General features: G+C 37.2%; 3 protein-coding genes across 3 annotated transcripts; 2 read left to right on the top strand and 1 right to left on the bottom strand.

The window, feature by feature from the left end:
- Positions 1-4,889: 4,889 nt before the first annotated feature.
- On the bottom strand, positions 4,890-12,024 carry LOC139719383 (transmembrane emp24 domain-containing protein 10-like). Its single transcript, XM_071630801.1, has 5 exons — positions 11,805-12,024; positions 9,171-9,291; positions 8,328-8,398; positions 7,592-7,718; positions 4,890-6,029 (listed from the first exon to the last, which is right to left on the bottom strand). The coding sequence occupies exons 1-5, from the start codon at positions 11,985-11,987 to the stop codon at positions 5,908-5,910; spliced, it is 624 nt and encodes a 207-aa protein (XP_071486902.1). The 5' UTR covers positions 11,988-12,024; the 3' UTR covers positions 4,890-5,907.
- A 3,167-nt stretch (positions 12,025-15,191) lies between these two features.
- Positions 15,192-43,627, top strand: LOC139719382 (adipocyte plasma membrane-associated protein-like). The gene is made up of 10 exons (XM_071630800.1): positions 15,192-15,324; positions 17,198-17,333; positions 18,505-18,609; positions 20,579-20,694; positions 26,527-26,622; positions 27,210-27,323; positions 38,394-38,568; positions 40,402-40,536; positions 41,868-42,060; positions 43,309-43,627. Exons 2-10 carry the CDS (start codon positions 17,224-17,226, stop codon positions 43,510-43,512), a joined length of 1,248 nt encoding a protein of 415 aa, XP_071486901.1. The 5' UTR covers positions 15,192-15,324; positions 17,198-17,223; the 3' UTR covers positions 43,513-43,627.
- A 15,508-nt stretch (positions 43,628-59,135) lies between these two features.
- Positions 59,136-61,939, top strand: LOC139719334 (uncharacterized). The gene has a single exon (XM_071630752.1). It carries the CDS (start codon positions 59,302-59,304, stop codon positions 60,700-60,702), a length of 1,401 nt encoding a protein of 466 aa, XP_071486853.1. The 5' UTR covers positions 59,136-59,301; the 3' UTR covers positions 60,703-61,939.
- The last annotated feature ends 3,292 nt before the right edge of the window (positions 61,940-65,231 follow it).

The following is a 65,231-nucleotide window of genomic DNA, read 5'->3' as shown; positions in this document are numbered from 1 at the left end:
AACATCTTTAGGAAAGAAGGTTGTGTTGAAACCAGGATAATCATGCAATGAATTTTTATTAATTCCAATCATTCATCAAAACTCCAACACGGTGCAGTCATGTCGTCACGAACACTGCAACAATCAAAACCTACACTGATTGCATTTTTTCTTGATGGCAGATACATATAAGCTGAAAATCTTTGTCAACCTGTATATGTAGGTTCTAGGCTTTCTCAAGACGACGTTTAAAGTTTAACATTGATATGTCTTCAGGTAAAACATATGATCATAGTACGACTAAAGCTGGTCAGGTATTTCTTTGATCAATGTTCTCTTACCCACTTGCACTTTCTCATCTTTTAATTGCCATTCATGACCTCTTCTTCATACCGGTACATCAAGTTCTCAATTTTTCCCTTTAAATCCCAAAAATTTGTCATCATGCCATTGTCAGTTTTTTCTTCATGAGATTACTTTCCTTTTCCAGTCACAGAGGCACTTTCACATGGTTGGCTAATTATATTAAGCTGAAATGTCATCATATTCATCAGAATATGACTATTAAAGGGGAAATTTCCCCAAATATACATGCGGGATAGGATAATGCAGCAATACTAGTACAGTACATAGTACACAATGGGAGGAAAATTGGATAGTCCGTTAAAAAGATATTAATTTTTAAGTTTGTGTGCCGTCATCCCTGAATGAGAAGACTACAAGAGTTTGTGACATCACTGCAGAACAATAAAAGGAAAATATAAAAGGAATTCCACAATATTTGATGTAAAAAAAAAAAAATGAAAAGTACACATTCATTTGGCTTTTCACTGACAAAAGGGTGATATTATCCCCCCCTGCTTTCTGAAAGAGGTAAGTCAATTGCTCTTCCATTATGCTTTAAAAAAAAATAGATTTTATCTATTATCACTGTTTTGCTGTCTTATCACAAACTACTGTATTGAAGTTGCCTCATTTAGCAATGGCAGTACTGAACTTTAAAAAAAATCATAACTTTTGAACGGATTGTCCGATTTTCCTCCAAGTTCACTTCACTTACCAATACTGCTGCATTCACTCACTCCACATGTATTTGGGGAAACTTCCCCCTTTTTTATGAGCATACCCGACTTTTCACCCTTCCTCCTTAACCCTAAAAAGACTGGGCTATTTTGATGCCCAACAAGATTGGAGGGGGAGGGGCCGATTCAGTCACCCTCCCCCCCCCCCCCCCCCCAAGATCTTGGCCGTTGACCGCAAGGAAATTTGGCACGTGCGTCACCTACGTTATCTACAAAACTGAATAGGTAATCATTTCACAATTATTCAAACTTATTTCTAATAAATCAATTATACTAATTTATGCATGAAATTTTTAAAAAATGACTGTAAATCTGTAAATAAAGGTCCAAAACTGCTCATTTTTGGTGTAGGTACTCTTTTTAGAATTCTTAATGAATGTACATTAAAAAAATGGCGGTATCAAAATTTTATATGTACATTGTATTTCATTGTTTTCGACTTTTTTAAAATCTTTTTGATGGAAATCATCGGCAACACTATTCTGATCATAAACAACATAAAATGAATAGATATTAATCAGTAAAATTAAAATGATATATTTATGAAATTTGGCTAGAAACAGAATTTGCATTGCATTTGTACATGAAATCACATTTTTGAGCAATTTTGGGTCTGACATGCACTTACGAAATAGTGTATTGCGGAACTTCGGATCAGCGTATCCGGGCGTCATGAATTTGGTCTCAAAAGTTTTGGTCTGAGATTTTTACGTTACAGATTTATCGTGAAAAATGTTGGGGGATGGGGGGGGGGGGCTCAATCAGCTCTCCCCCCCCCCCAAGTCTTTTTAGGGTTAAATCTCCCCCTTCTCTCTGTCTCACATCCACCCCTTCTCTCTCTCTCTCTGTGAAAAAGCAATAAACAATATCCATTACAACACAAATTTTTGTTTTTTGTTTTTTGGAAAGGAGATCAAATATCACCTCATAACTTTATTAAGACATGACAATACATGTAGTTTTGTAACAATGACAAAAAGACAAGAAAGAGAGTAAAGAATAGTAAGCAAAAACAAAAAAAAACGTGTAAAAAGGACACGCTACATGTATTAAATCCTACTGATTCAATCGTATTTCTACATCAAACTCTGGATGGTTTGATTTGGTTAAGTCCCAATTTCTATGCAGGCTGCAGCTTGAAAGTACACTCCTGACTGGCTCTTCTAGAGACAACCATTTCCTATGACCTAATCATGTGTCCTGACATCTATGGATCATTCACCTACTCACTAATTCCCTTAAGTTAAAAGCTGTTATTTTTGTGAGGGTGTAATTTTCACAAATTTTACAAATCACTGCTGGGTAGCGAATTCAACAACACGCAAAAGTATCGCTACATGCTAGATAAGAGTGCACTTCCGATAGCCTCGGTGTCGAATCACGAAAATGTCTGTGACCTCCTCATTCACAAATGTATCTGTACGCAAAAATAACAGCTTTTACAGTATATCTACACTATTAAAATCTAAATCCTTGAGGAGCGCATCATACATGCAGCTGTCTAGCAGACTTGTAAGAGTGTTGCTCAATAGCGGGTCAAACGGATAAAATTATGCATCTCAAGCCCACTGTGTAAAACACTACAATTGGCTGCAACCAAAAATCACATCACATACAAATACATTGATGTGTATCTTCAAGCGTGGAAGTTTAGAGAGGTTCAAACTCTCACTGGAATTAATCGACACATTTTTTTGCAATGTGTCACTTTACACATTCTTTATTTGCACACTCTTTGAGAAAACCATTTTCTAATTCTTCACATTCATTTCTTTCATTTTCACATCATTGATTGGTGATCAGTATATGGCATAAACATTGTGTAACTCTTTGTTATTAAGTCTACAGAAGCAGAATTTTATGCCGGTATGTTCTGGAAATCTTTTGGCATCAATACAAGGTAGGTCTGCACTTGTTTCAGTAAATTACATATCTGCTGATGTAAATGAGCAAAACTTTCAACCTCCGTAATTGCAAACCAAGCCTGCTCTCATCTTAGCTGACCTTTTTGGGGTTTATTTTTATCTTTCTGTCATGCAGTTCCAAAAAGGCCTCTTACCTACGACATAGATATGTCTACTTTGCCACATGCCAGGATTCTACGATTTCTGCACATACCCATACTACCTTCCAATAACGCATCATGCATGCTCTCTGGGAAACTGAAATAAGATTCCCAAACTGCCTTCACTCCACTTAACACAGACATGTATGATAAATAAACATTCACATACTTCTGAAATGTTACAAGTTACAACGAGTAAAATTTTGCTAAATTTCTGATCAATTCCTGTAACCACTTTCTGTGACATATACTTGTACTCTGAAAACTCTTACAAATATTTACAAATTCATGAGAGTCAAACCAAAAACGACCCAGCAAAAGAAAGAAAAAGAAATATGAGAAGTTAAATAAATTGCTTGTTTACACAACAATCAATACATCAAATTTTCAATCTTGTGCCCCAGAAGGCTTTGAAAAATACAATGTATCAGGTCACCTGCTTCCACACTACAGTGAATGCATGGAAATAAAGGAAGGTAAACAAACAAACCTGATAACTCCTGTATGAACAAGCTCATCTTTGACATTTGCACATGGCTATGGTCAGTAACTTCTATGTACATGAGTGCCCGCTGCTTGTACATCATTTCTAATCTAATCATGATAATCAATCATGATAGTCTTTGTGCAACATCACATGGGATTCATAACATATTCACTCCTGGTGTGAAGTCCCCAGGAAATTACAATAGATACATTGTAGCTACAGCACAATGCCCACACATTTGTGCACTCAATTTTCTTTCTTCTTCTTCTTCTTCTTCTTCTTCTTTTTTTAACACCACATGATGTGGATTACATAGACTTCACTGTGCGGATTCTTTTTCTGAAACACAACAAAACTTTGCAGTGCCTTTGCTTTCGAGCCAATTAAAAAAAAAGTAGAAAAGATCATGAAGAAATCCTTTGATCTACGGCACTAACCACTGGCAGATATATTTCAAGAAAGTGATTAAGTGTACAGTCAGATGTGTAGAAATGAGGCAAAATTGCACTTAAATACTTGGGTTATGTTACTGACAGATATTCTTGGTTGCATGTCTTCCAATTACTACCATCATTTGGGTCACAAAGATTGGTACATTACAGTTACCACAAGCTTTGGATGATTTAGGAATGAGCTTGTCCTCCTCCAAAAGACACAGGAGATGTTCTATCTGGGAAAATACCTCTGCAATGAAACAATGATTGCCAAATGCCACCATACAAACCAAAGCTTCATCATAGCATGCTGTACATTATGGTACTGGCAGTGTACTGTGTACATCATTTAGAAAAACACCATGCACTCATCAATAGTGACCACAGTACACATACATTCACAGACTAATTACACATTTGCAACTGATTGACAAATTGCCCTACATCGACGTAAATAAGCACTGAATTGATCAGTGTTTTAGTAGCAGCCATGATAAAAAAATCATGGGCGTACATACTCGAGCAGGATTCGAACCTACGACCTCTTGATCACCAGACGTCATCTCCACTAGACCACCAAGCTTTCGCCCGACAGCAAGTGTTGGTTCTAATCCTTATAGCATGCAGCGGGTACTGCTTTGTTATTCAAATTCATGAAATTCTTCAGTCGAGATGTTTCAATTGCAACTGATTGACAAATTGCCCTACATCGACGTAAATAAGCACTGAATTGATCAGTGTTTTAGTAGCAGCCATGATAAAAAATTTATGTATGTACGCCAATGATTTTTTATCATGGCTGCTACTTAAACACTGATCAATTCAGTGCTTATTTATTTACGTCGATGTAGGGCAATTTGTCAATCAGTTGCAATTGAAACATCTCGACTGAAGAATTTCATGAATTTGAATAATTACACATTGCAAAATACATGGAGATATCTAACATACAGATGTAGAAGCTAACAACTCTGAACAGTATCAAAGTGTAACTGCAATCTATGAGTGCCAATATGTTTATGACAAAAAAAAAAGAGAACTTTTTCTATCTACGCTATGCAAAAATGTCAAAGAAATGTTGCCTTTTGCAAGTTTCTCATAACCAAAGAAATGGCAAAGATTAGTCAAGTGTGTGATGAGTATCATTCTTTACTCCACACTTTGAAACAACGCATGTAGAGATTTCTCTTTTTCTCCTCCTTTCTGTATGGAGGCTTGGAAACATAGTTACTTTTCACATTTTGGCATACTAATATTTCTATTCACAACACCAACCAAATGGGAGGGGGATTCTGAAAAATTATTCTATCTCATAATTCACTCTACATCTTTAATCCATGCAGTCAAATATCACAGAATAGTAAAAGTAACAATTTGAAAAGTTTCTCATGTAATCTATCTCATCAGAAGACATGTCAACCACCAGAAGAGACTGCAAAAGACATTGCAAATTTTCAACACCAGAGCACTTGTAATGTATTTGCTTTCACTTAGAAACACTGACAAGATCTGTTCAATTTTCAATTTGCCTGTTTTCATCCAAGCAAAGAATGTGAACTGGAAGATATCTGTAGACGTTTCTTACTGGAGACCAGATGCTCTTACAAGAACAAAAGAGAGGAGACCCTATTTTTACCTATTTCATTTAAAACCTATTCATATGATTTTATGTGTACCCTCGGCCACCAAGCAGTAAACTTTTGCTTGAAATCAGATGAATGGTACCAGTGTTAATAAACAGTTTTCTGCTTCTTATGATTTTATGACATTAACTTCTTATATGATTCACAACTTTTGATTATCATAAATTACTAAATGGAGAGGATTATTGTGAAGATGAAGGCACTCTACAGGTAGAAATTACTCGATGAGCTTCTTTGATTTGAAGTAGCGCCTCAGGTAGAAGACTTGCCATGTTGCTAAGCTCATCAGACACACCATAGAAAATATACTGAAGTATAACACTCTTGAATTTGTTGATTCTGGAAGCAAGAGAGAGAGGGGGGAAAAAAAGAATGAAGGGGAAATATTCAATTTAGAGTTGAATCGCTGAGGGTGAATGTAATTTTGGAACAAGTTTATGTGATAAGTAGCACACACTCATATGCATACATAGTACATATATTCTTATCTTAATGAACCACAGGAAACATGAACATAAAAATCAAGTGATTTTTTTTTAATGATACATGTACTGTATACAGTGCAATCCCATTAAATAACGAACACGGTTATGATGGAATGCTCGATACAATGATGTAAAATTAAGGTCAAAAGATAATCATCTATATGCATTTACATACATTACTGTTCACCTATCATGAAATTTCAATATAATGAAAAAAAACTGAGAGTCCAAGGGACTTCATTGTAACTGGGAGTGCACTGTATAATATGTAGGAAAGACTAATTCTCAAATCAAGAAGGCCTTCATATCAATTTTTCAGGACATGCAAGAGACATTTTACTTTGGAGGAAGTCTCCTGCAGAAATAGGGATACTTGAGAGCTCAGGGCAAAGTAGAGACAGGTGGGCAAGCAAAAAGGACACATACACTGTGTGCAAATAAAATCTCTGGAAACATACACTCATGTATGGATAAAATGACGGACACATGATAATTGGTATCATTAGCTAACCTTGATACAACTAGAAATGTCGCTACAGCGACTGGTTATACCCCCGCCAAACAACATTTCATAAGCTTTGGTCAAAACAACATTTCATAAGCTTTGGTCAAAAAACTGAGGAAGTAGTTAAATCCGCAAGATCTTTCCTTGATCTTCTGCCATTAATATGCCGTTACCATGGCAACGTACTTTCGGGTACTGTCGAAAAATGCGTCTTGCACATCTACAACCAAAGGCACACATCTGTACCAAGTTTCATGGAAATTGGGCAAAAACTGAGGAAGTAGTTTGCAACACAAAATTTTCCATCATTTTGGCTCATAATATGTGAGCTGTTACCATGGCAACATACTTTTTGTCACTGTCAAGAAATATGTCATGCTGACCTATATCCAAAGACAAACATTCAATATGAATTCCATGAGAATTGGAAGAACACTGATGAAGCAGTTTGCGTAGTCCTTACGCGAACAATGTGCGAAATATGCGTGGAAGTTCAGTGATCGTTCGCGAAAGTGTTGCACTATCGCGTCTATGCGCGATTCATATGCAGTTCATTATAGTAATAATGCGCAGACTATGCGTGGTTTTCCGTGGACCTCAGTCGTCGCGCACAACCACAAATTCGCCCTATGTGGGGCATTTGCGTGCCTATGCGCTGAAAGTGTGTGGTTTGTTAGTGATTTTTGCATGATCTTTCTGTAGTTTCATCAGTGATTTTCATCGCGTAAATCAGCGAAAATTCTCGATGGACAAGCACGCACAACCAAACTTCTTGCATGATTCATGCGTTTACGCAACTTGTGGGCAGTGTGATCGGGCCTTCAAACTTAAGCTAGTTTCTAGCAAAGTGAAATGTGATTGATAATATTTCACATTTTATATCAACAAAACAAAAAGTGGTAACTCCATACCATTTGTATCTCGCATCTCCTCTTCACGTTTCTTCATGTATCCAAAGTCATTGACGATTGCCTCAGACAAGTCCTCTAGCCTTCTCAGCTCGATCTCCATTGGTTTCAGCTTCTCAGATTTGGCCAACTGGAAACCACCACAAACAGAAGGAATTAATTATATATTAATATGGCCATGAAAATGTTTATGTTACTATAGTACTTCAGACTAAAATCCTAGAGCAACAGACCGAGACTTAACATTTTACTCACTCAAAAGAACACATTAAATTTATGATGTTGTGGCTGAATTGCATGATTGTCAGGTTAAAATGGTCACTTTTGTACTTCATCAGGCAGTCAGTAATGCACTTTGCTGCTATTGGTGTGTTACGTAAAAGAAACACCTACATAAAAAACACTATTTACTACAAAACTAGCGGTTACATTAAAAATGATAACATTACATGTGGCAAAGTATTGTAAACCAAAGTTTCCTACATGTTTTTTTTTCTATGATATACAGGCGTGTATTCTGATAGGCTACTTTGCTCCCATCCACACTCTGTGGCAGTACTACTAAGTTGTCACAGTTTGTGACTATGTGACAGGTGTTGATATCTTCTGAAGGAATAGTAAGTCACTATGCCGTACAATTCTCTCAAACATTGCCATCATTAAGAATCAATACAATCAAATCAAACCACACAAGGTTGTTACTACCAGTTTTTATCTTCTTATAATGCTTGGGACTTACATCCTCGTAACTCTTGGCCTCAACACCGTGTTTGACGACAAGCGTGACTTCACGATCTGCAGCGCGCATCCCTTGAAATAAAGAGAACAGACCAAGATGGAGAAGATCAGCCCAGAACAAATAAAACAATAAGTCTAAAGCAGGCAACAACCTCACATACCTGCAAATCCTAAAATTCAGCAAATAGGAATAACTGAAAATAAATAGGAATTTTCACAAATCTCCCATATTAGCAGGTGTTGATAAAAACAGGAATACATTGTTGAATTAAGCTTCTTCCCCCCCCCCCCCCAAGAAAGAAGAATGTTCCTACAAAGGTTGCACATGACCTTTGAATGTTTGCATGGTGGTGAGGATATGTTCCTAATAGATGGGAACAGTTGTCAGGTATGACTTCATGTACAGCAGAAAAGGGTTGTAACTCAAGACTGCAAGGAAACATCCCATCCCAACCGCAATTATGCTGGTGTATGAGATTTTTGTACTAACAAACAACAAAAAACAGGAATACAAGTTTGTTTCAGCTGCCATATATTTAGCAGGTTGTCAATGCTACCACATTCCACAATTAACATACTATTACTGAGACATTTGAACCAAATACTCAGTACATAGACTGGTAGATTACAAATTATACATTGTGTGTGAAGCTCGATTTCAGAAATCAAACAAACACAAAAGAGGAAATATTTGTATGAACAAGAATCACAACAAAAACTCAGACTATTGTAAGAAGAATTAACAATACATTGGAAATGCTTGCATTTATGTTGACTGTGTTAATCACTCATTATGGAACAGGTTACTGGTTGCTGATTACAAGATGAGGTGATGCAAGCTTACCTCCAGGTACCTTGGTCATAAGGCATATTTCATAGGTATCATAGTCATCTGTGGTGAAGGCAAACTTTCCCTCTTCTGCATCTTCCTTGGTGAAAAGCACATGTCCCTTGGAATCAGTGACCTAAAATAAAGACATTGAAGAAAGTTTAACAAACTTTGTATTAAGACTGTATGGACTTTCTCACTTCCTTTCCAATGAACACAACAAAATCCTTGAGCTTTCTTTAAACACATCATTTAGTAGTACATATGGACTCAGTTATCAGACAAGCAGCTTGGTTGGTTACCCCTAAATTAATTTGCAATTTAAACCAAAGTGTTAACTGTTAAGTCTAGTCAAGCTGACAAGATAATGAGGTTCATAACTAATATCTTGACTTTGCTGCTTGAAGAGTAGTATTACTTACTACAGTATTATGCAATTTGCACATCGATACCTCACATTCTTTCCTGCTTATATATGAAGTGTTTTGATACATGTACTGTCGTAAATACATAACTGGAATATCCATGTCTATGAATAACAACTGACTACAGTTAAATCCATTTGGCAGCTTGCCTTAGAAACACATCGCCTACCACAGGCTATGAAACAGCCTGAAATCTGATAGAAAGAATATGTGACATACATATCTGTTTTGGGGTAAAATAAACTCCACCTTGGAAAGACTTCTTTACAGTGTACATGTATGTATGTACACCCCTCCCCCCATCAATTTTGCCACACCACTGACTCTACACTATCCTACGCTTGTAAGCTTTGAACAAATGCACAACATTTGGCTAGTGGTGGGGTATAGTGGGGGGGGGGGGGGACAGCATGCATCTGTGCATTTAGCTATAACAAGGGCAGGGTAGAAGTGTACAGTGGTATGGCAAAATTAGTGGGGGGGGGGGCATGCTGGAAATCTTTCTCCTATGGAATAAATGAAAATCAGTTCAAAATTAGAATGGATTGAATAAAAGGACATACAAATGAAATATTTAGACAAATCAGAATTTATGATTTTTTTTTTCCTAAGTCTTACTCTTGTAAAATCAGGCAAATATAGACAAAACACAAGTAATATAATCATGTGATCTTCCGACAATGGTTTTTCAGTTAAAATGGTATTGGCATTCTGATCCTCTTGAGTGCCTTCATTATCTCTTGGTTGTGGGTCCACATAATTAACCTGTTGAGGACAAGTCCCGAGTATACTTGGGCAAGTGTCTGCGGGAAATGCGCATTGTAGCAAAATCAGCCCGTCCTCAACGGGTTAATAGTACTCCATGGCCATGCAGCACTCACCCATCTTGTCACATACTGTAACACTGTAGACTCTTATCCATAATAGCATCACTTTTTTTGTGTGGAAGTTTTCTTCTAAACTTTCTTTCATCAAGGCATATCATTATGATATACTGCACAAGATTTTCCTACATTCTTTCAGACATCAATCACGATGAAGTAATTCTTTAAGGTAAACCAAAGTGCTACATACGTCGTAAGCGCTTGCCCAATTGCTTGGGGCAAGTGAAAATCAGTCAGGCAAGTGTTTTGGAACAATTAGAGAAAATGAATGCCAAAACTGGGCAAGCACAAAGTCTTGAAGTCACCTTTTTTCGCTCCTCCTACAAACTCCCAGATTCAACCATACAGAAGCCCAAAGATAATGACCGTTTAGTGATGCAATGCACTAAATTTCACTCAGCAACTTTCAAACACTTAGTTCTACTTGAAGAAAGCCCCAATGCAATGCAATGCCGACATTTGATCATCAAATCAATTTGTTACTTCATTGTGTGCTGTTTATTCAAACGATTGGGTTTCATTATGCCCTTGACTTACAATGATTTTCTACATCAGTTTGTCATACCTTAATTTCAAGCAAATTGTCCAAGGTTTGACCTCCCATGCCAAAATTCAACCACACGTAAATGCATAGATGTTCTGGATCACTTTTACATGTAGCGGGCGTTTGAATTTTGGACAGCATTGTGGTCGAATTATGGGTGGCTTGCTTTATTTTTTAACTTTCTTTTTTATTTTGAGTAAGGGAATATTCATGTTCTGGCTAGTACACTAGTGTTCTGCAACAATATGAAAATCTGCTTGCCTGACTGACTGGCAAGTGGTACAAGAAAAAGTTAGATCATTTGCATTAGCACCCTTGGTTATGAGATACAGAGAACATCAAGACGTAATTATGTTCTATGCAATGATAGTTTAACAGACGGATTCTATTTCTCCTGGCCAGATTATCTGTGGGTGGGCTGTAATTGTTGTACACCATTCTTCAACATCCTATTCATTCACGAAGTCAAAGACCTTAAGTTATTTGTCATTTCATCATGTTCATCGGACATCATACATTTTTGTAATTTTACTTTACCACAACTTGCTCTCTCGCTCTCATGCTCAGCTGTTGATAGAAAGGAGGTGTCTCCAAATGAATATTGAACACTAAATATACAACTACAAATGTACACATGCATATCCATCCATATACGTCGATGAGTTATACCATGTTACAAGGCTGTGTATAGACTAGTGAGCTTGCGTGATACTGTACTGTACTAGATCTACAAATATCTTTCGAAGGATACAAATAGATTAGAATCTTACACGCTTTACCCCCACAGTCTACTTACGTGCAAAGTCGTTTTGTGGCCAGGAGCGTCTGACAATCTGTAGTCCCCTGTAACCAAAATGTCCTTGTGAATCTCTTCTTTCAGACACCGTCTGATATTAGGTGACAGCATGAATGAGATTCCATGGGATTCTACAACCAAAAGGCTGAGAAAAGCTGCAAATAACCCTATATTGGCTATCATTATGGTGGATACCGGTGTCTTTAGCGGCGACAAGTAATCAACGTACAACTGAGACGTGGCATTACAATACACGTACAAGCAATAGGCGCGTGTGTATCGTGCGTGGACAAGTGGTCACACCACGATCGACGGGTCAATCGCACGCAGCGAGCGTACTCTGAAGAAAGGAAGCTAGTAAGCAGGAAAATGTAGCATTGTATGGTATCTGTTAAGAGTCTGCGGTAAGAGGAGAAAAATGTCTGTAGAGAGGAAAAAAAAAAAGTTCTCTGGATATCGATACTGGTCACAATATTATCATAACTGGTTAACCGACCACCATGTGAAGCTTTATTTCACCTCCATGACTTAGACGGTCACTCCTTGGCACCATCCTCGGCATCGTCGTCATCATCATCATCATTTTCATCATCATCATCATCATCATCATCATCATCATGATCACCAGTAGCAACGTGACATCGCTAACATCCCTAAAGTTATTATCATAATAAAAAGCTCCGTTGACAGACTTCGATATCTGTAACTGCCCTTGATAGACCCATAATTGCTTACTGAAAAAAAAAATATTCGGTACAAAATTAATACTGTATGTCAGAGGGTAAAGTAAGAGGTAAAATGACTGAGATAAATGACTAAATACAGTAGGGCCAAAGCAAAATGCAAAATGAAAACAAACAGTGATTGGTAGAACATTATAGGCCTACATTATTGGATCAATTACAAACGACACTTTTTCAGGAGATTTGGGGTTTTGCGACGTTATATACACAAACCCCACAAACAAAGAGCATCGGTACCATTGACAACCGCTGTGGTATCATAACTTGAAACAAGACAAGCCAATACTATCTCTTTACCGTGAGACCTTGTCTTATTTCTTTTTCTCTCTCTCCACCTCTTACTTCGACGGCAATCAGAAAGAAAGGAAAAAAAAATCCCCAGAGTGAACTTCAAATAATAATGATAAAAATATTTCGCATTATAAAGCGCATAATGTAATCATCATTCATTCTTATCCGCTTGGCATAAAAATATGCAATTATTACTGTCTTAATATAGGCTAACAATTTGTTTTCAGAGCCTACTGGGGAAGAATCAAGGAAAGATAGTCTTCCTAAGAGGTTGTGAATTCCAGAGAGGAGCTGATGATGTAATGTTCTGCGATTTAAAAGGGAGGGAGGCTGTTCTATGCGCTTTAGACATAACCACGTTTCTCAACTGATAACCAACGAAGTTTTCAAAAATTGGTGGATATCATTATAGCGGTATTATAGTCCCGATAATAATATAGAGCATGCACCATCTATAAACCTTATGTTTTCTGAATTATTTGAACCCGTTTTACATATATCTAGGGAAGACCATATAATGGAACACTGTAATGTATACAATTATCTACACAGGATATTACTAAATAAGTACACAAGAAGCTCAGTAGACTTTCTGTTGGGGTATTGCCGAATCTGTCCAACTTTCCGAATTATTTTGCCGACTGACAGGTGTTAGTGATTTGACATCATGATCATAATGACGATTGTCCAAGGTTGCCTGCTTTACTGACTGCAGGGATGCCGACGCCATCCAGGATAACAGGAGGGAGCGGAGGAGATGAAGCAAGCCTTGATATAAAGTGAATGATAATGTAGAACAAATTAATATGGTTACTGTATTCATATCTTAAAAGTTTGGCGTTACGTTGAGGGGAAACTTATAACGTTTACTGATACTTTACGGCTCAGGATAATAGAGGGCGGTTTTCTCCGCTCCGTAACTTACACTACTACTATTCAGTACATTTACACCAATAAGTCTTTTGTTTTAACAAGTTCATTTGTAACATTTTATGACAAGCTATTGATAATGGAGCACGTAATCTGAGAAAATAAACTTCAAAAGCTAAAACCTCTCTGCAGCTGAAAAGGTCACGATCAAGCAATGATGGCCAACAATAAGCGCAGAGAGCATTGTACAATGACGTTAAAAAGAACATTAAAGTGGAGATAGAGATCAAGATAATCATGAACAGAAAAGAATATCAGGAACACGATTGACTGAAAGAACATCTTATATTTCGACGTCATAGAAAGTGCAATAAGGTCTGTGGAAATACTATTTCCAATGTCAATGATCATAATGATGACGGTGATGGCCATGAGAAATGATTGGAATATTGATTGAATTTATTTGAATAATCAAATCGAGATTTTTATCACAACGTTACATCGCTATGACAAACAGAATATATTCATTAGTTGTTCAACCGAGCTCTTTCTCTGTCGATCCTAAGAATTTTCCTAATGTTTCAGTATTCTCTTCAGAATTATTGTTATCCCTAATAATAGCTGAAGCTTTAAAAATATGCACATTGATCAGGGCCGGCGGAGCGTTTTCAAAAGTGTGGGGGCCCACTTCCGGGTTTCATGAGCAAACAAGAAAAAAAAAAGGTCCTCAGCTCATCTCTCCCCTTCCACTTCCGGGTTTCTCCAGCTGACAAGCGAAAAAAAAAGAAGAAAAAAGGTCTTCAGTGGAAAAAAACATATAACCTTACCGCGCTCACACTTCAAGGTCTCTATCTATTTCTTTTTAGTGCCACTAACGTACTTCCGGGTTAAAATAAGAGGGGGGCCCAAAGTGATGACACCTTATGTTCCTTTGCATGGTGCACAAATTGTCCTCGAATAATGTATTCATTTGTTGATATATACTGATTTGTACGTGGCGGTCAAAAAAAATGTTGAATTCTACTTATGATGATGAACGCACTCTGCCAGTTCAGAAAAATAATTGCAAGAGATCGATTAAATGAATGAATGAATGAATGAATGAATGAATGAATGAATGAATGAATGAATGAATGAATGAATGGAAGGATGGATGAATGAATGAATGAATACTATAGTAATCTATAAACAACATCGATCAGAGCTTGTGTTTGTGTGTGTGCCGTGTGTCTGTGTGTGTTTGCGTGTGTGTGTGTGTGTGTGTTTGCGTGTGTGTATATAAATGTGTGCAGCAAAGCATGATAAACAGATAAAGGTATCAAAGGCGTGCGATCATGCCACCTTAAATACTGCTTTAAAAAAAAACAAAAAAAAAACGGATGGATCATATCAATGTCAAATATTTGCTTTTCCCGAGACCTAAACGGTGTGCAAAATGACATAGCAATTTATAGCCGTTAACGGCAGTAGCAAACGAGAATGATAGCCCCTCGATGATATCATTGAGTAGGGTGCAGTATATACTCACGTACCTCCCTGGGTATATGCAGCATGGTTGTAATTAGCTGCTCGTCAAGGATCAGAAGTAGATTGTAGAAACACTGAAGTGCCTCAAGGTAAGCTGCATGAAAACAACCTTCGTGATGCTTGAGTAATTAGGTTTTTAGAAGTAAGTAATAGGCTTCACTGCTAATATTGTATGGTAGTGTATCAGTATCTGGTCGTGGGTAAAGACTTTATGCCTATAGTTATATTGTCAGCCGGAGTATGTCGCATGGGATAACACCAAATGTCGTTCTAATCATGGACCTATGCTGTTCTAATATAAACTCTTTCGTAGTCTCCCGACAGTCCAGTCCCATTAGGCCTACTGCAATTATCACCTACTGTCTGAAGTCTGATACAGTGTATGTAATATTTTAGCTTTGGTGCCCTAGGTGTACAGCTCGTGACACCCTAATCTCATTAAAAATGTTGCAAGTCCACGTGACATATAGCCCTTACTGTGGTTGGAATTACCACTTGATATACTACAGAGACGTATGTATGTGCTTGTATAGCAAATTACTCTACCTGAAGGCGTCTGTGTAACGTGCATGTAAATATGATTATCGTATATATACTTGTATATATGCATGTACTCCCCCTCTCAGACGAGGGATTTTGCCTTGAATTGAATTTCGCGCTTTGGATGGACTATTCGGAAAATGTTTAATAAAAATTAAGAAAAATAGATATCCGGGGACAATGTGAGTGGGTAATAATTATGGCATCTCTGAAAGATATCGTCGTTATGGGCAGTTTTTCCATGTTGTCGCTAGCAGCAAGTGGTCGTTATAGACAGATGATCACTACAGGGCAGATATGACTGTACAGGTATATGAATAATATTTGTGTGTATGCGTGTATTTGTATTTGTTTGTAATGCTTCTATCTTTAGACAACTTTTCATAATTTAATTGACGTGGGGAATGGTCATTGTTTCCTTCGGCCGGTGTCTTTATAATCACATCGTGTATAGATCATTTTGCTCATCCTCGCTGTTTATTTATTTTTATTTTATTTTTTTTTTAGGGGGGGGGGGGTGGCTACATCCCATTTCGTACGCGCCAATAAAAATTTAGAAGTTGATGCAGGTATCAATTGATCGTAATAATGTAGTCGTATTGGAGATCATAGTCATGATAGTCTTATGATAGATAATGACGTCTGCATATTGTGTACAGATTGCGATGCGAAGTGAGTGGATTGAACCATGGACAAGGCAAGTACCCCCTCTTGTGGCAATGTAACTATGATAACAAATTTATACAATTCTGCCCGTACCACCATGTCACAATGAGGACCGGAAACATGGACTTAAAGGGCCACTCGCTGCGAAGCTTTTAAAGCTCTTTTTCGCTTAATTTCCTCCTTGGTATTTATTGTAGTAATCTGATAATGTATTTTTATCTGATTATGTAAGATTTCCGTTTTTTAACTAAACGAAGTTGCCAGGACCGATAATATACCAATCCAAGGCTTTTTAGTTTACAAGTATGCCTTAGTGGGAGTCCCCCCCCCCCCTCCCCCACGCACTAATACACACGCACGAACGCACAAACGGGGCCCCGACATCACATCAGAAATGAACTAGTGAACTGTGATATATACGCAGACTCGTTTTATCATTATTATTATTATTATTATTATTATTATTATTATTATCATTATCATCATCATTGCAAGAAATAAAATGGCCATTTCGGTCCATGTTTTTGGTTATCTTATGTCGTCATCTATACATAAAGAAAACTTTTTGTAACATAATCATCCGTGACGTCAGTGTTTTTAATGTAGTGCTTTTCCCCCCTCATGCATATTTTCCTTCCCATACATGTCACATGCTCGCGGAGAGAGCTATTGATACATTATACCTGCAGAAAGTTCATATTTTGTTTAAAATCACAAATTGTATTATCTCTTTTCATTGCTCTCATCATCTTTCAGTGTTATAGACCCACATCCGGACCAAGATGCAACGCCAACAAGGGACCCGTCACAGGGGAAGGCGGGAAGGTGGACGAGGGGAACAGAAGGTCGAGAAGAGCGTCCGTGAAGATAAAGGACAACGTACAGGCGTCATGTTAGTCCTCCACAGAAGTATAGTTCTACGTTTATTTCTTTTAGGAATTTATAATTCAAGAAAGTATAAGCGTGATGAGGATAATCACTTTAAAAGACATACAACATGCCAGTGAACAATGCCGATGATAACAGTTAATGATAGTGATAAATGTCCCATATTACATAAATACTGGTACGTTGATTGGTCATAATATCAATGCAATAACGTGACTTATGTTGCTGGAAGTGACGTCACGTCAGGCAATATAATTCGAGAATTTGACTAGCTGCCAACGATGTTAGGATGAAATGATGTGTACTCATGTAGATCATACAATAAACAAAGAGTATTACCTTGTCTATCGATAGGCCCTATACATATAGTATTAGACTCGTATTCACGTAGATCATACAATAAACAAAGAGTATTACCTTGTCTATCGATAGACCCTTTAGTATCAGACTTGACAGCTCCCTTTGGGAGATATGTTTCTCCCTTGAGACAATTATTTTCTCTTTCTTTAGCGCTGAGCGCTTCGGGAAAATATAATCTCTCAGGGAAAATATCACTCACGCGGGATATCAAATGTTCTTTCACACATCTACAAAGGTAATATATCTGTTTAAGATCATCTGCAGATATTGCCTTTATAGAGGAGTATTTAACACCTGACATGACCGCGGGAGTTATATTTTTTTCTGAAGCGTGCAGCGCTGATATATATATATATATATATATATATATATATATATATAATTATATATATATATATATATATATATATATATATAATTATATATATATATATATATATATAATTATATATATATATATATATATATATATATATATATATATGTATACATATATTGTCGGGGGATATATAACTCCCAATAAGGGACTTTCAAGTGTTTTATTACAATGATAGACAAGACATGTTATGCTCTACATAAATACACATCAAATACACATTACATATATATTTTCATCCTAGCCCCGTCGGTAGCCAGTCAAATGTTTGAATTACCTGACGTGATGTCAGTTATAGTACTCGTATAACGATTTTGATCCTCGCTGCATTAGTCACGTGATTGCATATATTAATGGCCAACCATCCACCATGCAGTTTATATAGACCATTCAATGTCACAATATAAATACCCGTTCCCTGATTAACATTCTCATGCAGAGCAGGGTGTTGCAACAAGTTGTTCTACATGTCAGCCATAGCTGGTCTCAGCTTGGTCGTCTTTCTTACTCTCAAGTCTTCACCTGTTGACCCGGAAGCATTCAGGTATGAGGAGTCTCGAAAAAAAAGTCATGTGGTTGAAATTACCAATTACCAGAACCTCACAACCTCACATGAATACATTTACGACAATGCCCCATCCTCAGAGTGGAAGGCAGAGTGATTATATCGGTTCGAAGTTTAGAGAAGAGGCAGAGAAACCATAGCAAAATATATAACAATTTATTGCAATGATTTTTTTGTTCCTATACAGAGGTACTTTATTGCATTCATTTCCAAAACTATACATCAAGCAAATTTTTTAAACAATAGATTTGAATGGGCACATACTCAGATAAATACACATTCTTCATTGGTTAAATGATCTCATCATGTTTAGTATAATCTCAGAAACATTATCTAACAGTATTTAATTTCTAAAACTAATCCATATTTTCAAACTATTGTATTTATGAATGACCTTGAAATAAATGCATCATGCATTGTTTATAGATTGCATACTGGGCATATATTATCAATATTTTGTTTATATTCATTGCATTTGGACTCTTTGATTCCACTCCAATAATCAATAGTTTCTCATTTGATAAACTTGTTTCTCTAAAAGCGACCTGAATAAAATCAGTGATATTTTCCAAAACATAGACACTTTTAGGACACTCCAAGAGAACATGACTAAAAGTTTCTGTTTCATAACAAAATGTATATACATAAATTGTCACTGACGATTTTCCATTTGAAAAGATTATATCTATAAGGTAAAATACAATGTAATGTCTTGATGTAGCATTGCTTTCCTTTTTTGTTCCTTAGTTTTCGAAATCTTTGTTTCAAAACAGTATTCCACTTAAAATCAGTATTCAGATCAAATCTCTCCTTCCAATATAACACTATAGTTAAATCACTTTTCTTGCTCTCACATAACAAATTATGAATTTTTTCGATGTTGTTTCAGATAATCTGATATAATTATTGTCCTTTATTACATATAAATCAATATCATGATCTTTATGAACGTTTTCACGTCTACCCAATTCTGATATACGTTTCACCCATATCTTTGGAATTGCTTTTTTAAGTTTGGAATACTTAAAATCCACTAATAAATATTGTCAGAATTGAGAACACAACAAATTAACTCATGGGATTTAAAACATCCACTTTCAACTACATCATTAAGTGTCAAGATACCTTTCTTATGCCATTCTTCAAAAAACAAAGTTTTTTTTTTCCATTAAAATATAATTTATATTACAACAACAACAACATTCACTGCAATGATAACTGTGATGATCATAACCAAGAATAAGACAATTTAGTAATGGATAAGATACTGATAACATTGAAAATGATGATAAGAGTAATTATGATGATAATGATAAAAAGGTGTTATGATAAAGATAATGATAATGGTAACAATTTTTATTACTATTTATATTATCATTAGTAGTGTTGTTGTCAGTATCACTATAACGACAAAACGCTACTCCTATTCATACACTAAAGGGATAATATAGTCTTGGTTGAGACCTAATTTCAGGTTTTTAACATTTTTTGATGAGATGATAAGAAACCTCTCATGAAATATATGAAAGAGCATGTAATTCCACGAGGAATTCAACATTTATTTGATGAAACTTGGTTTTGAAATGGGTGAGATATCCAAAACAGAGCGATTCTAATAAGGTTTGGGACCCACATTTTACTACGATCGCTTTGTTTTACTTTGTTTTTGGGTGTTTCAGTCATTCCAAACCTGATTTTCATCAAATAAACTTTGATTTCCTCTTAAAATGGTATGCTTTGTAATACTTTTATCTTATATAAAATATATATATTGTAATCCTTTTAATACGATATTTATACGGATACAATAATAGTCACACTTTCCGGATATTATTTAAGGAAGAGAACATAGATAAAATGAGTTGAATTATTTTGAATTTGATTGATCGTGCTCATGAGCAAAGGTCATATATCCTGAATCTCTTCTTTCTATCGTATCCCTATTAAGATTACTACCACCAAGGCCATGGTCGGGACCCCTTGCGGTGAACACGGACCTCCAGAAAGGAAGAAGAATTGCTGAAGGGAAAATTATCGGACCAGAGTCAATGGCACTAAAAGATGGTAAGTCTATATACACAGGTATACAGGAAGATCCATATCCTATACCATGGCTCGACACTAACTTTTTTGTTTGGTGGCCCGATGGGGGGCCACCAAAATCCTAAATTTCAAATTTTTGGTGGCCCGAGAGAAAAATTTGGTGTCCCCCCCAAAAAAAAACAATAAAAAACGTTAAAAGTCCTTTTTTTTAAATGAGTCAAATATTTAAGATTTATGATAGTAAGAATTAGAAGTTGGACATATCTACTCATAAATAAACTTCAACAAACATGCAACACTCACTCTCAGGCATTCATTCAGTCCTTTTCATCCATCCTTTTAACAAATTTAACTGCTAATTTCCGGCGCAAAAAGTTACGAATTTATTGACATACTTTTCAAAAAATTTTGGTGGCCCGAGACGGGCCACCAAATTTGCCCTTTTTTGAAATTTGGTGGCCCGACTTTCATTTCTGGTGGCCCCGGGCCACCGGGCCACCGTTAGTGTCGAGCCCTGCCTATACATACTAGTAGTACGTGACAGCCCGAATGATTGCTCATTGCATATAACTTACGGCTCGAGAGATCCATTGTGTTATTATGCGTTAAAATTATAAGATCATTCATGCCTTTTGTAGTGGCGTGTATTCAAGTTCCTGGAATGAGTGTTTCATCAACAGTTTCCCCCTCAACCCTGATGTATAGTAACAGGGTATCAGGCAGTGCTTTGGTGATGATAGTGTATATGGTTAAGGCCCGTCTGGATGAGCAGCGCTAACACTGAAGAACCCACCCAGAGTGTTATAAGACTATAATCATAAGATCTCTTCATTAAATTGTTATAACGATTTTTGTTTCAGAGCTTCCATGACAAGACTTGTAAACCATGCCATGTCAATCCTTGCACTGAATTCAGTCCCTCTTTGGTCCGAGTATTTATGATTGCTCTTCTCTGATAGATATAGGTGTATTAACTCGCCACAGGATTACAAACTATAGCATAAGAGCTTGGCTGATTTTCCCCTAAGACCAAGCCCAGTGTAGATTTCCTCTGTATATTATTATACTGTATTTTTAGTGCAAAAGCGCGTGTCCCACACACACACGCACGTCACCTTCATAATATATTGCGATCGGAAAGTTTTTATATATTTTTTTCGCAAAACATGATTACAGACAGACATACATACATACACACAGACACACACACACACGCACGCACACCCACATACATAGATATAGTAAAGATATATGGATATGGCACACAATGAGTTCTTGATGTTCTAAATTAACCTCTCGTACGGAAGCTTTAAAGTGCCATTCGACTTGGAGACTTGGCGAGATAATTTATCTTGTCAAGTCAACATAATAGCTCTATCATGTCGACTTATCAACTTTATAAGTTGACATGGAGACAAAAAATTATCATGTCAAGTCGATTTCTAAAACTTTAAATGTCGTCATGGCAACATAGTATATCTTGCCAAGTCGACATCTAAAAAGTTACATGTCGTCATGGTGTGATAATGTATCTTGCCAAGTCGACATCTAAAAAGTTACATGTCATCATGGTGACATAATGTATCTTGCCAAGTCGACATCTTAAAAGTTACATGTCGTCATGGTGACATAATCTATCTTGCCAAGTCGACATCTAAAAAGTTACATGTCATCATGGTGCATAAGGTATCTTGCCAAGTCGACGGACGGACGGACGGACAGACGCCGCAGACGATCCCGTAGTCACCCCTCACCTCCAGTGGGGTCGACAAAAACTGGAGGTGTATTATTTTTTGTTCGTTTTCTAGCCCCTATCAAAGTTGGTATACCTTCAGCAAAAAATTTTCATTGCAGTCCCATACATAGCTAACTGTGTATATTGATTATGTATTCATGCTTATACAACATAAAGTCTATAGATGTTCACTATAGATTTATGATGTACTAGGTGTCAAAAAAAAGATAACTCAAAAGTGTTAACTTGTATCCAGCTGGGGTTTTGAAATTGTAAAATTGAAAGATGTCATATTTATTTGGAATAAGTTTTGTGAAATTTACTTCGTTAATGTCTTAAAATAATGCTCGGAATATTTAATTAGGATTGCACTTTTTGAAAAATTAGACCACAAAATCTGTGTGTTTCTGTGATTCATTCAAAACACAACAATTGCCACTGTGTATTGCACCCGTCATTTTCTGCCAACCTTTTGCTATCCAGTGTCATTAATGATTCATGACTGCGCTAAAAAAGGTGCTCTGGAATTTTAGCTGCAGTGCACAATGGCCATTGTTGTGCTCTGAATTACTGACTCACACAGATTTTTTGGCCTTGATTTTTCAAAAAGTGAAAATCTAATTAAACATTTAGAACATTATTTCAAGAATATTAAAGAAGTAAACTTTACAAAACTTATTCCAAATAAATTTGACATCATTCAGTTTTACACTTTGAAAACCTCAGTCCAATACGAGTTATAACTTTTGAGTTATTAACAAACAAAAGTGTCAAATGTTTTTTTAACACCTAGTATACACATGAATACATAATCACAATACACAGTTAGCTATTGTGAGACTGCATTGAAAATTTCTCCTGTAGGTATTTGATAGGTGCTAGAAAAAAAAACACCTCCAGTCTTTTAATATTTTGCAGAAATAATGTTAGGGATCCACATATTTAAAAATTGACTCAAGGTCGCGTGATCCACAAGGTGAAATTCAAGGTTGAAGCAAACGTCAAAAGGTCATCACTCGTTAAATTGCCCCAACATAAAAAAATAACATATTTTTCTGAAAGTTCATTCTATTCCCTTTCCAATGATACCATTTTTATTGAATTTGGCCCATTGGTTTAATACTGAGCTGTGGTCATTTAAAACTGGGATGTCATGCCCATTTTCGCTGAAATTGCCCAAAATGGGTGTGTCCTCACGCGAAAACTGTGCGTCGGACTGCGCTCAAAAAATTCTGTTGCATTGGGCCATTACAAATAACCTACATACCAAATTTGAACAAATTCTGAAATGGTGCGATTTAACCCATTGGGTGAATTGACATGGAATCACCCAATCCAGAAACCTGATCAGATCGTTATTCCTAAATGCATACAGGACCCAAGTCTGAAGTTGATCCATCCAAACACATTTCTTTAGTTATCGCAACTACAAAAGACAGGACAAATGAACAGAAAGATCGACGACCCCCCCCCCAAAAAAAAAAGATAAATAAAAAAATAAAGAAATGATGCCTCAGGCACCCCTAGGGAGGGCACTCAGTATAATGTGTGGTGGGTATGTGCAGCAGAGAAGATCCCTATTTCTACACTTAAATTTCTGATCCAGTACATTTAATTTTTCTCTTTTTAAGCAAAACAAGAAAGAAAACCTTATGTCACCATGACGACATGTAACTTTTTAGATATCAGCTTGGATAGATAGCTTATGTCACCATGATGACATGTAACTTTTCAGATGTCGACTTGGCAAGATACGTTATGTAGGCATGACGACATGTAACTTTTTCAGATGTCGACTTGGCAAGATACATTATCACACCATGACGACATGTAACTTTTTAGATGTCGATTTGGCAAGATATGTTATGTTGCCATGACGACATTTAAATTTTTAGAAATCGACTTGACATGATAATTTTTGTCTCCATGTCAACTTATAAAGTTGATAAGTCGACATGGTAGAGCTATTATGTTGACTTGACAAGATAAATTATCTCGCCAAGTCTCCAAGTCGAATGGCACTTTAAAGCTTCCGTACATAAGGTATCTTGCCAAGTCGACATCTAAAAAGTTACATGTCGTCATGGTGACATAAGGTATCTTGCCAAGTTGACTTACAAAAAATGACATGTCGTCATGGTGCATGGGTCATCAAGTCTCCATTGCATTCTCTGTACATAAGAATTTCCCATTTTCTAAATTTTCCTGAAAGCTACATTTTTTCTACCCTATACTCTAAGGAGTTGTTTGACAACGAGTGACAACTGTTCTAAATATACTCAGAGTTTAAGATGTGAAAATACATACTCTGAAAACTGAGAAATTTTGTGTAAAACGTGAATGGAGAACTAATCCTAAAAATACTGTGATTTCATCAGCATTGCCATTTTGCATAACTGACAATGAAGTACTAAATAATGCTAATGAGTGTAGTTTCCTTATTCACTCATGATTGGATCAATTTTTTTTTTTAATTCATCGTCTTCCATACAGTGTGTTCCTAAAAAGGAAAGGCAAGTTCAAAAGTCAACTGAACAATACATAGTTTTTTTCTCTTGTAATTTGTACAATGGAATTAAAAGTAGCTCTCCACCTTTAATTTAACACATTGCTTGCGTCAACGTTGACATGAGTTAGAGAGTTAGGGTTCTTTGAAACTTGGAAAAAGTAGATGTTGTATCATTTTCCTTCAAAGAAACCTTACTCGATCTGTAACAAAACCCATGGCAATGTTGACGCAAGCAAGGTGTCAAATTTAACTTAATGAGCTACTTTTAATCCAGCACACAAATTACAAAAAAACCCCCCAAAACTATGCATTTGTGATATAATTTACTTTTGAGGTTTGGTTTCCCTTTTTTAGGAACACACTGTATAGAAACCACGGACTGACTTGGTGGAATTCCCCTTTTATCGAGGACTGCCACATAGGCATGAACTGGGAGATCATTATGCATTAATGCACCCCTTTCAGACACAAACTAAGGGTCTAAGGTAGCTAATAATACAAACTGCGAACAGACTGTATTTTCTGCTTGCAAAATGGGCAATCTCTTCCTTCATTCTCTTCAAGGAATGTGCTGCATGGGAGGCAGAGTGTGTGCCCACATGTAATGAAAAAGCTGTCTTTCTTTCTATCACAGCATATCCCACACAATCCTTGTGATTCTTGCGTGATCAGGACCTATAAAAAGGATGAGAGAAGATGAGGAGGAAGATAATCAAAATTAATACCATAGTATATATTTTACCAAAAAATGAAATCAAAACCATCAAATACAACAAGTGAATGCGTGTGTGTGTGTGTGTCCGTCCATGCGTCCGTGCGTCTGTCCGTGTATGCTCAAATGTTAGAAAATGCTACTTCTCCGTCATTTCTTGGCCGATTTTGATTTTGATTGTTTTATCTGATAGGGCTTGGTGAGGGCTTCCAAACTTCTACACGAAATAGTGAAATTCATTAATTATGCAAATTCATGCAAATTTATTCAGCTTGGATAGATAACTTATGTCACCATGATGACATGTAACTTTTAAGATGTGGACTTGGCAAGATACATTATGTCACCATGACGACATGTAACTTTTTAGATGTCGACTTGGCAAGATACATTATGTCACCATGACGACATGTAACTTTTTTCGATGTTGACTTGGCAAGATACCTTATCTCACCATGACGTCATGTAACTTTTTAGATGTCGACTTGGCAAGATACATTATGTCACCATGATGACATGTAACTTTTTGGATGTCGACTTGGCAAGATACCTTATCTCACCATGACGACATGTAACTTTTTAGATGTGACTTGGCAAGATATGTTATGTTGCCATGACGACATTTAAATTTTTAGAAATCGACTTGACATGATAATTTTTGTCTCCTTGTCAACTTATAAAGTTGATAAGTCGACATGATAGAGCTATTATGTTGACTTGACAAGATAAATTATCTCGCCAAGTCTCCAAGTCCAATGGCACTTTAAAGCTTCCGTAGAAACCCAATATGGGCGATGATTCTAATGTTAATGGTTATTTCGCCATTGACTACACTGCCAATGCGCGTGACAACAGGTTGATTTCAAGTGGTTCCATCTCCCATGTTTGCAATTTCAGGTCGCATCTACACAGGCACGATGGATGGAAAAGTGGTCGAGATATCAAATGATGAAGACGTCAGAGTCATTGCAAGGCTAGGCGGCTCGGCATGCGGTGATTTCTCGTTTTGTTTACGGTTTTGCAGATGTAAAAAGAGAAAAAAAACAAACCCACTGAATTTGTCTCTATCCATGCGGTAATCGTACCTTATCTGGGGTATTTTGATAGCGTTTCTTCATATTGATATCAACAAAAAGTATGAAATAATAGTCTAAAATCAATTATTTACTAAATGTATTTACACACACAAACACACACACACTCAAAACAATACGTATAGTCTTGAGACACGATTTACATCTGGATCACAATATTCTTACTCAATTTGTATAATGGAGTCAGACACTGTGCGTGAACGAAAAGAGAAAAATAAAAAAAACCACAGTGATAATGAAGATGCTGTTTCTTATCCGAACTGAAAGTCTTGTAAAATTCTATGTCCATAATGCGTAACTTATGTAACTTACGTAAGTATATCAATATAATTATAATATGTCCGACAGTGCTCCAGTTTGACGATCTTCCATTTATTATGAATAAAGAGTAATAATGCATGCAGTCCAGAGACAAACGGAGATCATTGTATACCTATCTGTTTCGCCCAACACCTGATGTATCTTATATATCTCATTGTAAAGCAGCAAATGGTGGGGACGAGAAAACATGCGGTAGGCCGTTGGGGACGAGATTCGTCGAGGACAAACTTCACGTCATCGACGCGTTCTTAGGACTCTACCAAGTTGACCAGACGGGAGGTACAAGCTCAATAATGGACGCTCTGAGCTTTTTTCAAAAATTATATTTCAAAAGTGAATAGGATTATGTATGTAATATTGAATGAACTATTATCTTAATAGAACGAGAGAGGGGAGGAGGGCTGGGGATATATGGATAGATGTACGCATAATCTTGTCATATATTTTGATTATTCATACTAATCATAACAGGCTCTATATAGGGTACACTATACAATCATGTTTGTATGTTTATATAATAATGAAGGATGGAGTGCGTGATATAACATGCATGACTAAAGGGCCGTTCACACTGGAGCGGTTTTGCGGCAGCGGCAGCGGCAGCGGCGTGCCGCAAAAATCCCTCGCGTGTTGTTCATGTACAACCGTTCACACTGGAGCGGTAGCGGTGACTTTTCAGAGCGGCAACCGCAAGCGGTTTTCTCGAATCGCTCCGCAGAGCGATTTTTCTAGTCTGCCGCTGCGGCGAGGTTGCTATTGACCAATCATAATAGAGTATAGTTCGTGACGTTATTATGTGGGTGGGGTCAAACTTTAGCTTGAAAAAGAGTCTCGTGAAGGTACAACACGTCAATCGAAGAGCGGAACGAAGACGTCCAGAAAAGACAACTTTTGTACAATAAACTCAATTATGTTCACAAAAACACTCCTGAGGAAAATATCGAATTGGAGACCATTGGTGATGAAATCGGGCTAAATGGTAAGTTGCTCTTTTGGTTTTCTCAAGGTTTTGCCATTTGTTTCGACCCTTGACAGCGGTCACTCTCTTGCAGAGGCTACATTGCAGATTGTAACTTTCCACGTATTTTGCCATAGACGCAGACTCGCCAGCGAAAGAAAGCAGTCTATCAATATCACAGTCCCATATACGCCTATCTATGTCTGATATAGTATTCTGCCAACGTGGTACTGAAGCCTTTGAAGTCTAGAGTAGATCTAGAACTACTAGGTCCAGCAGTAGGAGCACTCCTACTGTCCGACTAGTCCCACACCTACTAATGACCAGTAATGTATGGGGTCCATAGAATTCTAGATGTGAAGGGCTTCTCATATAATCAATGGACCACAGTCAATATGGTCGATTGTATACCGGTAGGCTGGCGGAAGGGCCTCATTTACTAGTAGTAGTAAAAAAAAAGAAAGAAAGAAAGGTTAGTACTGGTTACGTAAGCGTATACAACCTATTTATTATATGCTTCTTAGTAGACTAGACACTCTAACGTTATATATGTTTGATATCATAGAGTATTTTTGAATTATTTCTAATGAAATTAAAATAATGTAGGCCCTGCCTAGGGAATATTTTGGAATTAAAGTAATTCATAAGTAAAAATTTGGCATAAATTAATACTGGGAAAAATGATCAATGATAAACGGCAAATAGATTCAAATAAAAACAACAGAAACACCTAGCCTGTAGGCCAGATACTCTGATAGTACTGTTAACGTTAATGTCGTTAGACATAGTTCTACAAACAAGACCTAAACGCACGTTAGGCCCTAAAACTGGAAAAGGTATGTTCTGGGTTAACTGATCTGCCTCTTCTAATCTATACAGGCCTAGATCTAGGTCACGTACTACATAGGTGTCTTTGTACTGCCATACCGCCACCACACTGGTATAAATGCATACACATAACCACAACTTTGTCCATTGGCATTGCATTGGCATATGACAAAGACGATCTACTTGAATTTACTCGCGTTCAGTCTCGCATCATCAGACAGGCAGTGAAGTAGGACTGATTTGTCTTGTTAGAAAGTGAATCAAATCCTCTCAGGCTGAGTCTGACCAAGTTAAGGGTAATGTTTTTAAATATCACTTTAACTGTAACTGTACTGTAGCTGGTAAGCATGTGCATTATCTTGTAGAACCTCTATTGCCTTTCCAAAGATGCCCACATTTCCCACAATCAATAGACTTGGATGGTTTCTTCAATGTATGGTAAGGGTACCAGCTATTGGCAGGGTACATCGACACCCTGCGTATCATGGCTGTTTGCGTATAGAACAAAAAGGTACGCGTGGGATTAAGTGCCATTCTATAGCTATGAAAACAGTTACAAAGAAACGAAAATCAAGCCAACAAAACAAACTGAACACGTTTCAATTACACATCCACTCAGTAACAACGCATGACTATGAAATTCACATGTATTACCTATGGAGGGAAGGGGTGCAGATCGTGAGGTACCCTTTTTTAGCCACGCAAAGGAAATGCATCGCACGCACTAAAATTGCATAATTTTACAACGGAGATTCAGATCAACAGAACGGTCACGAGATTTGAAACTGCAGTATTTACAGCTTATTTGAGGAAAAACTTAGGCAAATTTGTTTTATACTTTTGGAATAAACTGCTCTGCAAATTCTTAGGGTGCCAATAGTTGGTACACTCATTCATACAAGGGCAAGTCCAAGATAAGGTCCCCTCAGAAGGCAAAATTTCATCTTCGCTCAATATTGACATGTTTGGTATCATTTTGAAGCTTATGAGTTGAAGTTTTGATTTCCATGGAGGAAAAAATGATATTATGTAAATCTATGCAAATTTCAAGGGCTTCATTTGCATAAATGTGAAACACAGCGTTACGTATGGGACATTTATAAAAATTCATATTAATTCAAAGGAAAGCAAATGATATTTGATTTATATGTGGACATAAGAAGTTCATCACATAGTTTAACTTGGTATGAAAATTTAGGGATTATGCAAATGATTATGCAAATTAGCTCGTGTCCTATCATGAGATGTCCCATACGTAACAAAATGAGGTCATTTTTTTAGGTTTTTTCTGAAATTGCTAAGGTTATTTTAATGCCCTTTTGGAAAGTTCTAATTTATTGTTTAGAGAAATTAAATACCAGAGAAAAAAGAAAAAAAAAGTAAAAGAAACATTTTTTATTAGGCATTGAAATAATGTTACGTATGGGACAAATGCGTTACGTATGGGACATCCTCATACATATTGCATGTGAATGCATGTAGCTAGCTGGGAAGGTCTCTCAGTACACAAATGGTCAATCATCCTTAAGAAAGCATCTCAACATTGTAGCTACTTTTTTAGTTATAGACACTTGAAACAATACATGAACTTGACTGAACAATTTTCTGAAAGGGGGAGGGGAAAATGGCAAAATACACAATGAAAAATCAGCATTAAAGGGATGGTATAGTTTTTTGTAGAAATGAGGATTCCGTTTTCAACATTTAATGAGATGATTGGAAACCAATTACATGAATTACTTAAGAGCATACAATCTTAAGACTAGAGGAATTCAAAGTTTATGTATGGAGTTCCAATTTGAAATGGTTGTGATATATATTAAAAAAATAAAGTAAAATTATTTTTTATTTATTGCAAGTGATACACAAATTGTCCTTATTCAGTTTTCAATAGTAGCCACAACAAAATTCATGGGTATACATACTGAAGTGTGACTCGAATCAATGACCTGACTGCTAGACAGACATCATATATCTACTCGATCACTGGGGTTCCATGCAGCAGGTATTGCTTATTTATTAAACTTGATATTTCTTGTATCAAGCTGAATTTTATTGAAACTGAATGGCAAACTGCCCTTCATCATAGGAAGTAAACACTTTAAACTATTCAATTTTTCAGTAGTAACTATCCTGATAAAAATAGGGCATACATACTAAGGTTGGTCATAAAAATATAGAATATGATTAAATGTGATTATGATGGTAAATATCTGGGGAATATTGTTCCCTTGTCAATCTGGATCAGTATTTGAGTAATTTCAACTGATTCCACTTCAATAATTATGCAAAAATTTGTTTATGGGTATTTTGCAAAATTATTTTGCAAAATACCCATAAACATGGTTCTCCACACACTAAACGAATGGGGGACAAAGGGCATGCATACCCAGGTTGGTCATAAATATATAAAAATATGATTGAATATGATTATAATGGTGAATATTTGGGGAATATTGTTTCCTTGACAATCTGGATCAGTATTTGAGTAGTTTCAACTGATTTTACTTCAATAATTATGCAAAATACCCATAAACATAGTTCTTCACACACTAAATGAATGGGGGACAAACCGTCCCATACGTAACTGTCCCATACGTAACGCGTCATGTCTGTCTTTAATTAGAACCTGTAATTAGAGCTTTTTGCCTAATGACATGAAACTTACCTGTGATAATCTTGAGTGTTGTGACTTTCATCACAGTGAGTTACAAGTTGTAGAATGATATACTTTCAGAGAGTTTTGAGGTTGAAAAAAATGTTCAAAAAAACAAAATTTTTCTGGTCCCATACGTAACGGCACATATTTTCTCTTCTAGAATATAATTGTCAAGGTCATTTTTCTCAATTTTTCTCAATGATTATACTTCTCCTAGATATCAATCACCATGATGAAGTTCAATATGATGAAAGGCCATTAACACTATTTTTCAGGTCATAAAAGTCTCTGAATGTCCCATACGTAACGTGCGCGTTATCTTGGACTTGCCCACAATTTAAATGCCAGTGATGCAGTGGTTAGTTAATTGCTGACCCTTGACATATTGTATCAAGGGTTGAAGCAGCCACTACTTCTTCTGGGAGGCTGTGCCAGTCCTTTGTGTTCCTCGGTAGGAAAGATGACCCTCTGTATTGTGTTCTGCAGGTAATTCAGTGCGTTAATTCATGTTGGTAGCAATACCAAATGTATATTTTCATGAATAGTTTCATTGATAAAAGCACTTGGCATTTTAGTAGCACTTACACTGTACTGCAAAATGAGCAATTTAAGAGCAAAAATCAGATATCAAAAGTTCAGGCAATCAATTCCTGCATGTGGTGTTGGTTATGGGGGTGAAGGGCTAAGGTGCTTTTTAAAAGAGACCTGTTTATATTACATTTTCTTTGTGCTGAGTAAAAAGTTCCCCCTATTCATGTAAGGAAATAACATTATGCTTTGTATAACACATCATTTGTATAACACCTCACTTGTATGAATATCATTTACCCTCAGGTAAACAGTGATTGAATCTGCTTCCCTCCTATTCAGCAAATGCGGAAAGACCATGCAAAGGAGGCTGCATCCCTGGTCAGGCTTTGATGCAAGCTCACTCATTGACTGGAAAACTGTGAGTTTCAGCTTTCCGGATTTACTGAAAGTGCATTATTCAAAAGATTGATATTCTAGGTACATTTATACCATAACCATTGTTCAGAACTTGACCTTACTCCTTTGGGGGGGGGGGGGGGACAACAACTTTATTTTGGAAGTGATGGTACGTGTATTGCACCGTACCTGATAATTCTAATGACAACACAGGTACATATTTTGTATGTCGATCACCTAGAACTAAAGAGTGAACTTAACTTCAGAGTGAAATTTCTGTGAAGGCACATCTTTTAATCTTTACCCTGCCCCTTCATTTCAAGGAAATGTACGTGTATGTAGATTCTCCTCTTTCTTTATAATGTATATGGCAACATCCCATACATTTGACAGGTATCACAATATGCAGCATGGACCAATCAATCATTTTAATCGTGTATTATAGTGTACCATAGGTGCCTAGGTCTAGTAATTGGCCCTTACCAATTTGATCAGTTTCGGAGGACATGAAAATGCAAGTCAAATGTAACTTTGAATGTAAAATTGTCTGTCACTTTTATTTATTTATTTTTTATTTTTTGTTGGGGGGGGGGGTGGTCAAAAAAAATTGACTTTAGACAAAGTTACACTTCTTTGCAAAGATAGTTCTGGTTTGTAATTAAGCTAGACATGGGGGAAAACAAACAAACAAACAAATAACACCATGAAGGCCAGAATTGTGTGAATTGTTCTGTTGTGATCTGTAGCTTTCTTACAGGCCTGTACTACCTCCCCATTCCCTTCTGAAACAATTTTGCCCCCTGTTTCCAGATATCATGTTTGACTCACTCCTGTATGTGCATAGTAGATCTTCAGCTTTAAAGAATGACCTTCTGATCTTGGTCACTCTTGCTCCTAGTTTGCTGGAGTTGCTAGTAAATACATGATACAAAATTACTGGAAATATCATGTGTATAAAGGCATAAGAAAATAGTGCACATCAATATGTCTTCAAAATGTTTACACTGTTTCCATATGCTTGCCTTTTTCATTCTTCCAGGAAGTACTGTTTTAACTGCTCATATGTGGTCGACACAGAACATCCGCAGTCACAGTCCTTCATCCTTCTTATTGGAGAAAGCAAATCATACCCTCTTCAGGTACATGTATCTGCAGTTGTGGAGCACAGGGCACAATCCTCAAGGCATTGTGGGTGCAGCTGATCTTGTCTTCAAGTTGATCTTCGTTCTAAATCGCAACTGCTGGCCACATTGCATGGCAGTGAGACCATTTTAAAAGGGACTCCTGTACAAACAAGGAGGGTTTGTAACTTTGGCATCCATCCCTTATTTTCGAAATTTGCCGAGTCAACCATAATGCAACCATTTATTTATCATCTCCACCCTTCCCGTATCAAGTCTGCATAATCAACAGCATTGTTATAGGGAAATAGGCACTGACCTTTAATTGTGGTTTCCTCATAACAGTGACCATTTTATTTCACAAGCCATTTGCCATATGGATATTGTTGTATTTTAACTATACACCTGTACCATGTATGAATGATAAGGTACATGTATATTGATACTATTAGTGGTCAATGCTTCTTTGAAACATGTATTCACTTCTCAAGGAGTTTAGTTTTACTTATGATAATGTAGACAAGTATCGAATATGTGAAAAGCTGCTAATTCCATTATTACACACCACGCCCACACATAGTGTGTACAAGTTGACAAGGGATGTATAGAGCACCAAACTGTGACATCGCCATGGAAACTAGTTCTAAATGACCTCACCTGACCCAAATATCTGTCAACGCTATTGTTGCTAACCATGCTTGCACCTGGTTCCAACCCAAGTTACAACAACTCTTGCTTTTTTAGGAGCTGACCTAGAACTTGGCATATGTGGCCACTATTACAGGTAAATGTGGTATGTAATTAATGTGTTGCCATGGTAATGAAAAAAAAATCTATAGAAAATTTAATCAAAATATTGTGGATCAAACTACTTTCAGTCTTTATAATGTGAATGGTAATTTGAAAACACAAGATATAATTGTCTTCAACTGGCATCCTTCATGAATCACTTGAGTAGTGAAGATGTACCCCAAGCAATTTCATCTATGTTCGTAAGAAGTGATCAAGTTCTTCATGATTATCATACAAGGCAGGCTATTGTGTATCACTTCGCAGTTAGAACTCGACTCAGGAAATGTGATGGCATATACATGTACAGGCCCACAACACAAGAATTCTTTGCATTGCTCCCAGGTAGGCCAGTAGCCATCATACTATTCAAACATATGAAATTCCACCTTTCCACTATGCACCTACATAGTACCTGTCACATGTGTGTATTTGACTTTGGAGTATGCATGGATGCAATATTGTATTATGCTGCATGGCAATGAGTAAAATAATTAGCAGTAGAGCAAGCACTTTATAGTGTACGTACCTGAAGCATGCTACAACAGATTTTTGAAAGCTTCGAGTTTATCTTGAAACCCAAATCTATAAATGTTGACATGGCATCGAATATTATCTTCATTACATGAATAACCTGGAACACTCAGTTTGTACTTTCCTTGCATTAAATTAGTATTTGATGTCAGATAACTCATAACAGGTCATTGCATTATATGCGTAATATGTTGCTATTCTGTTTGCTACTTTATTTTGTTATCTGACTAGCTAAATTGAACCATGTAAGCACCTAGGTGCCCATTTTTGTTGTATTCCTTTGCTTATCCTGATTTTCGTATGTTTGTGTTTGTAACTTCAATACATGTCCATATCATTGTAAATCTCAAGCCTCATCCACCTCTATGTATCCGCTCTTTCTTGCTCACTTCATTTGATGAACTCTGTTCTGCTCTTTTCTCTCAATCCTATTCTCTCCTATATTTTCCCTCTCCTACATGTATATACGCGTATCCGAGTAATTGTCCCAGTGGGCAATTACCCCCTGGCTAAATACTGGTTAGTGGTAAGGTAAGAGTAAAGATTAGAGTTAGGATTAGGTTCAGGATTAGGATTTGGATTAGGGCCAGGGGAAGGGGCCGGGGTAATTGCCCAGGGGGTAATTGCCCTAGACCCATGTACATGTAATACAAGTACTTTTTGTATCTTATTAATTAGAAAGATTGGTCCTTATGAGGTTTGAAAGATGAAATGTAAACGACTGATTTGTTTTATGTTGTAAAGTATGCATTTCTGCTAGGAATTTGCACTAAATTAATTCTTTTTTTTTTTCAGATGTAGGAGATGAGAATAATATGCTTGTAGAAAATTGGTCCAAGATCCAAATTACATTGGTGTTAATTATCATACATGTACTTCAATCATTCATAAAATCCAGTACCATACTACCATTACTGTATTGTTGTGACAACTCATGTGTATCCATTCAGATTTACAAAGTTGCTCATACAATGTCAGATCTTGTGAATTTTCATTTTATATGTGAATGTGCTATATTACTTCCTTTCGCAAATGTTAACAGTATAATGTATACACTGTACTTTATTTCTGCAACAGACTGCCATATTAGATCACATCAAATGAGATTGTATGTTGCAATGTTACAATTGTCCTGAATTAGTGTCTCAAGTGCTAAATTTGACATGTGTGGTTTGTATTAGTGTATGTACATTGTTTGATGTGTATTTCGAGTGATGTTTGTCATTTACCGACATAAGTTGGTTAAAATTCCCGTTAACTATTGTTTTCATTCGGTGGTTAAATCAATTGAAGAAAAGATTTAGTGCAATTCCACAAAACTTGCTTAAGATAAAACTGACCTCAGTTGGCTTTTGGTAATCACTTTACCCAACAGTTGTGTGGTTCACTTGGAAATCGACTGTCTGTTTAAGTGTTAACATGCTATCCAGATTTCTGAAAGCGTAGATTTGATGGTGTAATACAGATGTATGAATTTGAAATCCAAACTGAGATTGTGTGTGTGTGTGTGTGTGTGTGTAGTTTTTGTTCTTGTTTGTTTGTTTGTTTGTTTGTTTTTCTAAGAGGATGCAAAACTGCCATTGATTTCTTCCCCATGCATAATATGAAACACATGTTGTGGAGAGTGAAAATGCTACTCTTGTTTTTCCATAGCTGGGAGTACAGTATGTTGGCGAGTTTATTATGGGCCGTTTGTGGATTACATTATACTCTACATATGTAGATCTAGTAGGTTTGAGTAGGAGAGAGAATGGTAGGCATATTACCTAAAACATCCCCTCACCTTTGTAACTACACTTCCAGAAAGAGCGTGAACTGTGACAGATATCAAATCAAACATTACCATTTCATCCGTATAGAGTTCATCGGTAATAATGATAATAATAATACAGTATACATTTAATGTGCCAATTCCACATGACTAACGTGCTCAAGGCGCAGTAGGAAAAGTGAGTTATGAAGTACAAAAATCATTACACAAACATGCACATGAAAATGAATGACACAATCATGATGATTAAAAAATACCGGTATACTGTACTATTCTATGGTAAAAGATTGGAATGACAAGTAAAGAAGTATGTTGCTGGTTTTTTTTTTTTTTTTAAAGAGCTCATCTTTCATACAGTTGACTACTTTGCCGACACCAGAAAAAAAAATACTAGTCATTTTCTCATTAACACGAAACAAGATAAGATATCATTACTTTGGATGCTGACTAATTTTGTTTAAAAAAAAAAGGAAAATGTGACATTCGCAGATCATATTTGAGATATTGAGGTGTTGGATGTACACATTTTAATGTACCACCTTCTCAGTATATATATGGCAGTGGTCCGATGCAATAATTTCTGCATGCATACCAATATCAGTAACACAAGGAATATTTTGCAGTTTCATCGAACAGTCTGTGTTGAAAGTGTTTTTTTTTTTGGTTTTGGTTTTTTTTTTTGCAAAAAGTTGAAAAGCTGAGATTCCAGTACTGATTGTCCAATAGTCTTCTTGCATGTTACGCATCTTTGATTTACTTGTTTCGTTTTGGAAAAGTGATTTTGTAAATTCTCAGATCCATGGGGAATGTATTCACGGTATACATGTGCATGATAATTATGTAATTGGTTACAAGTAAACTGCAGGTGCCCAAGGGCAACAATCTAATTTGCATATTACGCGCGGCAAACCGCTCCAGTGTGCACAGCGTGCCGCTGCGGCAAAGTTTAGCGGCAAACCGCCGCCGCTGCCGCTGCCGCAAAACCGCTCCAATGTGAACGGCCCTTAATTGTGTGCGCGGTCGTCTTAATGAGCAGGATGTACATCATGAATTTTCTCGTGAGTTCTCTAATGAGGCAATGATATTTTAGAACATTACCTAACGACTTGCTGAGGATCGTATAACAAGACTTGTAGGGTTACAAATTTCAGTTCGTTTCTCTCTCACGCGTTGTTCGCCGTTCATCCGTGTGCCTCGGTTTAACTCTATCTGTAAATTTGATATGATGTCGTAACTTACTAGCTTATGATAACTTATGAATCTGAGACGGAATTTGATGAAAAAGTGTATAAAGAATGACGAGCACAACAAAGTTCTTCTCTTTTTTTCTCTATCGTGATATACTTATGATACAGGGCTTCTTGCCAATAAATGATTATTAATTTTTGACATACATGTACTTGTATCATAATTTTGTGCAACGAAGCTACATTACTGACGATTTGTACTTTTCAGCTTCTTGATTTCAAAATTTTCAACATTATTAAGTAAATATCATGCATCTATAGGTTTCACAATGTGTGTTTATTATTTCGACATTATTATGTAGAATATGGAGGCCCTGTATTGCATTTTTTATTTCCGTGACAATGTGTCTTGTACATTCATATCTTTTTGTTGTTGAAAATGAAATCAAGCGAATGAAATTAAATGAAATACTATGTACATGTATATAACATGACAAGATGAATCACCTTGTATGTAACTCATAGCTAAAACGTGCATTGCTGTAATAATTCTAATTGTCAATCACTTATTAAAGTGAAGCAACCCGTTCAGCTGTTGTCAACGCAGAAGGTTCATGGCGGGCATACCATGAAATTCGCCAATGACTTCGAGAGACTTGCAAACGGCACATTTCTCCTCTCTGACACAAGCTACAAGTGGCATATGACTGAGTACGGCCTCATGGCTTTAGAAAACAAGGCATCCGGAAGGTGAGATAATGACATTTTTGTATATCTCTTATATTCTGCTGTAGCATCTCAACAGATTTTAGATCCTTCCAAGCAACGAATATAATTATGATACTTGTTATATGTACCAGTATATATATACACTCAGCAAAAAAAAGAAAGTAAACACTTTTTCGAGTTTATCTTTCTCATAGACTATTTGGCAAATAATGGTGTTTTATATACCATGTTAAAGGTAATTCAGTTAGCTATAAACCCAATAGGTCAATAAAAAGGGAAACTTTACGCATGAGTGAACACATTCGTTTTTCTCTTTCAAAGCACAAAAGTAAAAATTGCAAAAATGGACAAGTTGTTATTCAAGCGTGTATGCTCTTCCATATAACAGTGAGAGCAAAAGACAAATTCAACACAATAAAAATGCAAATTAATTTGCAAAACTCAACCTATGATATCTATAATGTCTCTGTAACCCTCCAAAGATAAAGAAAGACAAAAAATAATGGAAGAAATTGAAAAATCTTCTGTCAAATTCACAGTCAAAAGACATAAAAGAAAAAGTAATGGTAACAAAGAAGGTTAAGTATGAAGCGTTATTCCAAATTAAGATAATTTGAAATAATATTTGGTTCCTAAATTTGTTTCATGCATCATTAAATTCCTTAATTAAAAGGTGAAATGAAGAAATCCCGTCGATTTTAGTATTATATCACCTTTGCGGCTTGCTCCCCAAGTCATTTAAGGTTTGAATTGACAAAAAACAATCTTATGTTCCACCTTCAGTATCCCCACTTTGTGTTTGTTTTAGGATATAAAGAGAAACGAGTGAACGAAAACTTATTTCTGCTATTTCATTCATGTCTCTCATTGCGTTTAATTGGTATTTTGTCATCATTGCTATCTTGGACTGTTGGAGGGCATTTGCAAATGAATTTCAATATGTCAGTTTTTTGCAATTTTTAATTTTCTGCCTTGGAGGACAAAAATGAATGTGTTCACTCATGCGTAAAGTTTCCCTTTGTATAAACCTACCAGGTTGATAGCCAATTAAATCATCTTTAATATGGTATATGAAACAATGATTTTCATCGAAATCTTCTATGAAAAGTATTAACTGGAAAAAGTGTTTACTTTCTTTTTTTGCTGAGTGTATATATATATCCACATACATATATATATATATATATATATATGCATAGCAATAATAATGTCACAATAGAGGAATGCATTAAAAGCCAATTGCCTTGATTTTAATTCAAAATCCAAATTTTCGGGGGCTTCCCCCTTCGTCAAGGATGACAGTGCTAATGAATTTTCACAGACAACTATATAGCAACTAATATATTATGTATATATATATATATATATATATATCATATATATATATATATATATATATATACAACTAATACATAATCATACCATAATTGTGATGTTATATTATATACAATATTAATATTGCATCTATATGGTATGTATATATTATACGAATGTGTATTATACATGTACTGTATATAATTATATTCATAATGTTATGAATGCATTATATTAACATCATTTTATATAAAACTAAAGAATGATATAAGGCAGTGCAGACAATCATTTCGTGCTATGGAGAAGACGAGCATAACATCATGCAATTCGCTAGATAAGGGGAGGAGAAAAGTTCGTTGAGCTTTGAAGACTTGACGTTGATATTGTGACAAAATGCATGCAACTCTCATTTTATAGTCTTATCCTGGTTTTCAACGTCGGAATTGCCATGATAAGTACCTGCATAAGTCGATTGTAATTAGTAATTTTCGTCGTAGCTGTTTATTACCTCGTTTTTAACTTTATTTTTTATTTCAACAGGTTGCTCTGGTACAACCCGGACAACAAAGAGAGTGGCGTCGTGTACGAAGGGTTGTATTCCCCGAACGGTATTCAGCTCTCTCCCAACGAAGATTTTCTGCTCATCGCGGAATCCATCAGATACCGTGTCATGAAGTAAGCCTTCATTTCCGCCCCCATCATCTTCATGGATTATGGGCAAATTCAAGTCGAGCAGTAATGTGAGCTGTCACGGTGATTTATGAGAAAGAAATGGTTCCCCCTCTGAAGCATGTTCCCTGAATTTGAAAGGGCACTCGCGCAAACACCGGGTTTTGTTGATGTTTTATTGTTGTTGTTGTTGTTGTTGTTGTTTTCATCAAAAGAAGCCAATCATGCCACCCCCCCCCCTTTCATGATACAAACCCTTTTGGGTTGTGCTTTTCCTCAGAGTAGCGGGAAAGACGTAGTCCAAATAGGAAATAACTGGAAAAGTAATCTCTCTAGCATCTGCGGTACAGGAAATGCAGCATTTAACAAGGATTTGACATCAATACTTCGCATCATCTAAATGGAAATCCATCCATCTGACAAATAAAGAAAATGGCGGGGGGGGGGGGGGGGTCAAGGAAGAGCGGTAGCGTAGTCTTGAAGAGAAGCCGGGAGCTATTCCAGTTTGATGTGTACTCAAAAGCTGGCCACTTACAGCATACCTCCTCCTCACATCCGTGGATCCATATCAATCCTGATAATCTGTCGACTGTGCGTTTACGCGTTTCGCCCTTCTCCCGCTCTAAACACCGCTACGTGACATCGATAATGAAAGTCGAGAAGTGTCTCAATCTGTTATACACATTATGTTTGTCTCTTCCTCTGACATGTGGTCTTATACGTGGCACCGCTAATCGAATTTGAAAAAGTGTTTCATTTTATACAATTCATTCAATGTGTACTAGACAAGTTGCCAAGGAAGCAAAGTTGTAAACACCGAGTTTAACAAAAGACCACTCCTTAGAAGATTTTTCCGAGCTATCAAAATCGGAACTTAATCATGTAGGTCTGTTTGGAGCTTCAAAATACGCATATTATAATACATTATAATTCACATTGGTTACCAAGTCTAACAATCTATATGATGAGTTAGAGAAGGCAACGACAGCCACATTAAAAAGGTAAAATGAGTAATAACAATATCAGTGCAAAAGTTGCATGAGTGAATCGACATAGTTATTACAAACAGAGATATAAGGGAGAAAACAGGGAGACGGTTTAAAGTGAAAGCCTTCGTTATTACAGTAGATAAACACTCACTTCGTTCGATAGCTGTTAGAAACTTGATACCACATTTCAGTGTAACATGTTGTCATCGCTCAAGTATAATTTGCAACCCAACATCAAAATGATACTGGCATAAAAAAGTGGGCACTGTCCGTATAAGAAAGGTGTTGAGGGATCATTATCGGGGGTATTCGCACAAAATGGCGCCTATCTCGTTTCACTTTCAACAGATATCACTTGACTGGTCCCAAGAAAGGGACTGCCGAGGTTTTCGTCGACAATCTACCGGGCATGCCCGACAACATAAGTCCCAGCAGCAGTGGCGGATACTGGATTGCCTTTGCGCTGGCAAACTCCCGGATGTTACCGATGAAAATGGATCTACTGGCTCCTCTGCCGTGGCTTAGGAAGATGGTTGCCAAGGTAACCTATATAGGGTTCAATGCGTGGCATTCTTCTCGTCATGAAATAGCCCTCCCCCCCCCCCAAAAAAAAAAAAAAAGAGAGAGAGAGAGTGAGAGAGAGAAAAGAAAGAAAGAAAGAAAGAGTGCAGCAAGGAGAAAGAGCAGAGGCAAAGTGCAATACTGTCAACATGTGCTAAAAATTCAATGGATATTGCTTTTATTACTTGCGTTCGTTCAAGACAATTAAGTATACCCTTGTGGCTGAGGTAATAGTTGATAATGTTCACACAGTAGTAGCATGCCTTCGAAAACATGATTTTTCGCCATGAGAAATAACAATCTTAGCAACATTTTCTGTTTGTTTTCTCTGAGAGTTTTTGATATCTTCCTGTGTTTGTTGGAAAGACTCTAGAATGTGTCTGGGATAACGTGTTATAGGCAAATTGCTTGTAAAGCTTCTCGTGTCTCTTACTATTGGAAAAGACTCTCCATTTCCCAACCTGTACTTTTTCCTCATTTTTTCAGGACACCTTATTAGTTACTCTGGAGGATTTTTTTCTTTTCTTTTTGTTTGTTCATTTAACATTCGTTTCAGAACACACTTAAAAATGCTACATCGACTAACTCTGTTTTCCTTTTCCACACGTTTTCCTCTGAGTGATTACAATAAGGTATAATAACAATTCTTGTGATTATTCCAAATAATCTTCTCAATGGTAATACTGGAAGACGTGAATTTTCCCCGAAAATGAGCAAATGTGACTTTTGTGTATAATTCTAACGTTCGATATCATTGGACATTTAAAGGTAATCATGGGAGCAAAGTAACTTTTCTCCCAAACTCATTCAGCATAATCATAATAGGCGTATATACACGGGACATTAGGCCAAAGGTCAACGCTATCCTCGTCTCATTAGACGCGTCTCATTAGACGGCAAAACCTCATCACATAAATGAAACGTCATGCAATTATTATTATCATTATTATTATTATTATTATTCATTTATTCATTTGTTTACTAATTTATTTATTTATTTGGCATTTCAAACGAAAATACAAACAGAAAATCATAATTACATGATTTAAAGATTGTATGGTGATTCTAGGTGCATATCACTGGTTGTTCTCCAATGTTGTTCTCCAAATCCCCCCTCCCCCCCCCCCCCCCCAAGAAAAAATGGGGGGGGGGGGGCTTGAAAAGTATAGATATATCACATAATTATATTGGTAAGACTAAATGGCGCCATTTCTCTTCTTATTGGCAGCTCGTAGACCCTACACCTCTGGTACCGTACCTGCCACAGTACGGCTTGATCGTTGAGGTAGACCAGATGGGTCGCATTGTACGCAGCCTTCATGACCCGAGCGGAAAAGTGGTGCAGGCGGTGAGCGAGGTGCTCGACACAGGCGACACCCTCTATCTTGGATCCTACTTTTCGCCATTCCTTGTTAAACTGAACATGAAATAAACATTGGAAGTACATCAACAAGTTAACCAACGAACCTGAGTGCAATTCGTTTCACTGTTTTTGTACGGGCCAACTTCCTTCTTTCACACAATCATAGTTTTTCTGCCTGTCATTTTTTTTTATACCCCCGCCAAACGAAGTTTGAAGGGGGTATATAGGAATCAGCGGACGGTCGGGCGGTCGGGCGGTCGGGCGGTCGGGCGGTCGGTCGGGCGGTCGGGCGGTCGGGCGGTCGGTCCGTTGCAAATCTTGCGTCGCGAACTACTTCCTCAGTTTTCAACCGATTCCCATAAAACCTGGCACAGATGTGTGCCTTGGGTTGTAGATGTGCAAGACGTATTTTTTGACAGTACCCAAAAGTACGTTGCCATGGTAACGGCATATTATGGGCAAAAATGGGAACAAATCTTGCGTCGCGAACTCCTCCCACAGTTTTTGATCAATTTTTATGAAATTAGGTACAGATGTTCATCTGAATATGTTAATGTGCAAGACACATATTTCCGCAGTGGCAAAAAGTGCGTTGCCATGGTAACGGCATGTTATTGGTAAAATATAGGGCAAAATGCTTCATGGCAAAACTGCTTCATCAGTGTTCTTCCAATTCTCATGGAATTCATATTGAATGTTTGTCTTAGGATATAGGTCAGCATGACACATTTCTTGACAGTGACAAAAAGTATGTTGCCGTGGTAACAGCTCACATATTATGAGCCAAAATGATGGAAAATTTTGTGTTGCGAACTACTTCCTCAGTTTTTGCCCAATTTCCATGAAACTTGGTACAGATGTGTGCCTTTGGTTGTAGATGTGCAAGACGCATTTTACGACAGTACCCGAAAGTACGTTGCCATGGTAACGGCATATTAATGGCAGAAGATCAAGGAAAGATCTTGCGGATTTAACTACTTCCTCAGTTTTTTGACCAAAGCTTATGAAATGTGGCACACACCTTGATCTTGGTGGGAAGATGTGGAAGACATATTTTTCGGACGTGTCGGAAGCTGCGTTGCCATGGTAACGGCATATAAATGGCAGAAGATCAAGGAAAGATCTTGCGGATTGAACTACTTCCTCTGTATTCGACTGAAGCTCATGAAATGTGGCACACACATTGGTCTTGGTGGGAAGATGTGCAAGACATATTTTTTGGACGTGTCGGAAGCTGCGTTGCCATGGTAACGGCATATTAATGGCGGAAGATCAAGGAAAGATCTTGTGGATTGAACTACTTCCTCAGTTTTTGTCAAAAGCTTATGAAATGTGGCACACACAATAGTCTTGGTGGGAAGATGTGCAAGACATATTTTTCGGACGTGTCGGAAGCTGCGTTGCCATGGTAACGGCATTTAAATGGCAGAAGATCAAGGAAAGATCATTCCTTGGGTAAGACTGTCGTCACGGGGCGGGGGTATTAATCACCTTAAGTGATATTTCTAGTTTTGTCGTGTAATCATTCTCTTTTCATTTTAAGCCACTTTCACTTTAGAGAGTAAATTTACATTGTGTAATGTCAAAATCTAGACAGTCTTTTATTCAAGTCATCTACGTCCATAATAATTAACAATGTTGTGATGTAGTGCTATGAAATGATATTGCAGTTGATGATTTATGAACTTTAATACATTTGTGATACTATCACTCACTGTCAAAATAGTAACTGCGCCAGACATACATTATTAGGTCCTTGTTTATAATGTCTTCATCCCCGTCTGTGTGTGTGTTTTTTTTTTTCATTCTCTCTCTCTAAACGTTATAGATCTATTTTGATAACTTACTGATCTCGCAGCCCACTCTAAACGTGGGCAACGCACGCATCATGAAAGAGGTTAATGAGTTAAACACCTGAGAAATATAAACCATCAGTGCACATAATTATTTCCTGTTTGGATGATTATGTGCGCACCTGTGCACTAGCTATAAATTAAGACTAGCTATAAGTTACAGATTTGTGCAATTCTTCCTTTGTTTCTATGCATGCATGTAATCAAACATCATTGGTTAAGGAAACACTCATTGTTTGTAAGTTTGTGTAATTGTTGCATTGTAAGTGTGGATTCTCATTATCATGGAACGAAATTGAAATAAAGAATACAGTACCTCAAAACCAAAATGTTTGTGTGTATTATCACTGAGGGCAGATTAAGAAATAGTATGAAAAGGGACGAAATATTTCTGCTTGTGTTATACGATACTCTCTAAAAAAATCGAGAGAAAATGTTCACTCTTGAAGGAGTGAATAACAGAAAAGAGTGAATTTAGAGTGAAAGTGTTCATTTTCACTCATTTTGGAGTGACCTCCGGGATCACTCCAAAATCTTCGAGTGATCCCTGAGGTCAATCTAAAATGAGTGACAATGAACATTTTCAGTCAAAATTCACTCCAATTTCACTCTAAATTCATTCTTTTCTGTTATTAACTCCTTCAAGAGTGAACATCTTCATTCAATTTTTTTTAGAGTAGAATGGGAAGTTGTGTTTGTGTTTTTCTCTAAAATATTCAATTCACATTTTGTTAGTGTACTCCTTGACAGGAGTAATTCTGTATATTATATATATATATATATATATATATATATATATATATATATATATCTTTTACGTTCCTTAACATTCAAGTAGAATAATTCGAGTGTAGGTACCTCCTTTGACAGGAGATATCATGCTTCGTATATTCATTCTGGAATATAGCAACAATAAAATCAAGATGAAACAAGAAACAAAAATGCGCATAAAAGGTACTGTATTATCCTCACATCGTGAAGCACAACATGTAAAATACCTAAATATATAAAATACATAAATACCAGCCAATTCAATTTGTACAAAAGTACAGCAATGGAAAGTGTGGACGTGCATAGATCTCCTGCAATGGCACCAGACACACCCACATAAGTCATTATACACACGTGCACGTTCGTCGCGTCAAACAAATTATATGCCAACCTCGTACTATTTCATCGCTGACATATTTTAAGTTCACATGTCAATAATTAATACGCGCTTCGCTTTACTTTCGAACTGACAGAATGTTACCCGATTTCGCGTTTACATTTTTGTGACATACAGTATTATATATATATATATATATATATATATATATATATATGCCTACATACATATATATGCATACGTAGATACACAAGCACACACACACACACACACACGTAAGGGGGGGGGATTCGTGTACAGCCATCGAACCATCTTTGTCGGAATTTGGCCATATCAATTATCACTGGGCGTAATGATAAGGTCTAGACTTTCACGGAGGAAAAAAAAAACTAAATCAGTGTCGGTCAACGACAAAGACGTGCACACAATGATTATACACACACGATCGAAACGTGTGCGGTGGGTCAGGGACTTGGTCAAGGTCCTTGATAAAACGTCACGGAAGTGATCTCTTCTGGTTCGCTAGAACTTTTGTTGAAAAAACCTCTGGATGACCCGACCCGTATGTAGGTATTGAGCGTGTCGTTCATTCAATATTATGGTGACGACTATACTATAGAGCACTATTGTATTGAGAATTGACCGAGAAGGAATGTATTATTATCCACATCTGTTTTTGTTCTCGTGCTATCGTTGTTTTGTGTATAGTTTTTATTTCATTTTTCTGAAAACGTTGAAAGAGTATACAGAGACAGGTATAGAGAAACTGTAATGCTGGTAATTTTGTTTATTGAAAATGCAGCATACCTAAAGACAAAATAAAATGTCACTGACGGATTTTCATTTCTATCTATGATTGGAAAGTATGATGATCGCAAATTGATATTGCGCACTTTTCTTTATTACAGCTCCACTGACTCTCATGTTGTTGTTGTTGTTGTTGTTGTTGTTTTTTTTTTTGGGGGGGGGAGGTTGGTTATTTTTTTTTTCGAATCGTGCATCCTTTTGACGAAAACATTGGGTTCTTCCTTAGTCACCTTTCGGAGTGAGAGGGATCGGTTCATGTTTAAGCAATTCTCTGACGTCTTATCAAAAAATGTATCTAAAAATGGTATGTGATTTGCGTGTCGACTTGTCCTCTTCCGAAACGTCTTGAATAGGAGATAAAATCAAGCCTCGATGGGTTTGTAGGATTTGAATATACCAAAATTCTCAATTAGTGACAAAAATGGTTATTTTTGACTATAAGTAAATTTGTCTGTGAAAATAGGTGACAGTGACATCAAGGAATATAGACCTATATCACTATATCCTTACCCAGATCTTTCTATGTAAAAGAGTGTTGCTGCTCATTATATACAGAACGTGGATGCGAAGACCAACGTTCGTATATAGTCCATCAGTCTTATGACATCATCAACTTGGATTTGGCTGATTTGTCACTTGCTACCTATTATCAAACTATTCATAGGGCAACGCATAGCAGCCTAGCTATATACGGTCTCAGGTTGTCCTTCCGTGAATACGATAAATCCAGTATAATCGGGTCGTATTTACAGCAACTCAGAGTTAAAGTGCATTGCCGCTTTTACGCAAGACTTGATTTTAATATGTATAGTCGTGTCAAACAAACATGTAGCTGAGGTGTCATCGAAATCGGACGCATACATAAAAACACGAATTTTCACAATGTCATGTATTGGTTTCGACCGCAAATGTAATCTATTCATAGTACAGATTATATATAGTGATGGTGTCATCCCCTTGCAAGACCTCAATGACTTAAAGGAAACCTCCGGATGATTTTCAGACTTTTACACAATAATTATGAACACCTATAAATTGCGGATTACACTGGGTACAGAGTTTCAGTATTTGAAGTGATTGGGATGAGGAATAGGAGTGTTCTCAAGATTTATAATAAATCACAATGAATAAGAATGATGACATGCCAGCCTCACAACAAGAATGTATGAGTAGGGGCTCAAGGATGCAGAACAAAAGAAGAAGGCATGCACGTAATTTCTACACAGGTGAACTTGTTAGGCACGCGGTATTGTAAGGAATTTCATTGCTACATTTTTGAAATATGTGAGACTCCTATGTCATCATCTTTGTTCAACGTAATTTGTTTTGAGTGTTCGGAGTATTAATTTCTCTGCTCAGGGACCACAATAAACACAATAAAATAAACAATAAACAATTAAAACACAATATTCAGGGAGTGTTATGTGAGATATTGACATCATTATTCTCATCTTTTTTTCATATGACCTGGTTATGATTGCTACCAATATCACTGCATCGTGATTTACACAATTCTCAACTTTCTGTTTTTCTCATTTCAAGTCTTAATGATACTGCTGTCATATCTGTTTGTGCTGCCCTTTTATCCACTATTATACTCATGGATATAAATTTGAATAGTGAGTATAACATTGCACTTCATTAATCACTGAATGGTTTACATGTTTTATGAATACGGGAATATGCACATGGATTTTGAAACCATTGACAACCATTTGTAATATATACCATAAAATCATTGTATCCTCCCTGCCCGTATAAACGGGGTCATCCCACGAGACCGACACCCACGAGTCATACGGCCCACGAGACCGACATCAATAATAGGTTTATGAGTCATACAGCCCACGAGTTATACGGCTCAGGAGTCATACAGCCCATGAGTTCGACACTACACACAAAAGGCTCATGAGACCGACACTAAGCAAACACAGCCCACGAGACCGACACTAAGCAATAAAGGCTCACGAGACCAACACTAAGCAAAGAAAGCCCACGAGACCGACAGTAGGCAAAGAAGGCCCACGAGACCGACACTAAGCAAAAAAGGCTCACGAGACCGACATTAAGCAAAGAAAGCCCACGAGACCGACAGTATTATAGGCAAAGAAAGCCCACGAGACCGACAGGATAAACAGCGCCATCTACATGTCAATAACCTGTACAGGGTGTTCCATGAACGTAAAAATAACATACTGGCGGGTGTAATTTCGTCACGCTATCAAGTGAAAGATGGTAACCATCTATTATGAACGACATCAAATATGTACTTCTACATACTTCGGGAGGGGGGCAGGTCTGTCAGGGAGCGATATTGTTATCAATTAGAAAAATAGAATTGTATTTTTCATGTCCCTTCCCCACCCCCCCAAAAAAAGAAGACAAAAAACACAAATGAATTAATAAAAGAAGACAAGAACGATGTGTGGATTTATTTTAGAGCTTTGATAATGCCATCGTGCTATTTTTAACATGCTTTTCCAGTTTTTAGCTGGAAGATGGACAGGATGTACTTTTTACCTCTTTTCTCTCTTGATTCACTAGTTACTTAGGTTATATGAGATATCCTACCCTCCTGCTTAGACGTTTTGGAGTAAGATCTATTTGTAATTTTCTCTGTAACTATAATGTAATTCAACTGATTAAAACGTTTTATATCGCAGGGATTCACCTCGATTTGTGGCTTGTGTTATTCTCCTCCAAACAGTACATTTTTTTTTTCGTGAAATACAATAGCTGTTTTCATGGATGCATCTTGTTTTTTTCCGAATCCCTAACGCTACCTTAATAGACGATTACGGTTTTTTTTAATTAATACTAAATCAACACCCTTGCAGGTTTATTGTGGAAAGATCTGTTGGACACTTTTACTGAATTTTGTTCATTTTTTTTTTCACAAACACACACCCACGCAAACACAATTAAAGATCCTGATCATTTCAGGGGATGGGGGCAACTGATGGGGTTACACCCTGGCAACTCTTCTTTTCCATCTCTCATATCTTCTTATGCCATTATCAGGACACCCTATACAATTTAATTCATTGGTCTATAGGTGGCGCTGTTCATCCTGTCGGTCTCGTGGGCCTTCTTTGCTTAGTGTCGGTCTCGTGAACCTCTTTTGCGTAATGTCGGTCTCGTGAGCCTTGTAAGCGCGTAGCGTCGGTCTCGTGGGCCTTTTAAGTGTAGTGTCGGTCTCGTGGGCTTTGTTTGCTTTAGTGTCGGTCTCATGAGCCTTTTGTGCGTAGTGTCGGTCTCGTGAGCCGTATAACTCCTGGGCTTATTTTACTGGATGTCGAACTCGTGGACTTAAATTGCTCAGTGTCGAACTCGTAGGCTGTATAACTGGTGGGCTGTATGACTCGTGAGCTGTATGACTCGTGGGTTGTATGACTTGTGAGCTGTATAACTTGTGGGCTGTATGACTCGTGGGTGTCGGTCTCGTGACGTGCACCCGTATAAACAAGCCCGTATAGGCCGACTTTATGATTCTATCAACTCATGGTTACAGTGTTGTAACGCTGTCAACGGGATCAGTATAATACAGAAAGTTGTCATAATCTTAGTCAGTCACAAGATTGACTGCGCCCATTTCTCCGTTATGATAACAAAACCAATTCCACTTAAAATAGATAAACATGATTTTTCTTGGATGCTGAATGACTATTGAGCTGATAGTGTTCTTTCCACCTATACCAGCTGTATACCATTTATGGTCATTGTGCACTTAATGACCTTCAGATTTCCTTTTTCAGTATTAAATTGTATCACGCGTATACTCTCTAAAAAAAATCGAGTGAAAATTTTCACTCTAAAAAGAGTGAATACAAAAAAGAGTGAATTTCGAGTGAAATTGGAGTGAATTTTGAGTGAAAATGCTCATTTTCACTCATTTTGGAGTGACGTCAGGGATCACTCGAAGATTTTGGAGTGATCCCTGACGTCACTCCAAAATGAGTGAAAAAGACTACATTTTTTAGTACATGTAACTGCTATAGGTAACTAATTGCTTCGTCCCAAGAGCTCACTTAATTAGAAATTGCACTTTGAGTAACTGAGTAAAGATACATGTATACTTAGCTCATCAGGGAGGTGGAAGAGAGTCTTCACCTCCCTGCTTAGCTTCTTTACATCATACAGGGAATGAATCATGAAATTATTCATTATTAATTTGTGTAATCTAATGCCATATACGGATCTGTTGCCTTTGTTGATGAGAATATAAAGAAAATCAAGTGATATAAAATTTTGAAAGAAAATGAAAGAGACGGGCATGGAAAGAAGAGTAATTAAATGAAACAACGTGAAGTGAATATAGAGTTCGTTTGGGCAAAAGGCAAGGACAGACAGATGCAGACCCACAATGCTTTTATTATAAAAGCAGAGACACGCAATCATTGATTTCGAGATCTGATCGATGGTTTTGCTCAGGACAAAGACAGAAAATGGCACAAGCTTGCATTATTGATGACGATATGCATGGGTATAGGCCTACTTCGCAGTTTAGTCGTATCTTTCAGACTTCATGTGGAGTATTTGGCGGCTGTAGCAGCAGGACTATAACATAGCAGCTGTGTGATGAAATAATATTCAGTCGGTAAACAAAGATACCGAGTCGATCCAGCTGGCCAATGTGCGTATCGTTGTTCTTTATTCATTTACTAGTATACGTTGAGTATGATCTGCCTGTATTTTGTCTTGTCTGCCTATTTTCTGTTGTATAACTAAGAGCTCCATGGTTTAGCGTACTAAAGATTAAAAAAATGTATATAAACCAGCATAGCCTACTGCAAATTCGCAGAGTAAAGATATCTTTGATTGCCCGATGGAACGGAAGACAAGAAGAATGCACTAAATATTCATCAAAGCACTTTCTTCTCCGCTTTTTAATTTTTTATTTTTGGCAGCATCAGTTAAAGGAAGAGCCTGTACTGTCATTAGATATCACGACCCTAGAAATGTACCGGTGTTGTTTCTTTGAACGAACTTCATCATCGACAATATTGACACAATTAAAAAGAAACAACGCCTGGGTTAAAGGCTAATGCAGACGTGCTTGAGGAAATAGGTCAATCAATTTCATGACGTCATTACTTCCGTTCTGCGGCTAGAATGTACATAAAGGGGGGGGGGGGGGCGGGGGGAGGCTTTCGAGTGGAGATAGCTATAGAAAGCCATGAGAGCCACTATGAAGATTTCGTGCATGGTCGGAACAAGGTCATAGTGGGGTGGCTTAGTGACAAATATACTGATAATCGTGACACGCCGGACAAAAGTGTCATTTTTTCCTCAGACATTGGTATATATATGAGGATCAAAATTAGGGGGTGCTCCAAGAAATCCGCTAACAGAAAAAATGAGAAAATGCCCTTAATTTGTACATAACAATAATGTCTGAATTCAAAGACTATACACAGGGCATTCGCCAGGTTTCTGTACAATGCAATGCAATGTACATGGTTGCTAGTCTTAAAATTCAGACCCATAATACGACATATTATGTGCATGTTTACAGTAATACACCATTTTTACTGGTTTTCCTATGGTAACAGGTGGTTAGTCTGTGTTGCAGACCTGAGGGAGGTGTGTTGGAATAGTCCAGTTTTCTTAAGCACCTTTTCATTGAATAATTTCATATAATTTCTTGTAAAGGATTTTTTTAGTACTGTCTACCTCCTGTAGAGAAATGGCAAAGAGTGACATGTGACTCTGGCTCAGATACTTTAAATCTTGGGCAATGACTGAGCCAGGTGTAGGACTATGTCACAGTTCATTTTTTCTCCCAGAACTACTAGTTTACCAGTAGAAGAGCTGCATATTCCATTGAGAACTTAAGGTTTTGGGTATTGCCCTACATATTTCCTAACAAATTTAACCCGTTTCCTCCAAGATTGTGTGAATTCCATAGGTTTAGCGCAGGGATTACCTGGTTCCCGTAAGCAATTTTTATAGTCCGCACCTCCCCTCTTTATATGTTTCTTATTTCTTATGGGGGTTATTCAAATGTTTAAAAAAGTTAAAAGTCTGCTTTCATAGATAAAGTTGAATTTAGACAATTTGAATATTTTTAAAGATATATTGATATTTGTAATTTCACTCATAAAGACTTAAAGCGGTTTGAATATTTTTGGTCTGATAGCTATGTATAGACATGTTATTAAAAAGTAAAAGCAATGTTTGATTGGTTCACATTATCCAAAGAGGGTGGGATGTAGTTGGCTGGTGAACAAAGTCTATGGGGAAGTTTAAAAAGTTGATAGAAATAAAACAAAATCGGCATAGAGCAGAATCTAAATCACAATATGATATGACAAAATTCCCGACCCCAAAGGCGGTTGATTCTATGATGCTTTATGTCAAAATACATTCCACCCAAAAATACATGTGATTGATAGGAGGAAAAAGTATAGCACATTAAAAACAATATAGTTCAACTAACCCCATTAGTCCAGCAGCATAATGAAATGATTGTTAAGTTTTATCGCCTTGTCAATTGAAGATGATGTTACATAATGACAATTATCAAAGTCAGGTAGATCTACTAGTATATCAAGAAACCAAAAAGAAGGGGTGGGGTGGGGAGAGAAGAATGAAGTAAGTTATTAGTATCTGTAGTTTTGGTTTTCAGTATATTCATTTTAATTTCCTTAATTTCCGTTAGGTCATCATGGATTGGAGCATTTGTGTACTAGTAATCTGCCAGGAACAAACACAAGAAAAACTTAAAGGTCCTATATATACACTTTTGGGAGAGTGACTTGAAAAAAATGTTCAGGATATCACATTTTATGCATAATATGTGTAGGTCTGGGGGCATTTCATGAAGCATTTTGTCCGACAAGTTGTCGGACAAATTTGCTCTCTGCCAATCAGATGCAAGGATTTCTGTAGTTTGTAACAGTTTGTCAGAAAAATATCTGACCAAACTGCTTCATGAAATGCCCCCCTGTTGTATCACAAGACATCCTACCATATACAGTTTTTGCAATCAAAGCAAACATATAAAGAGATATCAGTATTTTTCTCATTAAAGCATAAATGCGGACGGTTTAGTCTGGAAACATGTTATCATAGAAATATTGTTCACATTTTGTGTTATTAACAATACTTAACATTGATTATACAGATTCATTTTTTTTTTACAGAGGTTCTTTCTATCCGTAACTCACACTTAAGAATACTTTTCAAGCACTAATTTTGGGTTTTTGCCTTTAATTATCCACAAAAAGGAGGACTCAATGCATAAAAGGTGTATGCTTTATTTTTGGAAAATGTTGAGGAGATCAGGAAAATAATATATATTGATGTAGATTTTGGACCTGAAGGAGCAGTTGAAGCATTTTTAAGAAACAATGCCTTGTGGCATCGTTCTTATCATCAAAAATTAATAATGACAAACTCAAATGAAAATTGGAGGGGGGAAGAAAAGATGAACATAATGACATGAGACAGCTTGGTAAAGATTAAACGCTAAAATAGACAATGCAGCCTCTTTTCTCAGTTCATACTTATCCAGAGTGTGTGCTTTCTTTCCAGTACCGGTGTTATTATTTAGATAGGTTAGGGGAATCCCTTTGAATTGTGTGATACATCATTTTAAAGCTTACAGTCTGCTCTTTCAGAATCTGTCCTTAAAGGACAAGTCCACCTTCATGCGCACGTGGATTCAGTGAATACAACAATATTAGTAGGACACATCACAGAAAGCTTGGAAAAAATCGTACAATCCGTTCAAAAGTTATGATTTTTTAAGGTATCTGCACAGTCGCGGCTGGATGAAAAGACTACCACAGTGTATGATGTCACATGCGCACATTCTAAGGAAAATGAAATGAGAATTTCACAAAACCATACTTTTTGAATAAAGTTCACATAGTTTCTTTGACTTGCTAGTGACGTATGTCAAGGGTAATATTATTCCCCCTGCCTTCTGAAAGAGAAGTCGAGTATCCTTTTGTAAGCGAAAATAATTTATGTTGAATTTTCTTTATTCATTCTTTATATCGTTGTACACATGTGATATTACAAGGTATAGTAGTCTTCTCATCCAGCCTCGACTGCATGAGCAGAAACTTCAAAAATTCATAACTTTAGAACGGATTGTCCAATTTTCCTCAAACTCTCACTGATGTGTTCTACTATTGTTGCTGCATTCACTCAACCCACATGCTATAAAGGTGACAAATCTTTGTCTGGCGACTTTTTTGTTGATCAATAATACCAACCCTGATGGAAATCTCTTCAAATTCATAAGTTCTGAAGTCTCCTTTAAGTTTAACCAAAATCTATATATGTAGTTGCCATGGCAACATACCACTTAACACTAATGAAAAGTATTTCAAACCTCTATACATCCCGTTGATCAGTTGTACCTATTCAAATGGAATCTCTTCCAAACTGGAAAATAGCCTCCTGTAACTAACTTCAATTAAAAACCCTAGTTTTGGGTTGCCATGGCAACGCACAAATCAACAATTATATTTGACCCCTGGTTTATACTCTTGGTACCTTCTATACAACGTTCATATCAAATTTTGTGAAAATTGAATCTTCCTACCTGGAGAAATAAACAAAAACATGATTTTTAGAAAAAGTTCATTGACCTTTGACCTTTGACCTTTGGAAATTTCACCCCAAATTCAATCAAAATATTTTACTTGTTCTCAATATTCTTCCTGCCAAGTTTTATCCAGATTGGATATTCCTGACCTGAGAAATAGCCAAAAAACCTATTTCACAAATAAAGGTCATTGACCTTTGACCTCTAACCTCCTTCCCAGCATCAATTTTCTTGGAGCACCCTATTTTTTGAGAAGGTACATCATGAAGTACATTTGGTGAAAAAATCATGCTTTTGTCCGCCGTGTCACGATAATTTCACTAAGCCACCCCACTATCAAAGGTATACATACATTGCAGGCCTATAATCTTAGCAAGGCCCCATTCCACAAAACGGAGACCCTTGAGAGACTACCGAAAGACCCAAAACTGACAAGCTGCTGTTCTTTGTGAGTGTAACTCATTTCAGGCATAACATACTATTGTGATTTAACTTGTAGTAGCCCAGCATTTCAAGGTACAATAAATTGTCTATGTGGAATGACTAAAACAAACAAACAAACAAACAAACAAATAAATACAAACAAAAACAAAGACAAAAGCCTTGAAAAATCATCAAATAACCGAAGAGTAATTTTCCAGTGAATTTCTCAGAGATCTCTGTGGCACCTTGAAGATTGAAGAATCATTCACAAAGAGACCAATAAGGCTATTGAGAGACCAGTGAAAGATCATCGTGCATTTTCCCTGAGATCTTTGAGACATCAGTCAAGATCACTGCTAATGAGAGACTACTTTCAGTGATCTATCAATTCTTGGGGGACTGTCAAAAGATAATTGAAAAACTAGTATTGAGCGCTCGTTGAGAGATTGTTGAAACACTGCAGAAAGACCACTGAACAGTGGCGGTTCCAGGTGGGGGCACGTGACCCTCCCTTATTTTTTGTTGATAAAACAAAAGAAATAAAAAGAAAAAAATTGAAAGGGGGGCGTGTGCGCCCCCTTTAATTATGTAAATGCGCCCCCTCTTTACGCAATTCCTGGAACCACCTCTGCTGAAAGACCACTTTTGTGAAAGACTGCCACAAGACTATTTTGAACGATTTCATGTTTTTGTAAAGACTATAGAATACACGACAATACTTAAACTACAGCAGACACACACCATACAACAGAGGGAGACTCACTAAGTGGCATTTTACAGAGTACAATAACACTGCTTCACTCATTGCTTACAGGAGCCAGATCGGAAATGTCAGTTACCTCAGGTAGATTGTAGAAAACATATCAACAATAAATTTTGGATCTGATAGCTAAGCAAAAATTGCAAATCATGCTTTGCCAGTTGTTGTCTCTGTCTTGAAACACACCAGTATAGTCGTCACAGATAACAAATAATGCTGAAGTTGATGAAAGTTCATAGATTTTTGGATGAGGATACTTATAATCCATATCCAATGTTTTACATCAATCCTCTACAGATGACCAACAGCAAAATCAAAGGTACATTTCTCTCATGTTCGCATTTGTTGAGCTCAATCGTCTTTACTGGTGTTAGATCTTTTGTTTTACTTTTGTATAAATATGTGTGTTCTTTTTCGCATTTTCATCCAAATTTTGTGACAAATAGGAGTTTGTCGGTTCTGTTGAGGAAACTTAGAGGATCTTTCTTTTTCTGGCCTGTTTGAAGTTCCGGTAACAATGACGAGAAGATGAGAATCGTAACTGCATACTTAAAATATATATATACATGTATATAATTTATATAAAAATGTACATGTATAACAATATTACTGTTCCGCCATGGTATTGCGCTAAAATTCACAGCTTTTCTTATAGTGGCATCACAGGCGTTTCATAAATATTGAAGTGCACAGATACTAGTACACGACTTTTGCCGTCTGCGCGCGGCAGGCACACACACACGAATCCGATCCTGCGCTGGTGCTGCTGCATTATTGCGCATGCATCGACCGGCGGTCGCGACACATTTCGACACAGCGCGCGCACAACATTTGCATGGGTTTGTGTGATCGTGAACGACGCGTCCATCCGGCCGTATACTGTGTATTGTGCATGAGATTGTGTGGTTCTCGTGAACCGGGGATATATGGATCGGGATCGAGTATCGCTAAAAAGAAGCATTACAGGACTGTATCTGGAAATCCACGGCTCCTCTATGCGTCGAACAGAATAATTTGCCTGTTAGCTATCATTCGGTGATTTACAATAGTCAACTGATACGTCGACATGTTTATAATAAATCAATGATTTCGCGAAGGCGGGAGTGATGAAGATGCAGGCCACAACAACGGCAGCGCAGCGTCGACCCGATTCATAAAGGAGTTGTGAAAATCGTCTGTGTGTTGTCCAGAAGATCCCCCACTACGCAACCCGGCTGAACGATATCGCTCTTCGTCTTGTCTGCGGCCTGCACACACGCAAAGGTTTTACTCTCGCAAACGTTTCCGACTTGTCTGGACCCGAGGAAGTCAATGCACGTAATGTTTGCTGAGGAATGATGCACCAATACGTGCTAATAATAGCCGGTGTATGTAGGAGCGCGAGCGGTGAGTCATCGATGTTCATGGCGATCGTGTGATATTTCGTTGCCGTGAATATAAGCCGTTACGTCGTACTCTCTTTTTCTCGTGAGAATCACAACGAGCAGCTCAGCCTCGGAGAGAGCAGGTCGCGGCACCGGCCGTGACACCGCATGAGAAATTTGGTGTGTCAAACATTCCCTAGGATTCCCATGGAAACTCACTCACAGCATGGCAGGAAACATTATTAGTTTACTGACTGAGTGAAACTTGACGAGTTAAAATGATGAAGTGTGGTCAAAGTGGATTGTGCGGATGACGAACAGGACTCTCCTCCGAGCTCCAGCACGTTTAAGTTTATGACTTCTTTCATATTTGTGAATATAAGGTTGGAAATGGAATGTAGAGAATAGAGTCTGTGGTGAAGAGTACGACTTACAAGAGCGCTCAGAATCAAAAGAAATCTAACTTCTGCTGCTAACCTAGTTTGGGATGAGATCTATAACGGTTAGAATAGAAGCTCTCTACTGTAACGTTACACTTCTTGGAATGAAGTGTTAATAATAATACCACTCATTGTTGCGTACTGATTAATTTGTTAACGTATCATCGAATATCTGTTGGCAAGTTTGATGAGACAATGGCTTCGGAAAAGTTCAGTCTGTCAAAGCGACGATCAAATTCATCCCCACAACTGCAATGTGAGGCGACCGACTTTTCATCCCTGACAGGGGATGCAACAAATGGGCCTTCCACTGTGACTCCCAACAGGACAACATGTACAACATCGTGGTCTGAAAGCAATGCATCTGTCCAGACAATAGGCAGTAATGTCGTAAACACAGATGTAAAAAACTGCAATATTACAACTGCATCTGTGCATTGGTTAGAACCTAAGCAGAGAGCTGTACATCATGATGAACCTGTGGTAGTTAAACCCAAGGCATTAACATGCAACCGTGTTACATCAGGAAGGAGCCAACCAAGAATGGACCCGGATATGTTACGCTGCAACGAAACAATACATTACCTCCAAGGTAGCGACTCAGATTCAAGTACAGCAGGAAGTTCGAGACGAAAAGCATACAGACACAAAAGTAACAGCAACACAACCTTCAAGAAATTCAGCAAAGCAGCCAGTCAGTTCCTGTCCAAATTGAAAATTCAGGAATCACACACAAAAAGAAATGAAAGACCCATTGAGGGAGAAGGCGATTCTGATACGCAAGTTGATAGCCGCACTGCATTGAGACACTCCCGATCTTTTACAAGTCGAATGTTTAGGCGCTTCAGTCGCAGGGATGATGAGGCTGACAGTTCTGAGAGTGATGAGGCAGACCGAAACTCGCCACCTGCTTCCAGAAAAGTCAAACATCGTGCGAAGCGGCGCGCGAAGTCAGAAAGATGCAGCAGAGGAACGTCAAAGAAGACTGGGAGTGGTAAGCAAGATCCACTCGTGAACTTTGCCAAGTTTGATCCAGATAAGTACCCCATTGACTGTGTAGAAGATATTGAGAGGGCGGCAAGAGAGCGTGAAATCGAGGAGGGCATTGATGCGTCTCTAGTTGCTCAACAGGCGCAGGCACCTCTCACAGCATCACCTTGCACTGGAACTGCTTCTTCTGAACTTAGTACATTAACTCATGTAACTGAGGAACCCAGTAATACTTCCATTTTACAGGGTGCATCAAGAGCAAATGATGCACCTGTTGGAAATGCTGTTAGTGCTGCCGGTACATCACACACGACAGAGAATATTTACGATTTGTATGGATCCCTCACGCCATCAGGGACTTTCATACCCAGAACAGTCCATACCCAAATTGATTACATGCACTGCTTGGTGCCAGACCAGTGGAACATTATGAAATCTAGCTACTACTGGGGGAAGATTGACAGATATGAGGCTGATAATCTTCTGGAGAACAAACCCGAGGGCACCTTCTTGCTTCGCGACAGTGCACAGGAGGAGTTTCTGTTCTCTGTGAGCTTCTGTCGCTATGGACGCACACTTCATGCCCGAATAGAGCAATGGAACCACAAGTTCAGCTTCGATGCACACGATCCGGGAGTGTACTCTTCAGACACTATCTGTGGCCTCCTGGAGCACTACAAAGATCCAAACTACTGCATGTTCTTTGAGCCCATGCTGACCAACCCTCTGCCCCGGATCAACCCCCCATCGCTGCAGGAGTTGGCCCGAGCTCGGATATGCCAGCACCTCAACTATGACAGCATCTGTTACCTGGAGCTGCCGAACAGTCTCAAGGAATTCCTGAGGGACTACCACTACAAGCAGCGCATCCGTATCCGAAGGGTGGAGGTTGACATGCCACGGTTGCCCAAGACGGAGCCAAGTGTTGTCACAAACACTTGCATTTCTCGATAAATGTTAGAAAGGGATGGCACACCTGCTGTTAGACACAATGTATGAGTTCTTATTTAAAGTAGCATTGCTTTTAAAACCCACAGTTTATGGCACATTAAATGTGTTTGCATTTGGCCCGACAAGTTTTAGCGTGACAGTGTGATCTGGCAAAACAAGAATATTAGTGCACACACTGTCGACATTTTTGATGATAAAATGTAGACTGCCTAAATGCTCGTAGTGTTTTCTGATTTGTGTGAAATTACTAATGTGATAGTAGCAAACCCTTTTCCAAGGGCATTAGTAGAGTGTGGCCTTAATGGGGGCTTCCATAAAAACAGGAAACGAAGGATCTGCTATGGGTAATGCAATAAGTCTGATATGTTATGGTATGAATTTACATTGTGCTGAGAAATGGTATTTATGAATTGACTTTTGTGAAGTGACCGTGATGTGTGTGAAGCCCCCAATGAAGTCAGTAGTACAATGTAACTAGTACATGTATCACTACCTGCAACTTGAAAACTTTGCCAATAATAGACATGATACCAGAGATTTTAGATTCAGTGTAGGATTGAATGATTTTTGTGAAAATCAAAATCACATTTCCAGTCACAACCTTGTACAGATTATGTAGCATTGATTTTTTAAAATTCCATTTTGAGACAAGTTAGGGGCTGTAATCTCAGTAATATGCCTTACAAGAGGATTGTCTGCTTTGTATTCTATGTCATAGATAATGAAAATTGCTTGAAAATTTTGCTGTAGATGTGCAATAATCTGTAATTGTAAACTCCAAGTAACACTTTTGCTTTTCATGCTGCAAGCAGCTGCATAAGCCCACTAATATGAACTTGTATTCATAAGTAATGATCTCAACTTTTACAATGCAAGTGCACATACAGTTTGTTTTACATTTTTTTGAAAATAAAATGTGTGTGCATCTACAGTTGTAGTTGATTTCAACACAACACATTGTCTAAAAGTTAATTGATAGTTTTGGAGCTTGCCAGAATGAATAGAAATAGGGAGATAGGAATTGTTCTCTTCATCTCATAATGCAAGATTTCAGTATTTTCTAATATAAACCCTGAGTTCCAGTGGTAATGAGATAATGACTCTTTCCATTTGGGTAAAGTGACTCATATCACTACCAGACATGTATGCCTCTGCTTAGAGGGGCATTAAGAAAAAAAAGAATTACTGGCATTAGAGGTGCCCCAGTATGGATCATATAGTCTGCTGATACAAATGTACATTGTAGGTGTTAAAATATGTACATGCATGTCAGACCAAAAATTGCTAAAAAACGTTAATTCGTGTACAATTTCAATGCAAACTGTGCTTACTGGCAAATTTCATAAAGCATGATTATTTTGGTGTTTTAATGATTAAAATCAATGAATAACATATTTTCTTGTTCAGAGCGATGTCACGGACAAATTTCATCAAAAAAACTATGAAAAACATAAAGTCGAAAAAACAAAGAAATACATAAGAAATTCAAAAAAACAATAAAATACTTAAGAATTTTTTCTGATATCACTTTTTTTTTATTACATTTGCTAAGGACACTAAAAAGAATATTTACACAAAAAATGTGCCTGTTTTGAGCTTTTTTTGTGTGATTTATACCAAATAGTCTGATTTTATGCATCATCATGCATAAATTAGCATAATTTAGCATAAATGATGATTTTTTGAAAAATTAACTTCATTTTATTTTAGATTACATCATAGGCAATGTGTGTGCCAATTTTCGTCGCGATCGATACACAGTTTTTCAAAAATCTGTCGAATTACAGCAAGTACGTGACACAATTGCTAATTTCTGCTTACATATTTACAGTAGCATCTGTTTTACTGCTGTGCATTACGCAAGTGAGAGGGTTTACAACTGACAGTAATGCATCAATGTAATACATTTAGTACCCAGACACCTGTACAATGAGCGTCAATGTGGCGTGATGTGCAAGTCTAAGCCAATTGTGAAGTTTTTTTTTTTCCCCCACAGTCTTGTCCCAATACTCTTTGAGAGGAGTTTCCTTTCATATACTCTAGGCTTTTGACAATTTAGTTCAGGACCAGAAAACAAATACCATGTGAAAGGGACATCCAAGGAGTTCTTGTCAGTTCAACAAGGATGTGGTACAATGTGTAGATTTAAATGTGCACAGAGAAAGAGTAGAAAATTGCAAAGAGCTAATCAGGTTTCAGGAACAGGTGTGCTATTACAATGTACATGGATCTCTACATTTTTGTCAGAGTTTCACTTTTTTTTTTCAATTGTAATATGGCTTGCTGAAGACAAAGTGTTTGCAAACTCATTCAGTTTTGTCCTACTTGGAAAAGTACAGTGCATGTTTGTTCATTTTGAATCTGCTCGATGGACTATGTGATGTAGCACCAGAGATGAGCTTGTCAAATGTTATCACTTTGTATCTATGCTTTCTTGCCATCATTTAAACTTGCAAATATTTTGTATTTAATGATGAGCAGTTACACAATGTGCTTACTTTTATATACCCATACAAAATGTATAATGCTACTAAGGTTTCTATACTTGGTTGTGTCATATGTGAGTCAGACTAAGATTAATTAAGAATGAAAAAATGCAAAAGAGATAAGGGGAGGGAATCAAAGAAAAGTGTTTGGTCTGCTCTGTCACTTAGCTGAGCCCTATATTCATATCATGCTGGGTTCATGAAACATTTTTAAGTTGCAATAAACATTAGAATTCCCTTATGGAATCCGTAATACACATGTACAGTTTGTACTATGAGATAAGTGTTTGGCATAGGTTTGAAATGCAAAGACAGATTGCTTTTACTCTGCATTGTATTTGAAATCTAGAGGAAAGGAGAGAAAATGTTTCTATGGCAATGGTCTCCACTATCAATATTTTCACTGTTGATGTCAAAAGTATGTTTTCAGAGGTGATACACTGTGCAACCACACATTTTACATACACTGTACCAAACGGAGAGGTTATTGTGTCTCATTCTGCTCTTTGCTACTGTAATCACTAATATCACCTGTCAGTGTGTGTATGGCTTCATCACTCAAGAGTGCCATAGGGAAGCAATTTGTACTCCCATACAGGAACCTTCAAACTAGAAGATTATTTTGTGCCATTGCTGCTCATACCCTGCCATGTGTCACTGTATTCAAGCCCTCTATTATTTCATCCCTCTAGATCCATTTCTTTTTCTCTGTCAGTCTCTCTTCTTGCTTTATAGCTCTGTCTCCCCTACATTGTATCTACCAATCTGCTGAACAATCTTCCTGCCCAATCTTACCATCTATCCATCTTCATGTGTCTGTCTGCACCAGACAGCCCTTCATTGTAGCTACCTGTATTCAGCTACTAGTATCCATCTTTACTGCTGTAAAAGCTATTATTTTCACCAAGGTTTCATTTTTGTGAATCACTGTTGGGCCACAAATTTTAAATAACAACATGCAGAAATATTGCTATGTGCAGTACATGTAAAGTGGCATGCACTTGCGATAACCACAGTGTCAAAACATCTCATGAAAATGTCTGACCTCCTCATCCACAAAAATAAGTGCACTCCCGTTGAAATGAACATGATTATAATGAGATTCAAATCTTGCCCCAACATTGTCCGCTGTATACTTTTTATTGCTTATTTGCTCGGTTATATTGAAATTTCGATATAACGAAAGGAAACTGCCAGTCCCAAGGACTTCGTTATAATGGGAGTCTACTGTATCTTTACACAAATATTACAGCTTTTACAGTATTGTCATCATTGATTGTCTCGCCATGCAGTACAACTGTATACCAGGTCTGCTCTGTCACTTTGCTCAGGTTTTGAACAAAATGACAATGTAGACTCTTTTGTAGGGCAGAGTATTATCTCCTTCTCTGGCTCAGAGTGACAATTCATCAGATAACCATGTCCCTACTTTCAACTGATATCATTGGTACAAAAAATGTGTGCACTGTAGAGGTGATCTGCTCTACTGGTGCAAACAGTGGCAGTTGCAAATGTGTCTCCCTTATTTACTGCAATCTTCTGTCCTTTGTCAGGATATTGGCACTGCCATGCCCCTCTGTTACCACCCATCCATAATATCCCTTGCTTAGCCTTCAGCCTGGTTGTCTTAAAGGAAGTATATCCCTTCTGCAAACATCATGAAATTTAGTATGGCTGAAGAACAATGTCTCCCGACATAGTGAATAAAATCTTATGATAATACACCTTTTTTTTTTTTTTTTTTTTAAAGTAATGAAAAACTAACTCCATGTCTCTCCAGCATATATGTTTCCCTTTTGTACAGAAAATAATGGTTGGATTTTATCTAACCATTTTATGGGTTTTGAATCAATTACTAGAGAGCCATTATATTTATTTCTTCATCATCATAAGGAAATTTCCAGCTTTATTATTCTGAGGAAAGGTCTAAATTGCCTACCTCTCAGCTGAAGTAAGGAATCTGCTTTTCAGGGTTGCAAAAGGGACACACAAACTTTATGTACAAATGTTGGTAGGCCATTGTAACTCGTCTAACAGCAAATGAAG

Source organism: Diadema antillarum, unplaced genomic scaffold (genome assembly GCF_040938485.1).
Source record: "Diadema antillarum isolate AM-2024a unplaced genomic scaffold, OU_Dant_1.0 scf00000109, whole genome shotgun sequence".
In the NCBI taxonomy this organism is placed as follows: domain Eukaryota; kingdom Metazoa; phylum Echinodermata; class Echinoidea; order Diadematoida; family Diadematidae; genus Diadema; species Diadema antillarum.
Note: the sequence above shows the minus strand (reverse complement) of the source record. Positions and strands in the feature narration are given on the sequence as shown.

Bases quoted from the DNA above. Each gene is read 5' to 3' on its own strand.
- LOC139719383 (XM_071630801.1), bottom strand. From the start codon at position 11,987: ATGATAGCCAATATAGGGTTATTTGCAGCTTTTCTCAGCCTTTTGGTT. The intron at 8,399-9,170 runs GTAAGCTTGCAT...CTTTATTTCAAG, and splicing joins TATGACCAAGGTACCTGGAG to GGATGCGCGCTGCAGATCGT. The intron at 7,719-8,327 runs GTAAGTCCCAAG...GGTGGTTTCCAG, and splicing joins AGGCCAAGAGTTACGAGGAT to TTGGCCAAATCTGAGAAGCT.
- LOC139719382 (XM_071630800.1), top strand. From the start codon at position 17,224: ATGCAACGCCAACAAGGGACCCGTCACAGGGGAAGGCGGGAAGGTGGA. The intron at 18,610-20,578 runs GTATGAGGAGTC...ATCCCTATTAAG, and splicing joins GTTGACCCGGAAGCATTCAG to ATTACTACCACCAAGGCCAT. The intron at 27,324-38,393 runs GTACAAGCTCAA...CACTTATTAAAG, and splicing joins CCAAGTTGACCAGACGGGAG to TGAAGCAACCCGTTCAGCTG.
- LOC139719334 (XM_071630752.1), top strand. From the start codon at position 59,302: ATGGACCCGGATATGTTACGCTGCAACGAAACAATACATTACCTCCAA.